This window comes from Scomber scombrus, chromosome 13 (assembly GCF_963691925.1).
Source record: "Scomber scombrus chromosome 13, fScoSco1.1, whole genome shotgun sequence".
NCBI lineage: Eukaryota > Metazoa > Chordata > Actinopteri > Scombriformes > Scombridae > Scomber > Scomber scombrus.
Window position 1 is genome coordinate 15,012,717 of NC_084982.1, and position 72,089 is coordinate 15,084,805.

Consider the following 72,089-nt stretch of genomic DNA (forward strand, 5'->3'; position numbering starts at 1 on the left):
TGTACAGTGAATTCCATCATCACAGCAAGAGTACCATACTATACATCAATAGTGCAGTTTTAATATCAATACACAGGAAGAATTAGAAATTATATATTAGTTAACTCTTAATTGTAATTTGTACCTAAACTCTGATGAAACATTGACTCTGTGCATGTTTTCAATGATCTGGATGTCTTCACCACTGCAGACATCTTTGCTGCAGCCTCGACAGCTGAACTTCAGTTCAGACGGGTTCTCACTCTTCATGTCTTTCTGTTTTTGCTTGATCATTCTGACTTTCTCCTCCATTATAGCTTGAATTTGAAACTCTGTGATCTGATGAAATAAAGAAAAAAACCCAAACCATAACTTAAAACAGTCTTACAGCGATTTGGGTTTCAGTTAGAAAAGCTAGTTAGAAAAGTGAACATACCTTTCTGTCATAGTCTGCATGATTTAAAGCTCTGATTTTGTCAATGGCTTTGTGCATCATCTTTGTGCGGTACTCATTGACACACTCCCTTTCAGCCACCCCAGACCCCTTCACCTCCACCAGAGTGTAACTGCTGTCCTCAGCTCTTCCTCTGCCTTGAGCCTGCAGAAGGTAATGATAGTGTGGATGTTTAATGTTTGCTTTAATGCAGTAAATAGTACGTTAATTACTGAACATACAAGTAATTGTGTGACATCACTGACCTGAATCATAGCGATCTCATTGGTCACAAGACCATATCGGATAACAAAATTGCATGCTGGTATGTCCAAACCTTCCTCTGCCACTGTGGTAGCAATCAGCAAGTTGACGTCGCCAGTGCCGAATTTGCTCAAAACATCCCTTTGTTCTGCCTGATTAACACACATTTACAACAAGAAGGTTAAGTGTACATTGGATGCTAGAGGGAGAGGGAGAAACTGTAGTTCCTGAAATGTGTACTCACAGCTGTCATTGGTTTAACTACACTCTGGTCTCCTCCTCCAATGACATGTGCAGCTTTCACTCCAATGTCAGCAAACTTGGGGTTTTCCTGCACCCACTGACTTAGAGCAATGGCACTGCGACGTGTCTTGGTGAAAATGATCCCTCTGGCTTGATCCCTGCTGCTGAACTCATGCAGAATTTTTGCTCTTAGTTTTGACAGGCTGTCATTTTCATACTCTGGATTCTCTGCGAGCTTCTTCAGCTCTTCCTTGTTCTCTGCAGGACATAGTTTTCAAATGAGTGAATACTGTGTATCATTTTAAACGTTAAAGGAATAGTTTTGGGAAATGTGCTTATTGACTTAGGAGTTAGGAGAGAAGATTGATTCAACCTTTTCATAATCTGTCCAGTAAATATATGGCTAAAGCCAAAAACCTGTTAGCTAAGCCTAGCAAAAAGGGCTAGCCAAAATCTGCCTAACTGCATCCTTTAAAGCTGTTTAACTCACAATGTCATTTTTTAATCTGTCCAAAAACTGACTTGGTCTTTTTCTTGGCTGGGAACAGGAATATAATGAAGGAGGAGTAAAATGAAAGACAACCCTTACCCTTCAACTTGATAGTGTAAAACTGAAACTTTCCTCTTCTACGATTCAGAATTAAAGACATGAAATATAATGTGTAAAGGTGCTAGTAGGTGGATTTAGTTACATTTGGACAGTTTCACCCAAATTCCAGTCTCTGTGCTAAGCTTAGCAGCTGCTGGCTGTAGCCTCACTGTGCAGTGACTGAATGTGGAATGGATCTTCTAACTCTCAGCAGGTTATCAAAAAAGCAAAAATGTTAGACTCTTGCTTCACAATGCTACAGGGCATATAACAGTATAGATAATTAAGTCAAGAACTACTTAGTTTCAATTTTCTCAGTAGTATAAATATTCAATGGGCTTGTACAAATACTACAATACCGTCAAACAATTTGAGGAGAAATCTCTCTGTGTCTGTAATTTGTATGGCAATCTCATCATCTGGGGTTGTTTTTCTCTTCTTCTCCTCCTCGTGGTATTTGTTCAGGAAACTGAAGGCATCACACATGCGAATGGTGTTGCTGAGTTGCAGACCCTCGCTGTACTGTCTAAGGTGCTCTGCACAAACCCGAACTTTCTGATCTTCCTCCTTTGCAGCTAAAATGATTGAAACACATTTTTGTTAGATCCCTATAAGCCAGGCAGTTTGTTATAACAAAAACAAAAACCAAAAGGGAAGGAACAAAGGATTAGTTTCTGTGAAGATAAAAATTTGTGCTCACCTGTTCGTTCTTTTTGAACAACCCACTGTTCATAATTCTGAGAGCCAAGTTCACAAGTGGGGAACAGCTCAGCATGGGTATGAATGGCATTCATAATTTTTTTGATTACATCCCCAAAAGGATCCTAAAAAACACATTTGGCGGATCAAACATATAACACTCTTAATGCCACATCTTCAGTGGAATGTCCAAACTGTGTTTAAAAGTTACCATGAAACAAATGTACCTCTTTTCTGTCTTCAACTGTTACAATTATCTTGTCTATCTCCTTTTTGTGTTTTCCAAGGCTCCTTGTCATGATTTTGGAAGCATCCAAGTTTGCACAAATCTGTGAAAGAGACACAGATTTACAGTGAATTTATCAAAAGCATCCATCACTATCTGAGTGACATGCACTATTTGTATCAAATTTCTACATGTCCAACACAGTGTTAAAACCAAAACCTTCTTTTCATTTTTTAACGTCTATGGCAGTAGGAAAGTTTATGGCTGTGGCTTGTGCCGGGACAGTGTGGAACATTAGAAACAGCTTCGGCTGGGTCAGCAGGGTCCTAGGTGACTAAGACGGATAAACTGGAACAGGATGTAGATGAACAAATGATGAACAAGTTCCATGAAATAGTAGAACTAAAGAAAAAAAAGGATGTTAAGCATGTCATATGAATATGAAGCTTAGCGAAAGTTTAGTCAGGAAGACCATCTTTTTGCCTGCTCATGTCTCTAGTCTATAGCACAGCTCATAATTTCCTTGCTGTCATGTCTGGGTCATCAATTATGACGTCAGCTGTTCACATCGCCTGGTCACATCTAACCAATAGCACGGGTTACACACATTCTTTGTCAGCCAGTCATATTGCAGCCGTCCTTTAAGTATGTTTTCTCCCTCTCTGCTTTAGTGCTTTCTCAATGCTGTTTTGTGCAAACCACCACCTCCCTATCACTGACCAGACTTCGCAGATTCATCAGTGCATCACTTCATCAAACTCATTAGCCTGATCATTTTTCTTCAACATACTGTCGATGTGTATGAAATGCTGAGAATGGTATTTACACGCAGAATGTGGTCCTCAGCTTTATCCATTTTTGTGGCTCCTCCAACCCCGGGTGACGCAGTCAGGCCCAGGATCTGAGGGAGAGGCACAGGCGTCTTCTGCTCCTTCTTCAGCCTTTTGTTCTTATGCTTCTGCTTCAGGTAGCGCATCATTATGTGGTTGTAGACTCCTCCCTTCTGAGTGTGGTGACACTCATCTATTACAATCAGTGTCAGATCTACATGAGGACAAGACAGGACAACAAACATATACATTAATGTACGTGATGCAAATTAGACTATGGATAATAATGTAGAAAGCAACGTGAAGGAAAAAAGGAGAATAAATAATGAGTGATTGTCCAGTTCTTCTTTAGTAAGAATATTTCGTAAAGATGTGACTTGCTGTAATATTTACATTTCTGCTTTTCCCACTGTACCATTATTGTCAGAGAGAATACAACAAGAGTTGCAACAAAGACTACAATTTTCTCTACCAAGCAGTGCTATTTTTATTCTATTTATGTTTCTTGAATAAATAGAGATGATTTTCACTCACAGATTATAGCATCCCCCTGTTCCTCCCACACAAACCTGCACTTTTCTAGGAACCTGACACAGCAGTTTAAGCCACACAATGACATATGCTGGAAAACTGTTTACTTATAAAAATACCTTCGACTAATTTCGACTAACACTAAAGTGTGAATTATAGTCATTCACATCTACAAGTTTAACCAGAGTGATACAAATGTGTCCCTGGAGGAGTAGAATATGGAGAGGAGCAGCTTGATGGCCTGTTGGTGATAGAAGCTCTCATGTGAATTTGATCAGCCACACACTGATGGCTTGAACAGACGTGTGGCCTGGAAAGCAGGAGATAGGAAAAAAACAAGAAGCACACGCTTTCAGGCGTTTCAACAAACAGCATATGTTCCACTGAGGTGGCTATTCCACCTTGGACTGGTGAGTGCCAACAAGAGTGAACAGCAGAGCCGGAAGACTTTGACAAGATCCTGTCAGGTATCATCAAGGGAGATGCTACGTGTCCTCTGGGTGGCTTTCTATTACAAAACCTGTCAGTGTGTGTGGTTTAAGCCTGGATGGATTTTAGCTTAAGATTTTATGAAGACTTTTTTTTTTAATGTACAGGTTTTATGACTTTATTTCACTTTCAATGATTATTTGTTCAAGAAGACGACATTATTGAGAAAATAAAATGTATTTACACTCTTGTGTTGTCATGTTGGATTCTTTTTACTACAGTGTGGGACAACCCACAAGGAAAATCTAACCTTTTAGATCCACTCCTTCGTCGTCTCCTTTGTTGGACCTCTCCAAGTAGTTCTCCAGAATCTGGGCTGTACAAATGATGACATCATTTTTCTTCACGATTTCTGTGAAAGAGATTTTGAGCTGGGAGTCTCCGCTCACTCTCTCCACTTTAGATGTGTGCTTCAGAAATGGAAGGAACTCTGCGGAATAATGCTGCTCAACAAGAGGAATCTGCAGGACACCAGAGCACATTCAGTGTTATAATGCGGAAGCTAGAGAGTCAAGAATATTTTGAAAAAACTGGCAATAAGAAATGAAGAAATGTCTGCATTACTTCTATTACTACACTGCTCCTAATGCTTTAAGGTAGAGTTTGTTCATGATCACCATAATTTCAGTGTTATGACTTTATTGTCATACATCGTCTGGCACAGATAAATATGTCCTTGACTTGTTTTTCACTCTGGCTGCAGCGAGGTTTCAAATAAGTTGTGTAAAAATTTTGAATATTTTGTTGTTCATTGTTCAAGGATCAGGGAAGACACTCCTCTTTCTGCAGGGACATGGCTAACAAGGTTATGATGCTGGTCTTTCCAGTACTAAAGAATGAATCACTATGATGATTATCACCTATTCTCAAGCTGTTTTAAAACTCAACAGTACAGTTTTATAGCTGGAAAACCTTTAATCCGAAAAGGAGTAGTGATTTTTTCCAGTGCAGAGCAGATCCCATACATGCCAAATTGTAACAAAGTGCGGGGGAATATCTAAACCTTATGGCATGCAATTTGTGGTGAGCTGACCCACATGTGCAAATTGAAAGATAGAATGTTTTCTTTGGATATGGAAAGGACAGAAGTAGGTCAACATAACAGTGCATAGCTATAAGTTGGAGTATACCAGACTTGGGCTGTAGTACCTTGTTCACCAGGATGACCACTTTTCCTGATTGCCCTGCAGTCCTCCTGCAGTCCAGATGTTTTTTGGTAATATAAACTGCAACTCTGGTTTTACCACTTCCTGTCGGGAGGCATATGATGATGTTTTTCCCCTCCAGGGCAGGTCTAGCTACTTCCATCTGATAATCTCGAAGAACAATATCAGCTTTTTCTGAGCCTCCAGCTGCCGCTACTGAGTCAGTTCCATCTGTAATGCAGAGCAGATAAAACTTCAGTCCATGTCAGCAACCCACAATTACAGGCATTACCAGCAGGAAAAGACTGGGTTTGTCATTGTGTGTGGTTTGGTCTTAAAGTGGAATGCCTTCTTAATGCTGCTATTAAAAAAATAAACATTCACACTGAATTTGTGGAATTCATGTTTTATATTTAAAACATAAACACTGAGCAGTTTTTCTTTTCTTTTTTGCAATTCCATTGTTAAACCACCAGAAAACTTCAGATCTCCCTCCAAACATAAGCACTGAGTAGAGCACCTACTGTATAAAACCGTCTTTGGCTGTTAAGATAGGAACACTGTGCACTATATATCTTGTCTCTGAAGCTTAATCCAAACCATAATGTCCAAAAAAACTAAATGTCAGTATGCACACCATATGTTATTGTACAAGTACAAATAAATAAATGTAATCTGGCTTTACAACATCATTACTAATCCAAAACTGAAATTAACATAAAACAGGAATATAAGCCATATTTTCCAAAAAAAATCAAACATCAGGCACTGTATTTCTTTGCACAAGCTAACATCTGCTGTATCAATCATCTCTATTTTCTCAGCTTATTTGAAGCATATATTTTGATCACGTCATTTTGATAATGCTGTTGTGTCCCTTGTCTGTATTATGCCAGCATTTTTTCTTACTTTGCTGTGTGCAAGGACAGCAGACTTACTATGATACACTTTAATCAGACTTGAAGTTGGTGGCTTTGACTAATTTGCTATGTCTAGGGTGGGGATAACACACAATCGTACAATGTGCATGAAAGCCCCTTTCTGTAAACCTTTCCCTTCAACTCTAAATTTCTCACAGTTAGGAGTTCAAACCACCAGAAAGTTATTTTTCTCAGTGTAGACAACTTTTAATTTTCCTTCTCAGACTTTGTATGTCAGAGGTTAAAGTGCTGTTTTAAACAACTTCATGGACTAACATGTGAGTAAATACAAGTCTGAGCTGACGGTAAGATAGAGCTTCAACAACAGCAAGAAGTAAATTATGGTTTGTAAAGCCCCTTGAACTTTAACCAGCAGTTCCCAGACGCTAAAGGCATTAGAGAAGTCAACAATCAGCCATGCTCCAATAAGAACAATAAACCAACAGGCCTACTTTTCTGTTTGACTCAGTGATTCATTTCAGAAGACTCACGCATAACTCAACACATGCAACTAATTTTACGGCTTTCATTTAGGAGAAAATAAATTATACTTCCTGTAGTTCCTCATTTCACATAATCATTTTAACTGTCTTATTAGTCCACATGCATCAACTTTCGTGCAACGTCTCTGTTTTGGTGTGATTATCCACAAAATAAGCCTTTATTATGTGACTGCAATGTCAGCAAGGCACTTTATGTGAGAAAAATGCAAAGAGAGATACAGCTGATGCATTAGCTATTGAAATACTAAGAGGCGTTATATAAGCCTAGAGATGTAGAGGAAGGCTTCAATGCACAATGGCTTGAATTAAACTTTTCTTTTACATTTCTTTACAGTCAACATGTGGTTTTCATTTGAAGCACTGGTTGTGCCATACTTTCTTTAACCTCTGTGTGTTTCATCACTGTACACACATGGAACATATTCTTTGGTGTCATGCAGGCAGGATGGATACATTTTCCACTTGCAACACACTCGTTTTTGCTTTACCATACTATAAGGCATCAACAGATCTGATGTACATCTTTATTGCTATGACTTGATTTTGTTTTTTGGGTGCAGCTGACTGGGGGAGAACAAGAACAAGCTACAAATACCTACTGCAGATAAGTAACATGCTTTAAATACTTTAAGAACATCAACAGTATCAAGGGGTGAGCGAGGGTGAATCAGTCCCACCTGGCTGTGAGGGCTCAGAGCTGTTTGGCAGTTGTTTGGAGTCAGAGTTTTCTCCATTGTAGAGGTCTGGGAAGACATCATACAAAATATTAAAAAATCACTGGAAAAGTAAAACAGACAAGAAAGGAAGGAAATACATCTTAACCTTGTACACTGTGTTGGATATACAAATTACCGAAAGGCCTATTTTAACACTCATCCTCTTTATTTGAGAAATTCTTTCCTGTAGCAACATCCAAGCTATTCAGGATAAACATAGTCCATAGACATGGCTATGGGCAGTTTTTTCTGCATATGATCTGAAAAATGGAAAGACATCACTTAGAGTAAGAGAGAAATGGGTGTAGGTGATAACTGATCTTTTAGTCTCCTACTGTGCAGTATAAACCTCCAAATTCAGTTATTTGACTTAATTTGTTCAGTACTCAATCTGGATCTTCCTTCACTGCTGTCAGCTAGTATCACTGACATCCATATGTATATATTTTTACTGATCATTAAAACAGAGTTGCCCTGTAAGACCTGTGGTTTCCTCCGTGGTCATGCTGGTGTCCTTAGATTCTGGAGTACTAGAGCCTTCAACTCTTGCTGTACTCTCCTTTGAGGCAGAACTACTTCCTGAAGGCTCATCTGTCAGAGAAAAAACAGAAGAAAAATCACATTTAACCAAACCCACAGTAATATCTGTAGCTTGTACTTATAATTGCTCATAAAACTCTAGTTAATTAATTAATCTCTACAGTGGTGAGGTCCTCACACTACTAATTTATATTACTTTAACTTCTCTTTCACTATATTTAGATAAATATTGTATTTTCTACTCCACTACTACTTGACACCATGGATAATATAACACGTTTTTACAATACAACACATTACAAAAATGAAATCAGTGGTTTCCAACCTTTTTGGCTTTAGACTTAGTCTTACAGTGCATTTTGTAGTTGGGGTCACATTTCAGATATCTATGAGTTGTTGACAGCTCAACCAAATCTTGATTTTTCCCTCTAATTTTCTCTCATGGTCTAATTTCAGTAAATGAAATCTAAGATCAGAGAAAAAAAAACTGAATATAGATGTGTGTATCAGAACTTCTTTCGTTTCTCATGAATCATCTTACAATCCCTCAGATTTATCTGGTGACGCTTTAGATGGGCCTGACCCCTAGGTTGGGAACCAATGGACTAAGCTACCTAACTTTATATAAGGCAGTTCAAACCCACGTCATCTCCAGATGCTACAACAGTTACATGCTGCTTAAACACTGATGCCTCAGTATTAATAAACTAATTATGACATTTTTCAGCCACAGGGACCAAACCACTGTTTTTACTACAATACTTTAAGAACATTTTGCTACTAATACTTTAATACTAATGACTTCAATTTGCAATGGAGTAGTTTTACATTGCTTAATTGGTACTTAGAGTACTACTTCAAACTCTGAATTTCCCCTAAATGTATAATCTAATACAGCTGTAATAAAGACACTGTAAGCACTGCAGAGCCTATATGTGCCTCAAGACTGCTTAATGGTATTCCCTGTGATGGGTATGTGCTCCTGTTAGTCACCTTGCATGTCACTTTCAGGTGACCCTCCAGTCAGCTGGTAAAGGTCCTTGTGTTCAGTTACTCGCAGAATATTGAGAAATTTAGAGAACCATCCTGGTCGATTTCTCACAATTCTTCTCAGAAGTTCACGAGCTCCGTTCCTGGATCCTCTGTTTTTCGATTCAGTGTTAACCTAATAGATGAACATTATGAGTAAACTGGTCATGCATTCAGAGTCAAGCACTGTGCTCTGCAAAAAAAATTAGTGCACTTGTCTGCCATCTTGTGGTCAATGATCAAATAATCAGTTCTCATGACCTAAAGGATAGGTTCACCATTATTCAAGTCTGTCTTAAAATCCTTGCTGTAATGATAATGATTCATCCTGTTCATACTGGCTATAGCCTACCTGCCACATTTAAAGTCATTTTAGCATCAATTTCCCTCTTTGTATTTTCTCAGACAGAGTTTCCCTGTTGAGCTGTGGTGGAAGAATAGTAACAAAAAGAAAAACTTTGATTTGACTACTTGATGTGTCCCATTTGAACGGTTGAAGCTTCAAATTAGCTTCAGATAAACTTTTTAAACAGTGGTGGAAAGAGTACTGAAATATTCTACTCAAGTCAAAGTAGCACTACTTTGACTACATTTTAAGTAAAGTAAAGTAAAAGTACTGTTCTAAAAATGTAGTCAAGTAAAAGTAAAAAGTAGTTTTGCAGGTTTTAAAAATTACTAAGTTACTTTTTTAACGGGGGGTGGGGGGTATAACTCAGTAACGGATGTGATTTAAGTACAATACTTCAAACAAAACATACTTAAGTAAAAGTAAAATTACATATTTGTAAGTAGCTACAAGTGCACAAAAAACCTACTCAATTACAGTAACGCAAGTAAATGTAACAATTAATTACTTTCCAACTCTAAACTAAATAGATTACAGAATAGAATAAAGGAGGGTTGTGAATTTTGTCCTTCATCACTTACATTGAAAGTGCGTTGTGAAAGGATCCTCTAATGGCCAGTAACAGGTAGAATGATTATCGAAAGTAAAACCTACCTAGTATTCATTTGGCCACTTCACAATTGTTAAAACAAACTTGAAAAACAGCCCTTTAATGATGAACTGAAAAACATACACTGAGCATGTACATACAAGTGATATTTATTACACTAATTTCATGTTTTGGCCATTTGAGACGTTATTATATCCTTATTGGATCGTGATGAACTCCAAATGAAATGTGTCAGCTGTGGATTTTTTTTTTTTTTTTACAACTATAGGCCTACTTACAATGTCGGCGTCTTCCTGGGTGAGTAGTTCGTCCCCCTGACAATGTAGGCACACCGCATCTGTCTGCATGTCAATAAGACTGGGATACAGTAAGTGAATAAGTTGCACGCAGTAGTCATTCTCGGCCTCCTCTTCTGGCTCTGGGAGTTTGGCCTGAACGTAGTCCGCTGCCAGCAGACAACCTGCTTGTTTCAAGGCGACAATAAACGCAGTGAACCAGCCCTGTTCGTGTGGCTTCTTGATGACTGCGTCAATAAGGAGATTCGCGGCCACAGTGTCACCCTCGGTCCTAGCCTTTTGACGGATCTTATCCTTTTGGTCGTCTTTAATGAAATATACGTGATCTAGGACCTGCTCCACCACTATAAGTTTTCGCAGCCTAGGCCTAAAATCCTCAATGAGATTTTCCCACACGGTATTTTGTTTATCATCTTCCATTTCTCGCCCAACCGATCAGACTGATACAACTAGCCTACTACACGAACTACAGTCTGGACCCGCTGTCGTTAAAAAACAGTGGCAGAACAGAGACTGACTCACTGTTTATGTATCGAGTAAAATGAAACTTTCAGTTTCGTTTCTCCAGAACTCGAAAGCAGAAAATTAAAAGGCCCACTAGATGTCAGCATTGGAACAGAGATGATCTCAAGCCCTACAACCATTTTTATGCAATCTGAGGCATTTACAGCTGATTTCTATTGATGAACACAAAACGACATATTGAGACATCAAACATCAGTATTACTAAGTAGGGAATAAAACTCCCCTTTTGATGTTGTTTGTATGCATGTTTTCTAATATATTTTAAATTAGTAATATATTTTAGTTTAAAAAATGGTCAATGCAAAATGTTTAATTGTGTTGTTCTGATTGTAGCTTTAGTACAAAGGTCTCACCTCAACTCCTTTCACCCCTGCTTTTATTGTATTTCTGATGTGTTTTCTGATATGCTTAGTAGAATAGAGCCATACTATTAAGCAGTCCTCTGCTTACATCCTTGGTGTGGATTCACCTCTTCTTACCCGAGCTCACTCACTCCTAATCATGGCCATATATCCCGCCCATTGACCTTTGTTCTGCCTGGCATCAGCACTAACAACATGTGAGGGCTTACCATAGGTGTGTACTTGTGCTTCAGATACACATCTATGGTTGTGCATGACTCAAGTAAGTTTTATTATGGTCTTCATATGTTGTAGTTTAATGATTATTTATAGATTAATGTAGCTTGAATGTGATCAAATGCTTGACCACTATATATTGGTAAATGCTATAATGGTGACTTTGTCTGTTTGCCTTGAGCTTACAGATTTATAGTATTGTAAATGTACAGTGCACAAGATTCATTCTCTGTAATGGTTAATTCATCATCACCTAATAAGAAACTTTATAATTTCTTTTGTTGTATAATTGTTAAATGTAATGTTTCACTATGATGTAATTTTAACAGTGCTAGGCCTACCCCTCACCTCTGAGTACCAATATTCACTATTTGTTAGGTATCTAATTGTGTGATGTCATATTGGTTAACTGCAAATTGATTCTTCTGTTTTTCTGTTTATCATTTTCAGAAAACCATGAACATCACATGCCTCATTTCCTGTTTTGCTACATGTGTGGCAATAAATGGCTTGAACAGACACATCAGTTGTCCCTTCTACATTCTTACCGATGTAGCTGGTGAAGCTCAAACTCCTGTGAGCAAATCCTTGAGATAGACTGTACTTGCTACCCCTAAGCTAGAGTACAAAGTACAATTGATTTTTAGTTATGTTTATACAGGGTGTCCTTAAAGTTTCTTTACAATTTAACAAATGTATTACAAAAGCAAATGAATAGACAAATATGTGGAAATGTAATCATTTAATACACCTCTATATGGGCACCATTAGTTGCACGAAGCACATCAAGACGGTACTCGATTTCTTGCCATGTTAGCTGTAGCATAGCCTCAACAATGGTGGCAATGGCATCAGTGATCTTTTGCTTCTGGTCGTTGATGTCCTGTATCTTTGTTCGATACACGATACACAAATGCAATGTGATTAAAAACACTGAGTACATAGAACAAATCTGATTAACATATCTCATCAATGTCTTTTGTAATTCATTTTTTAAATTGTAAAGAGACTTTGTGGACACTCTGTATTATACCACACATAGCCTAATTTGTATCTAATTTTGATAAATAAATATATGTTGTTCTCTCAATTCATACTAAAGGTTAATTCTGCAGTGGTGATATCAATTATTGTGGGGTTAGCACATGGTCAGGGTCACAGCTAGAAATTCTGGGTCCCTTGACAACAACTTATCCTCAAATCCCACCCAACAACTGATCAACTGCTTAAGCAAAAATAATATATAACAGAGTAATCCCTGGCCTGGACAGGACAGGACACCTGTTCACCAAGCCACCACAACAATTCATATCAAGTCTAATCTATTACAGTACACACATATGTCCATGTAGGCTTAAAAAATGGTAAAGCCAGTCACTCAGCAATAAGTGTGTTTTCATTTATTGCTCCCACAGCTTCAAAACAAACATGTACTACTGTTTTGCAAGAGAATTTCTAAAATAATTTACTCAGTTAAAAAAATATTTTTTTTTACATCTGGCAATATGATGTATTTATTTTCTAGAATCTAACAACATTTTATATTTAATGTACATTGCCACCAAAACAGTACAGGGAAGTGATATGATCTGTATATATAGATAGTTATACATGAAGATGCTGACTTAGTATTTGGATTGATTGTATAGGCACAATACCCTCTTCCAGGCCTGTTTTGCGCAAGTATTAACTTTTCATGTGTTTCAAATCCCTGTCCCCCCTTCCAAGTGTATCCTAAAAAGAGATAAGTATGCTGACATCATTTAATATTGTAATGTGCTACTTTGGGCTCATAAGCGGTGCAAAACAGTTAATATATAGATATAAAACACATGCACTGCCCTGTAGAAATGCCTACATCATACCTGTTTGTCAGAGGCCTACAGTAGCTCTGGGATAACAGCAGAATACTCTCAAATCTGCATGTTATATTATCTGCATATATTATATGCTGTGTTCTGTTGTCGTGGCATTATATAGTAGGTGCACGTCAGTGACCACAGTAATAATGCACATTGTTTAAAGAGGAAAACTACAGTATACTTGATACTGTACTGTATATAGCAGTGCAATTGTCCATAACCCCTGAGTCACACTTCAGAGAAAACCGGCATTGAACTAAGGATAAGAAAACTGTTCTTACACCTTTGTAATAATGCTGTATTACATGAATAGCTGCAGAAAATAGTTTATATAGTCCATTCATTATCATATACAGTCTCAGGCCAATGTATGTCCCCCACAGGCTTCAGACACAAATGAGCTCTAACAGCAATGTGTTCACTGTACACTAGCATCAGGGAAGATCTTTTGAAAATTTCTTTGTAAAGTTAAGTAAATGAAAAACTTTTTGTAGGGTGTGCCATGTCATGATTCTGGCTAGAAGCTACTGTTGCAGTACAGTAGGTCTAGCTGAATTTAAAACGAACTGATCTAAAACAAGAAGACTGCCTCCCTTCCACATATGGCCATGTCCGTGCCTTACTGTTGGGTGCTATGCAAAGTTTTCAGCAAGTGGAAAAAAATGGTTGTAAAATGTACAAAGCTCGCTCATGTTTCAGGTGGTCATACCTGTACAATAGCAATGAGGACAAAAGGCAATGCAGGGTTGCTTCCAAGTGCCATACTGTGGTAGCCAACTGCCTAGACAAGTCTATGTCCACCCAGCCTGCCATGTTAACAGTGGTGAGTCGCATCTAGCCACCATTTACATGTACAATCTTAAATCGCATCGTTTGTCTCTACTTTTCTTTTCACTGGAGTATAGGAAGCTGAGTGAACAGCTGTACTACCCCGTGTCTAGGGTCAATTTGGCAGTGAGTGGTGACAGTGAGCTGCCCTCTGTAGAAATTCAGATAAGGGGCAGTGATAGCTAAAGGTGGGAGGACCAGGCTTGAAAACAGGTGCTTCAATCCCTGCACCAGAAGGATAAATCCGGGTTGGACAGCACCAGCAGTGAAGAAGGCACTGGATCCAAAACTGCTTTAGTGACTGCTCAATGCCCAACAGATCCACCTGTGTTTGTACAGGGAAGCTTCTAGTTCTAAATGTGTTCATTAAAAAACAGAAAATTTGTTCCCAGCAAAGCTTCCCAGAATATCATTAGGTTAAAACAAACGTGGGGTGGGAAAATCTACTGCTCCTATCAGTCCATGGAGGAGTTCTCCTGGCAGCTCATGCTATTTCTACAAAGACCATAGACAGGTCTTGTTCAATGCTCTGCCTGACCTGCATTTGATGTGTCTGGGTCTTTCCAAACATCTGTGCTAAGGACTAGTTTTTACGGCTGGTAAACAACATGTGTGATGTGATAACCTCTTCATATTTCCTGTTTTGCCACACAGTGTTTATTCTAGATTAATGGTCCCTCAGATCTCTGTAACATACACTTGAGTGACCTATAGTAGCTATGTGTGTGGACTCTTGCCTTTGCTTTCTGCCTAAAGGTCACTGTTTTTTCTCTTGGCATAATATGCTCAGCACTAAGAGGAGGCTGGAGAATTCTTTTTCTGTGCCTGCCTTTGCCACAAGTCCCTGTGTTTTGGTCTGAACCAGGATCCTTGCCAATCATACTACTTTACCTAGGGGCGTTTCAAAGCTGTTGGCTTGAGTACTACTGTGCTTGGGCACTGCACTTACTGGCATGTTTGGCCATCCTCCACCTGGTACACAGACTGGTGTGTGTTGGGGAGCCAGTGATAGAGGCTCTGCTGCTGACACATTGATGTGTGTGTCCTGGAATGCTACATATTTTAACCAGTCTAGAGTTATGTATGTCAGTCAGTGTTTCAGGATATTAAGTGTTGCAGCAGAGATGCAGGAAGGGATATAGAGAGCCCATTAGAGCACAAAGCCTGGGGAAAACATAAAGTTGGATAGGTGTTGTTGTGCTACTTCTATCACAACCAGGTGGTGCAATTTAACCAGCATCCCTGCTGATTAAGTAGAATATAGTTAAGAAGCTGTTGACTTAGCAGATGAGGAAATGTGGTCAGCCTGCACTGGATTAAAAAAGTTCTTCCTGATTGTTTGGGCATCTACACATAAATCTTCAGTGAATGGATCTACAAAGACAAGTGATGATAATTAAGGAGTCCATCAGAGGGCTCCTGTGTTGATGGAACTGTTGTTACAATATGTAACCATTGTTATTATACTGATAACTGCAGAAAACTGCTGGTTAACACACCATTGACTGCAGAGAACAGTATTTTATCCACATGCATAATGAAAAAAAACCCATCTTATTTATCACCAAGCAACTGCAAATCAACAATACAGATGTCTGTGCCAGCATGCTGATAAAAAAGCTGCTACTTAGTAATTACAGCATTACAACACAGATATTAGAACACTGTGCTGCTGGAGGGTTTATGGCCTTGGAAACTGTGTGTCTGAGGCAGGTCTATGGAGTCCAGTGGTGTTAAAGTTGGAGTCAGAGGGGGGTGGGGAGGAAGAGGAAGAGGTTTCAGTTGGAAGAAGGATCAACGCAGACTGTTGATGGCCTGTGATCTCTTGTTGCTGTTGTTGTGGTTCTGTATGTCTTTGTACAACCAATGCTGTAAGGCTGTCCTCACTGGGTGCATTCATGTTGGCCAAGCTCGACAGAGAGTCTTTGGATTCCTGAATGGTCTTCTCCAGTTTGTGGTTGGGACCCTGAGTAGGAGAGTGGCAGAAAATATACAATTTATTCTAGCTGCCTGCATAAATGAAAGTGAAGAGAGTATATTCCTCCAACATTTGGATTTAGCCTGGTAACCTATTTTTAGCAACAGAGGTTGAGAATTGAATGACAATGGTCAAATATCAAAATAGAAATTCCAGACAAAAGTGATAATTGTAATATTAGAAAAACTAAATACAAACTTTCAAAACATATTTTTTAACAACACAAAAAATGAAACTACAAGCCAAAATGGCAACTGTGTAAAATAGGATGAACACAAATATACAAAAAGCTTTAGGGACCTCATTTTAGCCTGTATTGACTTCCATATGGCGTTTCATGTAGTCAAAACTATTTAGATGGTGACAGGTAAGTTATCATAGATAAACTGTGCCTCAGATGGCTCAGATACTTTCTTGTGATTGTCTAAACTTTCTGGCACATGCTGTGGCAGACAATCCAATCAATCAAGTTAGCATAGCGAGCAGCAGCTGCGTTAAGAAAGAGTGGAATCTTGTCAGAATATAAAGCCTGCCTCATTTTGTCCTTGAACATCACTGACGAGCTGGTGTGAATATGATGAATATGAATATGGCGATTTCAACAGTCAGCTGATGCATGGCTTTGGTGTTCCGCCAGAAAAAAAGCTATGCTTCATGTACATACCATACATACCAGACTTCATTTTGCTAAAAAAGATCTCTTGAATCTCCTTACTTGTGTCCCCGTATGGCTGAAAAAATGGCTTGCAGTCAAAGCAACTGGCTGAACCTTCACAGCAGGTCTGTGATAGTCCGGACTGGCAGTCACAGTGCTGTAGGCCGGAGGTCCCAGGGTCGGCTGTCTCTGCAGCAGCTGCAGGATGGTCTGAATATCTGACACCAGCTGAGACTCCAGCCTCAAAAAGAACAGGAAAACAAAATAATGAGGGAGTGAGCCAATTGCAGACAAGTAGCAACACATGCATAATTCTTAAAAATCAGATCATGTAGTAACTGAGGACTAGTTCAGTTACTTCACTGAGCACTAGATGGAGCTTGTGCTCCTAAACAGTGGACAAATGAAGAAATGACAGAGGTGTGGCAACACACTGCCAGAGAAGTAGTCAAAAGACGATGCTCTTGCTAGAAGTGATAATGAGCTTTGTTTGAGGGGGGAATGAATTTAGAGTTTACTGTGGAGATAGGTGTATCATACTTATTTAGTCAATCTAATTATGACTAGATTTCATCCAACTTCTTTATCAAATCAGCAAAATTGATGAATGTTTAATGACCTTTTAATTACTCGTATCCCATCTAATAGGTAGCATACATTTGAATACATGATACGTAACATTTGTTATGTTCTTGGTTTACTGTGCCACTCTTTCACTGTGAATCATTTGTTTACTAGATTATAATTGATGAGGGTTACAGTAGAAGCAGTGACACGGTAGACAATCATTGTAGGTGCAGATAACTTATTTTTTTTGTGGCTATTTATATATGTATGTGTTGAAAAGAATGCTACACCAATACTTTTTTCACCTGTCATATCTTTAGTCAAAGCCACAGAAACACAAAGTGACAGAAAAGTGCTGCTCATCCTGCAGCCAGCTAGCATTAGTGGAAAACAAGGTCAGGTGGAGTGCAATGAATAAAAATGTCTTATTTGTGTCCATATAAAATGAGCCAAACCAGTATTCCAGGCACCCCAATGCTGTATCTCATTCTCTGTGATATTTTGAGCCAAAAATACCACCTGCTGTTCATTTGTGTATCTATTTCAGGTTGCCTGCTGGCTGCAGGTGTGTTGTTAAAACTACGGTCACTGGTTTATGCCTTTCTCCTTGACAGGAAATATTGAAAATAAAACAAAATCTATTAATTCTGGAAGGTGGGTGTACTTGCATTTTTATTGTTTAAATCAAGACGAGTTAAGAGTGGCTTAGCTGGAGAGATGTTTCCAAGATATATCAGTCATACTTTGTTCTCACTCGACAGTTTTAGATTCTGAGCGTTACTCTGCTAAATGGTACACATAAAGCCTTTGTACCAATTAATTCTTGGGCTTGATATGTTCTGATTCTGCAGTGGTACATCCTGCTTCCAGTAGATCCAGCCTCCCACTCTGAGTCCTGCAACAGCTTCTGCCAGGCAGTTTGCCTTCCTCCACCTACTCATGTATATTAGCAAATGAACTACATGCTGCCAGCGATTGCAGTGGAAGTGTAGCTTACTTTTACCAGTGTGGGAGGTGACAGCTTTAAAAAATGAAGCACATAATAATTATTGAGTCACCAACCGAAAAGAAATGGTAGGATTACTGATAAGAATAATCACATTCTTAATTGCGTTACTTCCTCAGAATGCGACCAAAATGCCTCGTGTCATCTGAAAATGCTTTTACATTTACTGTCTAAAAATGCTAATACTATTGCTTAGCTGTTAAATAAGCAACCTTGACAATAAACCTTGCTAAATGCCTTTAGACAAGCCACTGTGAGTCAAATATGGTAATTTGCAACCTTGGTGCCCCCCAGTGGTAGTGCACATCCGATGATGCAACAGCAGGCTTCAGAGCAGTAGTAATGGGTTGTTTATAGATCAGATTTAGTTTTGGGATTTTGTAAAAAGCAGCTGCTGTATCCTTTATTTATATTTAATTTAATCCCATAACACAGTTTTACTTATGCCTACCCATTTCTTTAAATGGTATTAAGGCTAGAATTATCATCTTAGTCTACTCTGCCTGACATTGACACATTTATGGACTCTGTTTCTTTTTTACAACTCCTCAGTGAGATAAATGTTACGTGATGTTCACAATTACTGAAATATTCAAACCCAAGGTTTCATATTTTTATGAATGCACAATTCAAACTAATGGTAATATTCTACAGTAGATGTCTTTTTTTTATAATGTCATATAAATGTCCCCTAAATTCAAAGCAATGTGTGATTGCACAGCATGTGATTTTATTGACTGGTAAGTGGGTTTTAAGGGGTTAAACCTGCACTCATCATAATTGATGATCATCTGTTGCAACTGTAGGGAGTGGGCATCAAAGACACCCAGTATTCTGTAATTTTAACCAATGTGACTGACACACTAAACCTTAAACTATAATAAAGGGAAAAACATTACTTACCCTGGGATATAGACTGGTTCACATTCTTGGGTAATTCATAGTTTATGACAATTAAATGAGGACCAACCAATTGTATGCTGTCTTTAAAAATATGTACCTGTTTAAATGCTCTTGTAGCTGACCTAAGCGCTGTTCCACCTCTCCATATGTGATTTCACTGGCAGAATTATCGTCCTCTCTCAGGTCCTGGAACTGTGCTGACTCATCCAGGTAGTCCGTAGGCTTCTTACAGACCCATTTATCACAGCACAGATCTGGAGAGCCAAACCGACACACATTCTTTACATCCTCACATGTGGGTCAGAACAACGTCATCACTACACGCACAAAAAAAAAAAACCCTCACTAAAATAGAATGTAATTAATCTCTACAGAAGAGCTGCGTGTAGGTGCTTTGTTGTAATTTATCAAGCCCTTGTACTGGGAGAATTGTTAATGCAATGTTTTCAAGTAGCAAACTAAACCCGTTGTTATCTCTGCTGGGCACCTGTTAGTATTCAGCTGGCTGTCTAGCGATATGTGTTGAGACCCTTTTGTGATTTTAAACAGAGAGATTGTTAGTTCTGTCATTATCTGGTGCAGCAGTCTGTGAAGGTGGCTTTGCACTACCACGATGAGCCATATAGATATGAGGACCCTAGTAGGCTATCGTGTGTGCCTTCACCGTGAATGGCACTCAGGTTTGCCCTCATGCTGCCTTATTTTCATCACCCTTCCATCAGTGGAGATAACAAGAGCTGCAGTCGGTCATCTAACTTTTTTCCCTCCATTTCCCCCGCTGTCTGTCTTGTACTACTTGGCTAGAGAGGTTTTTGCAAGAAGTGTCGTTTAATTTAGATCTGTCAACTATAAGACTCATATGAGAAAAATAAGCATACTGCACATTTGCAGTTTGTGCTACTGTAGTGTGATTAAGATGCAGATCAATTTCAAGCATACTGCTTCAGTAAGAAATACTGTATAGTTTTCATCATTGTAAATTAATGTAAAGCTTGACCCACTTATAAAAGGTGTGAATACTGGACAAAAGAAACTAGTAAAAAGAGGAAATAAATTGCTTACTGTACATGCATTTCTACGTTATAGTCATATCTAGTGTACAATAAGAGGTTGCTGGATTGGCTGATTCTGACATGTTTAAGGGTGGACACAACAACATGAACATCAGTAAAAAAGATACTATCTAGTGCACAAACTATGCAACAAAAAATGCCATTGTGAAGCTTTTAATGTTCAACTTTTGTTGACTGTGTACATTAACTGGATGATATTGATCATTAGGCTACTGATAGGATTTAACTCAAACAACCACTGATTTAAAAAAAAAAAAAAAAAAAAATTGCCCCATTTTCATCCCCAATTTGGAAAGGCCAACTACCCTGCACTGTGGTCCTTGTCATTCTTGATGATATAATTAGGCCCACATTGAACATGAAAAAGTAGCTTCCTTGTTCATTTCCATGAGACTACTGCCAATTACAATACAAATGTACAAATATATTACATTGTAATGAAAATGAAATATTTACAGTTGACCTTGTTTTCGTTGAGTCTGCAGATACAAAAATCCTTGACGTCTTATACTAATACAAATGGCAGTGCAGTGTTTTCGACTCATCTATCATTCCAACCAGCATGCCTGGGAAGATCCCAACCCCCTCCACCCATTTGCTCCAACCACCCAATAGGAGCGCAGCAACAAGAGCATGCTCTCTCACTGGCTTCTCACCATGGCTAATGATGTTTCTGCTTTGTACCACCCAAAAACTCCTAGCAACACTTTTTTGAGTGTTCTTGTCAAAACAGTTAAGATTATGTTCACATAACATTATACATGTATATGTTAACTAGTATCTGTACATCAGTAAAGCAAGATATATTACCTTCAAAAGATGGACTTCTCTCCAAGCTGCCTCTGACCTGGATGTGTCCAATAAGATCCGAGTCCAAGACTGGGGCATTGTGTGAAGAGGGACCCAAGACAGAACATCTCTTCAGGCACGAATCTGACTCCCTCTCCCTCCCCAAGTCTGTAACCACTTCCTTGTTTTCCCCTGTAGAACAGCAATCAACAGGAGTCAGTGGAATAACACTGTACTCTATTCCACAGAGAATAGTGGCTCACAGGGAGCTCAGTAAACAATAACAAAGAACAATTTTGCAACCACAAAGCATGCTGAAAAAGGCTCTCCTGGACCTGCACTGATTCATTTCTACTTACCTTTAGAGAGATCTGGAGTGAAGGAGATCCTTCTCTTAGTGTTCCTAGTGCCCTCACCATCTGAATCACAATCATTGGAACTGGAGGACTGCAACAATGTGAGCATTAGAATCAATTGCTACAATAGGAATCAAATCTAATTTATTTGATTTATTAATTTAATATTCTATTAAGTATCATGGTGAATGTCCATAGTCATCCATTTATCTATTAGATCTATATCCATTAGTTCTTTAGGGAGTCACAGGGAACTGCAGCTGATTCAAGCTGACATTGGGTGAGATGTGGGTTACACCTATTACCAGGTACACCTGTTACCAGTCAGTCACAGGGCTGATACATGGAGACAGATGTCTACTCATACTCAAGAGTCACACATACAGGCAATTACAGTCACATAATAAATAAACCTAAACTGCATGTCTGCACATGGAAAACATGTAATCCACACAATCCCACATTGCTGTGAGGTTTTTATCTTGTTATTATAATATCCATAGTTGTGATAATTTACATACTGTACTTGTTAAATGCCATTAACTTAACCTATAGGTCACATAAATCATTGTAATATAATTGTCTACCTTAGGAGACTCATCTCTGAGGTTGAAGGTAAGCTCCAGGTTGTTGAAGAAGCAGTCAGCAAACTCTGGGTACATGTCTAACACTTCTAGCAGATCTTCCCTCTGAATGGTGCTCAGGTCACAGTAACTCAGAGCTCGCACATCAGCATTGGACTTTCCAGGCTTGGCATATAGATGGATCATTTCTCCAAAGATGTCATTTTTTCCTGGTTGTGACACAAACAGACAAGAAATCTTCACAAAAGGTTTACTGGCAATAGGGATCATATTCAACTTCACCTGCAATGACTTGAACAAGTAGAGTGGATCACGCTTGCTGTGGGGATTACTTATCTAACTATTCCTCAGGCTCACAAAAAGCCAGCAGTGGTGTTTGTTTTTGTGGGTAGTGAAAATCAATCAGCTGTTCCTCTCTGTGTAGATGTTCTCTCAAGGCCTGTGCATCAGTTGTCTTTCTACTTCAGTTTGCTGAAGTGATTGACATCCTTAATGTGTTGTTTAGTTCAAAGAAAACAATATGTGTTTAAAATGACAATCACATAATGATTGTTCTTTAGCAAACCTTTTTAGTCTTTCCTCTGTTAGAATAAGGGTCCATTTTGCAGAGGACTAGAGGTCTAGTTTAAAGGCCATCATGAAAAATCTCTTTGTTGTTCCTGGGGTTCACTAAATGCCAACACTGTAAGCAGGGGTTCTTGAGAAAGGATATGATCCGTTAGTTGCCAGTGTGCATTTCACAGCATGAACCAGTCAGCATTCTGCCACAGAGGACAACCTCACTCAAGAGTGTTGTATCTCTCTCCGACATAGAGCCCTCATCACCAGGATTTAGACAGTCATTAGCCTGGACAGCAGTGGAAGAGACTTATTCCTCACCTATTGAATAATGCTTGTAGCCGTGTTGGAGAAAAATGCATTACCACTATGAGCTGACCACTATATGTTAGAGGATGGGGCAGGACGAGACCTAGTGTCTGCTTTTTTATTTGGTCTGACAAAAGTATACAAGCAAAATCTTTTTTGTTGTTTTTTTGGCACTGCACAAAGGTAAGATAGGAGGATGTGATGTTTGGTGGTTTTAGCTGGACAGAGCAAACAGATCTCAATTGGATCTCAATGTTGACACTAATACCACGTCTAAATGTAATCAGGTTGAATCATATCTAGATACAATCTGGATACGAGAAGCATTTAGATGCAAGGTGTAAAGGGACTCATATAAATGTGCTGATCTATGAGATCAGTGACTTTTTCAGTATGATTGTTAATAATGGGTTTTGTGTGATTCAGCAGCTTTTGCTAAGCTTAAACCCCATTCTGTCAGGTGCAGCTTTGGAGAGCATTCATCTCATGAATAATGGCAAAATGAATCCAGGCTTGGCCTGTAGCACCTGGTTGTGATTCATCCGTAAGGAAAAATAAAAAAAGTTATTATTCTAACAAGAGTAATGAATATTATTTAAAAGGCAAAATATTATTTAAAATTTCAATTTGACAATTGTTTAAGCAGAACTGTTTTTTTACTGCCCCTTTTAATAATCCATCATTTCCCTGTGGTGTCATAAAAGTGGCAGCTATTTCCCAGTGTTCTTTGAACTTGCCAAACAACCTTTCATAAAGCCACTTAATAGAAATGTCAGAGTCTCAAGCCTGTCACATGAACAGCCCTATTGCCGAGAGGACAAAAATGGGGGATTGCAGGTACACCTTGCTATTCTTGTCAAAATGTGTGAACACAATGTGGTTTAGCTGCTTTAATGACTTCAAAATTATTCATGTTAGAAGGAATTGTGTTAGAACACTCTGATATGCAGAGAAGTCATAGTGAACCTTTTTGTAAGTATTACTGTGTTTAAACAGGTGTCACCATCGGGAATGTATTGTATTGTACTGCCCTGGGCTAATGACACTAGCATCTCCACATATTTGGGAATATCAAGCATCCTGAGTAAGTATAATTCAAATATTTTAATCAATCAATCAAACTGACATTATGTAAAGTATACTTTTCATGTAAAATTTTACTATAGACTCATGGGTATCAGCTGTATTTTTTTGTAAGCACACCCCTTTGACTGTATCGTAGCATAATTTTAGCATGATAGCACTGACAAAAGATCTACTGGTGCAAAGTCACAAAACGAACAATGAGATCAGAATTTTATCACCCTGAATCCCACTTCATGATAAAACTTGTTTTTTTCTTTGTCTCAACTGTTTGACACTAACATTCAACACACCATCAGCTGAGAGATCTTACAGTTGTTCACAATGCTCTGTGGATGACAGAGGTTTTGAGGCCAACAGACTGCTATTACATTCATGATACTGGTGAAGGACAGTGGCAAAAGGTCAAACAAAAAACAACTTATGTAGGCTCAAAGGAGATGAATAAAACGTGTGCTTTCTCCAACGATGTCAGCAATGTCAGCTTTCACAGGAAATAAATTACAGTTTCTTATTCATTTAGCATCTGCCACCCATGTTGCTCATTATTACACTTGAAGCAACACTCCCATTAACATAAGTATTTCCTCTGAATGTTACAACACAACAGTGACACACAATCAATAAGAGACTGTATTTACCCAGGATAGCTACCACAATGTCATCTTTAAGGATCTCAATGGAGCCGCGGGACAGAAAGTAGAGAGCAGTGAGCACATCACCACTGTGGACCAGGGTGTCTCCAGGAGGGGCATGAGTGGTTTTAAAGTGCATGGCCAAGGCTCTTAGGCAGCCTTTGGTGGCTCCTTCAAACGCTTTGCAATTGTGAAGAAGATTATTATTGAGGTGAAGGCAGATATCTGCCTGCAGGCACTCAGGAAAACCTTTTAGCACCTATGATGCAGAGAAAAACAGTGAGTAAAATGCACAAAACATTGGTTTGATATTTTCAAATGAGATCCATTTAGACAATAGTTCTACAGACCAATGCAGAAACTGTGTGAAGATGAGTATGCTTTTACAAAGAGAAGTTGTAATTAAAGGTATACTGTGCAGGATTTTTCTAAAAAACTATGTATAAAATAATCCTTCTCAATCATCACTTATGACCCACTAGAATTGTGTAGCGGTGTATTTATCTACAAAGACCCTGCCCTCTGCCTGTATTTTCTTATTATTTTGCTGTGTGGGACACTTCTAGGCATCAACCTTTGGGCAGTGGGTGTGTAGCTCCCAACCAATAACAGCACGCAGTGTCTGAGATTGGGACTCCACATTATATCGCTTTATCCATCTCTCTACTCCACTCCGCTCTGCACACTGTCTCTGTTTCATGGATGTAAAAAGAGCTGTAGGTATGTGTGCAGAGAGGCCACAGCAAAATGTGGCAAGGCAGCACCTTCCCACAGGGTTACTTAAGAATATCACCACCATGAAAGAATCAGAAAACATTTAATTGATCTGATTCGCGACTTTGTTCCTGCCAATGCTCTCTCACTCTCTAGCTTGCCTGACCGCTGCTAGTCGAGACAGGGAGGAAGGGCCAACTTTGAATGCTTAGTTTACAAAAAAACAACCGGCAAATCCTGCATCATATACCTTTAAGCTTGACAACAGCACAGAGATAAGAATGTGATGAAAGCAAACACTTCACAGATTCATAGACCATTTAAACACAATCAAATACTTAATTGTATAGTAAGAAAATGATCAAATACAAAAAGCAGACACTATTATATTTCTTATGTAACCACCCCCTGAATGTGGACAATCAACTCTGACTTCATCCCCATTTCTTTTCTTTTCTTTAAAAAAAAAAAAAAAAAAAAAAAAATTGTAACACGTGATATCAGAGTGAGGAGGAAGTGTATTGCAAGAAAAGTGTGAACAACAAAAAAGCCAACAATTTTATAGACTGGGGCCATTCCTCAGAGCAGACAGCATTCAATTCATACTTTTGCTGCATGTATGCATCTACCTTATGGGAAAGCACTGACTGCACGTAATATTATCATTATACTGTGACCAGTAACCACATTTAATAATCTTTTATGCTTTACCCTGCTCTTTATAAGGCATTTCACATATTACAGTTGGCATGTATGTATATATATACATACATACATACATACATACCTACATACATACATACATATATACACACACATATATACATACATACATATACATATAAATGCATGCCTGCATTTCTCATGCTAGGATGCAAGTGACCCATTTAGCCATTAAAATGACAAAAAAAAAAGTACCTCCTGTTCTTACCAGTGAAGAGATGTTAATCCAGAAAGCAAAGAAGAGACAGAAAGTTGTTTTTAAAATCTTGTATATAATGTGACGATCATTTAACAAGCTCAATTAATTTTGTTGGGTATCCTCTCCAGGAACAGTGGAAGGTAGATGTGCTGATTGTTATTATTTACCGTGTTCATATCAATGCCATTGGTGTAGGTCCAGGAGTGTTGGAAGTACTCCTCCAGCCTCTGCCTCAGTGGGTTGGGAATCTGGTGAAAGCGAATGAACTCCTTGACCCGCAACATTTGTGCATGGTAGCGTGCTGTGCCCGAGTACAATCTCTGGATGATGGCAGAGACGTTTCCAAAGATACTGGCATACATGAGAGCTGAAATATAGACATATGAGAGTTGAGTTACACACTATGGATTGCTTGGCATGATTTTCTTTATCATTGACACTATTTTCTTGAATGAATGCTTCTATAAACACAGACAATCTGTGGTCTACGATCTGATCAAAAGAATAACAAGTTTATGCCTTAAACCATTTCAAGTGCTGTGGTAGATAAAAACAGAATAAAGTAATGATCAAAGAAAATAAATGCTATCAAAGATAACATACTCACAGCCAATTAACATGACACAGATGGAAAAGATCTTTTCCGAGTTGGTGTTTGGGGAAACGTTCCCAAAGCCCACACTGGTTAGGCTGCTGAAGGTGAAGTAAAGTGCTGTGACATACTTGTCCTTGATAGATGGACCAGAGCTAGGATCGCTGTAGTTGTATCTCTTTCCTATGGACACTCCCAGATTGTCTAGCCAGCCAATCTTGTGCTCCAAGTACGGCTTCTCTACATTGCCAATGGCATACCATATACAAGCGAGCCAGTGGGCAATGAGGGCGAAGATGCACATGAGCAACATAAGGACTGCAGCTCCATACTCAGAGTAGCGGTCCAGCTTCCTGGCTACACGCACCAATCGCAGGAGCCTAGCTGTCTTCAACAGTCCAATCAGAGTGGTAGTCTAAACAAAATGTACAGTAGAGCAGTTTATTAGTAAAAGCAATTTGTAATTTGAATGTTAGTAGGTTAGACTAATCATAATTACATAACATTTCATCTTTCATACAATCCTTTTATTAAGAATCAATCCTATTTGTTGTATATCTACTTCAGCCGTGTGCTCTGACATGTTTTAACAACAAATGTAAAGCTCAAATCAGGATACAAACAAAGATATTGATTGATTGATTACTGACTGAAGTTTCCTTAACAAGAAAAAGGCAAAGACTGTGTTATTGCTGCTCCCCACAGTTCAAAGGCAAAATAACACAGAAGTGAAGACATCACAGCAGCCCCCAGATTAATTCTCATTTACTGAGGACTGAACAGACTGTGAGTGGATCCCTGGGTGTTTGTTCTTGTTCATCAAGAAAGGTTTTAGAAACACAAACCACCATTCCCATTAACATGGTCATTTATCTCTCTGACAATTACTGAATGACCTTTGAAAATAAAGTTAAAAGTCTATACACGATAGACTCTCATTCCTAACCACTTCAGGGCGAATTCACAAAAGGATTGCGCAGCTTTTGTAATTATCAAAGCACCAGCAAAAGGTGAAATATACCACAAACTGCAATGCTAAGCAAATAGCATCTTGGTGCTGCGTCAGACAATAATCCAACATGTTTTAGACCTGTCAAACATTTTGCATTTTGACATTACAGTAGAATTTGTGATAGATGCGAAATACAAGAGAAGTAAAATAAGCAAAATACATGAAGTTGGTTTGAGTTCTATGTGTGTACACCTCTGCTAATTAAATGCAAAACGCAATTTGAGGTTTTTGTGCTGTTTGCAGTTTTTTATTATAGACCAGTCAGTGTGCTTATGTACAAAAACCTTTGAAATCTGCATTGTGTGTGATCATAATGCAAGCTTGATTTACTGCTAGATTTATCAACACCATAACAATAATTATGTAGAAAAAGTAAACATCCAATATTTGAAACTAAATTTTACAATTGGCCTTTTTCAATCCCATTTCTGTTGAACCTATAAGCACACTGCACTCTACAATTTAATTAAGTCTCAAATGTACCTGCACAAGCAATTATATAATATATCTGCAACATTTAAGGGGTTCAGTTTGGGCAGTCAACTTCTTTCCTCCATTTTCACAGGGAAACAGCTTGAAATGAATAATTTGTTTTTGTTTATCTATACATTGCAATCAACAAAGCACTGTATGGTGACATGCATAAAACTGCTCACAGAACATACAAACCTCTGGCAAGTTGTTCTGAAAACAACAAGACATTGATTGAAATCTATTTAAAATATATCGTATCAAAAGGTTCACTTAAGTGCTTGTGGGTTAAAACCATTTATTATGTTGCTGATTTAAATATGGTTTGTGAAAACCATCTGCCACTGTCTCAGTTTCTGAATGAGAATGAAGATGAGTGGGACTTTGCAAGCTTAGTCAATAAGTTATAAACATAGAACTGGCATATAAATACATGCAATTTATCCTATTAACAGACCTGAATGGAATTTAAAAACTATTTGTATATATATGTTCAGCTAATTTAAAAAAAGGAGTTAATACTGGTTGCATGGTTTGACTTGTTTGCATTGATTTCACTGATGTTTTACTTGCAAGTACTTGCAACTCATTATACAAATTTGCCAGGACTGTTTTATTTATTGTTTGTTACCCTACAAATGTCCATTTTCTTTTTGATTTGTTATAACTCACTGAACTGACTCAGCAGTGGCAGCAGCAGTGGTCGAAAAGATGATTATGGCTTATAATCAGGAGCTTTTCTGGTGTAATGGAGTGCCTACAAAGCACGATAAAGCACTGAAGTGGATCCAGAGCCTGAGGGGACATATCCTACCAACAAACAAGCCAGCAGGCCTGGCAGCCAGCCTACCAATGGCCATCTCACATCTGCATGTAAGCTGTGCACACAGCACTGTTGGCCAGCTCCTCACATAAATGCATCATTGATTGCCATTTGGTAAGCCATTAATCCATGTAAATGGATTCTAGAATGAGGACCATTCAGAAAAAAACATGCAATTTAAAGTAATCCTTTCAGAGCCGAGACAGAAAGATTCAGGCTTTAAGTAATGGCCCAGGGGCGCAAGTCTGGACTTAGTAAATGGATAACGGTGCATGCATGACTGTGGTGATGTGCAGTAAAGTTCTCTTATAAAAAATAAAAAAACAGGTAAAAAATACATGCATTAGGGAAAACATACCTCATCTGATCCTGAGCCAAAGATAAGAAGGTCAAAGGGGATCGCTGCCACCATGTCTATAAGAAACCATCCTTTAAAGTAATGGATTGCTATCTTAGCTGGATGGCTGACCACTTCCTCGTTCACGTTTACGTAAGTGGTCCTGAAGTTAATGAGGATGTCAATAATGAACATGATGTCCACCATTAAGTCCACCACATTAAGAGGGCTGCAGGAGTATCCACATTCGCGCCTCTTCTGCTCCTCTTGGTCGTTGAGAAGAAAAGCAGCCGAGTACGGAGTGAGGATTGCTGTGTAGATGACCAGCAGCAGGATCAGCCAGTCCCATACAGCTTTGAAGGGGCTGTAGTGGAGGATGGTGAACTTGTCAATGCGGGCTGTCTGGAGTTTGTACTCTGGCAACACATCAGCTCCGAGTGATAGGACCTGGAGGAGTGGTGAGAGAGGGTCAGAACGTTTGAGGATTAAACTCCTCTTTGATCATATTTCAGGACACTTTGGTTTGGGGAAATCTTTTAGTTGCCTAAGATCATATGATAATATGAAAATGTGATTTTCTGTCATCTGTCTTAATTGATGTTGATAGTCTTTGTGGTATGAATAACAACTGGGTCAGAAACTTAATCCTTATAGTTATTGCTAAAGCCCACTGGGTAATTTATCCACCTCAAGGACTTTAAGCCTTGATTTGACAGAAATATGTCTGTGACACCCCAGCATAAGTGCTCTGCAGTCAAACAGCATTAGGTTAAGTCAGCCACTCTAGTATGACAGGAAGATTGTCTGTGACCCGGCAACATGAATAATGTGACTGCTACTGACTTGTTCCACATTTGCAAGAAGTATATTCTGTACTCTTGGTAAAAACTATATATGCACTTAATGTGTATACAGTTCAATGAAGTGGAGAAAAGCCTAATAAATTGAATGATCATCTTTCTATTCTTGAAAAATATTTTAAAAGCAAACATTTGTTTTAATTTCTCGCAATGAATGAACTGTAAATTATTCAGTGTGCTTAGGAAGGCCAAGACGTTCACCTGTTTTTGTATTAATAAGCTGTGGCAGACAAAGAGAGGGCTCTCGTACGGCAGAAAATAGTGCAGGAGTGAGAATGAGGGCGGAGGGTCTTTCTATTCATTTCAGATTCCCCTATCTTCAACACATGAATTATAGATGACCCCATGCTAGCAGTCAGGAAGTACTGTAGATGCTGTGTTAACATCTCAGCGGTGTCTCCAAACTTCAAACCAAAGTCAGCGTGGAGGGAGAGCATTTAATCATGATGATGGCTCGTCTTCATTTATGAAGGAGAAAGCTCTGTTGAAAGAAGTTTAAATATAGGGTTTCTGGGCCTCTTCTGTGCTGTGGGGGGTGCTGACATTGTCCGAAGGTACTAGCAGTATTGCTTTTCTGTGGCAGAGCGACCTGTACATAAACACATTTGCTGTGCATGACCCATGTCATGTTTTGTCAAAAAAAAAATCATATAGGGCGAGTGGGCAATGAGGGTTAGAGCGCATGCCACATACGCAGCCGACCCCTTTGCTGCATGTTACACCCCCCTCTCTCTCCTGTTTCCTGTCTGTCTACTGTTAAATAAAGGCGTCTGTGCCAAAAAAATCTTTAAAAAAAAAAAGATTCATATATAGGCACATATATTTTGTCTTTCTATTTAATTTAATTGGATGAAATAGAAGTATTAATCAGTTAAGAGCAAGAATTGTGACAAATGCCTGCACTATTAGCTGTCCTTGGAAAATTGAAATCAGCTGCTTTGTATCAGGAGTGGTGGACCTGCTGCATTGTCCTTGAGCAAGAAACTGAATCTCTGCTATCCGCAGAAGTGTTATGAACCTGCCCTTTGACTTACAATTAAAAAGATGGACGTCCTCTAGGACTTTCCTTAATTTATTTTTCAATATTATCCCCACTTTCTCCAGGAATATCTAATTACCTCATTCTTGTCCCTAATGTCAATGCTTCACTATTAACCTGTGTAGGATGTAGACAGCTATATGATACTTTTGTGACACTTGGGGTTACCAGCTGCATCATTTTCCATGCTAGCTAGGTGATGGCACCCTAACCAATCAATAGGAGTCGTACAGTATAGTGACCAGGGGGTAATCCCTTTTGCAGATTCCCACCCACAAACACTGCTTCGATGGAACGCACGGCCAAGCCAGGTACCATTCACAAGGTTCATTTTCAAAGAGAGAAGCACTCCAGAGTAGACACTTCAATAACAAAGATAGTGGAACGCACTGACTCACCTGTGTGACTTTTTCCGTGACATTATGAGTTCTGTCTTTGACCTTTGGTGCTATGATGGTGTTCTCAGATGTTGGTGGAGAATGAGTCTTCTTTTCAGTCCCCTCAGAAAAGTTGAGAGCAATTAGGGGGATCCTGTTGATGGTGCTATACCTGTTGATGTTTGAATCAGAGGTAGAGCCAAGCAGGCTGGACTTCACGTGATTAAAAGGGCCTGGTGGTTTAAAATAAAAAGCAGTCATAAAAGAATGACAGGAACTGTGGTAAACTATATTCTGTAGAAATTGGTCACAATATTTAAAAATCATTGATGAATAGTTTTAATATACTTTGCCTCTCTTTTCATCAATGCATATGTTAGAGTATGGTAGAGCGGAGCAAGTGCATCCCTTGTTGAAACTGTATGTTTAATGGCTAGTGTAGCTTGTAATAACAGCCAGTTAACAGAGCCATTACAGTATCACATAATACAATTATGTTCATGCAGGGTTATTTAAAAGCAATGCCTTGAGTAGTTGATGACAGCAGAAATTAACCTCATGTGGTCACATCATATGTCTTTAAAGATGTGACAAAATCATTACTTTGGTCTAAGTATATAATCATTTCACATAATTAAATGCAGTAATCCCACTCAGCCTATCCACCAAAATTGGGTCTGTAATGAGCCTCTATGCTGATTGTCTTGCTATATATATATATATATATATATATATATATTTTTATATATATATATATATATATATATATATATATATATATATATATATATATATATATTTTTATATATATATATATATATATATATATATATATATATATATATATATATATATATATATATATATATATATTTTTTTTTTTTTTTTTTAAACCTACATATTTAAGAGAAGAAGAAATAGAAGATAGATGATATTTGTTAAGAGCTTATAAAATATAACTTTGTCTGCAGTCCAATGCAAATTCAATCATGAAGTGATGGGTGATCCAACCACAGCTTCAATCTGTAATCAGCTTTATTTAAGTACTGTAGGACATACCTTCACCTGTTTGACGATCCCTGAATAGGCTTTTAGAATTGGAGCTATAGCCCTCAATTTCATGGACGGACGAGGCTCGCCTCATGCTGCTGATGCTGCCTCTGGGGAAGGTATTTGACAGGGAGGTAGAGGACGGATGCAGCTCTGACTGATACAGCTTCTCCCAGGGGAGTTTAGGGGATGAATGGTCAAGTGGTTCGGGACCCATGCTAGCCTGGGAAGAGTGGTGGCTTGAGCTTATGAGGGCATGTGTGTCATTGGCCTCAATGGGGCTGCAAATGCTCTTGGTGGGTGAGGGGAAGCTCTGCAGGGCCACCGAGTCCGCGTTCTCTTTGGGCGAGTCCACCATCACAGCATCTGGGTCCTCTTGTGGAAGAGATTGCTTGTTTGTATTCATTAAGCTCAAAGCAGCTTGCCGGAAGCGGAAGAATCGACTCCTCCCTGAAAAATGGGAGAAAATCATTAGAAGCCTTGTTAAGTTTTCAGTGTACAGTGCTAGAAAATGATGAAGGAATTTGTGACAATAAAAAGGTACATGGATGCCCAACATTAAGAACAGCAGGTGATGGAACAAGTCCGCAAATCGATAATGAAATAAATGGATTTGTGCTCTGGTTTCTCAACCCTGTGGGATTATGTATACGTATCTTCCAAGCTGTATTCGTCCCTAGTCAAACAAATCATAGAATTTCTGTAACTGAAGCTTCACATCTTTAAATTTACAGAACAGGACACATGCATTTTATGCAGCAGTGTTAAATATTCTCTTCCTTTTGCTTCATTGATCTGAGTCAGGTATCGAGTTTGCGTTTGGAGTCACATGCTCAGAACGGACGCACCATCACATATGTTAATGACCTCTTAGGACAGAGTGAAAGTTCTGGCTCATTAACAATAGAACAAGGATGAAAGTGAACCCTGCTTCGCTTGAGAGGCACCCATCTCTCAGCACTGTCCTTACATAACACCACTGCCATCTGTTTCCATTCCATGGCCAAATGTGCTGATGTTACAACTATAGCAGCTTACAATAGAGCTATGACACTCAACAAGTTTCCTGGAGAGGAACATAATGACACCCAGTGCTGGCAGGAGATATGAACAACCTTCCTGCAGGGAAACAGTCATCTGAACTGAGGATGCTTTTAACTGTTGCTGAATCCTTATATGCCTATGCCTATAGTATATTTAACATATAAATACACTATATTACCAAATTCAATTCCACATATATAATATTTAAAGTGCTTTTCTAAGTTAAAGCAAACAAAAAAGCCCTCCTGTAGTTTTTGTTGTGTTATTGTAACAAATTCATTAGAAAAACAATTAAATAAAGGAGAAGAAATTGGGAGTTGTCCCATTAAATCTATATTTATGTGTATAGAAGTTTTTGTTAATAACACAATACAATTGACTACACATTCGATACTCTAATCTGAGTTTTCCAAACAAAAAATTAATTAATTAATCTTTGCAATTTAGCATTTTATTATTTCTCAAATATGCATTAAAAAAAGCAGCATCAGTGTTTCAAATTGACTCCCTCTCTTCCTTCTTATCATCATCAGCAAACAAACAGTATTTTTTAAAGTACTGAATTTCGGATTTTACTGGGCCAGTTTCACTTCATCCCATAAGAATGAAATTAGGAAATGTATTTTCACAACATTCCCACATGTATTCATGGATTATTGGAGAACAACTAAGAGAATAGCTTTAATTGTTTAAAGGAAAAAGGCATTTGAGCTCACAACCAGAGCCAATCACTTAAACTTGAGTAAAACTGCATTCATTAATTTATGGAGTGAGTGAAAATGCATTATACACATTTGAAATGTAATATTAGTAATAGGAAATTTGAAGGGAAGGCTGATACCTACATGAACATATCAAAGAAAATTAGACTTATTATAGTAATTATATAGTAGATTAATTTGTTTATAAGACATGTCACTACTCATACAGGAGGCTTTGTCAGTTATATTGACTGTTGGTGCGTCCAAGGCTTTGACACATCTTGGTTTGCACACTTCAGTATCACATGGGTAAGGTCAGATGATAGGCATGTGAGAGTTGTCAGAGTTACATGTATAAAGGTGTGGAGCAGCCTCAGAAGGAATGTCAGGATTGCATTGGAAGTTGCTGATGAGTGGTGATACAGCTCAGCTGCCTCTCCTCAGGAATGGTTGTTCCATTTTGACAGAAGTGAAATCCTAGTCTTCCAAACCACCTGTCTTTTGTGTCCTCAAAAGAATATCCCTTATTGCCGTGTATATAGGAGTTTTCTCTCATTATACTGGGCAATATGCTTGTTCAGCAGCTATTTCTTCAAACAGATATATAGGTCTGTGCAGTCCTCCTTACATAGATCTGCATATAATATAGTTCTGTCTATATTTGGCTGAATGGTCTGCCTTGATGTGTTGCAGGGTTTGAAAAACACAGGGATGCTGTGTTTATTGAAGATCCTCCTCAGTTTCCTGGACACTCCATCTATGTCTGCTATGACTTTTTTAATGAATCTGCTCAAACTGGAGTTTTATACCTTCTTTCTATTTTTAGAAAAGCGTACACTGGGTAGCCACAAGCGCTTAAAGCTTTCCTGAGAGAGCTTACCAGCAGTTTATACTGCTGTCCTCACAGGAGGTTTCATACCACTTCACACCTTAATTCATTCTCAAACATAATGTGATCTTACCAGCTCATTGTATATATGACCTTAATGATGTTCATATGACTTTTAAGAGTGAAAGATCCATAGAAGTCTACAGTAGCAACCTGGGATTTCCTACTAGCAAGCACACTAATGGAATCTCATGGATGAGTGACGAAACATCTTCAAGAATAAAACAGCAAGTCTAATTCCCTGTGATTTAGTCCTTCTAAATATCCTGTTTATGTGGATGACTGAGAATCTTTACAGCAGGGACTGAGATTCTTCCTAATCCCTAATACTGGACATGCCAACATATCTACTCCAAAATATATAGTATGTTTATGCTGGGTGGGTTTGCAGCTGAGAGTGAGAATAAGCACCATCAATGCCAGTGTACCCTGGATTGGGCCCTTTAAGTTGGGAGCAATTTGTTGGTTCAAGTGAAAGAGTTAGAGTTAGTGTGTCAGGGTCTTGAGACTACGTCTACACAATGTTGCCTAAATTTTAAAATGCAATTTTCATGTGAAAACCATTAGCATTTCTTGGCCATTTTAGCAGAGACCTCTGCCCACAGTGAATCAATGAAGAACATAACTAAATAACGAACTAAATCTTTGCCCTCTTCTCAGTTGGCAAACAGCAAATCTGCATCACACCCAATATCTGGCATGGAGTAAGACAGACAGACAGATCAGCGAACCATATCACTATTTCATGGATGCAAACATCATAGACATAGAGATTAATGACAACAGCTGTATTGTACTGTATCATCAGCCACGTCAACGTTTGAAATTTGTGATCACAGAGAGGGTTTGAGTTGACATACAGTAAAGTCTTTCTCAGCTACACTGCCACACAGACCCTGTCTCTCTCTGGTAAGCTTACATTATTATGTGAAGATTTATGCACTCTGGAATCGTTTTGGAAAAAACTCAATTTTGGGGTAGAGAAAAATGCTGTTTTAATCTGGATGGAGGGCTGAAACTGAGAGAGAAAGATGCATTTATAAATGCCTCAGCTCTTGAAAGAGCTTAAAGTAGAAATGCTGCTTATTTACATTAAAAGGAGCCTGTTGGGATTCTATAGATGCTAATGACGTTTTAAGAAACTGTGTCATATTTACTCTGCAACTTAAATGTGTTTCCACATGAAAAACAATTTTCTTCCCATGAAGCAGTATTCTATCCCTTTGAATAACTCAATATGAAACCAGATCCAAAGTGTTCAAAGAGATGAAGCATAGTGTTGAACAAATATCTTATAAATATTATAAATATTATATATATTAAACATATAATTGTATATTATATTGTATATTTACTCTGCTGAGTAATTTCGTCTGGGCGTAGATGGCAGCTTAGGGAAAGAGGGATTACTCTCTTCCAGGCTCAATATTGTGCGAGTTCCTGTGACACCTGCAGGCCTATTGCCTGCTGTCAACACCACATCATTACTAGCCCCTCCATGGATAAAAGTGACTTTTCATAGGCTGTAACACTAAAATGGCTGTGTAGGTTTTCACTGATTACAGACAAAAGCATTCACCCATAATTTAAAATAAAAAAATAATTTATAATATAAATCAGGCTAAATTATCAGCTTCAAATATAAAAATGTTCTTCCTGACAATTGCTGAATTAAAAAAATTCTATGGAAATGTATTTATATTTTCACAGCAGTGACAACATCTTCATCCTTTTCAATGGCATGGAGTTGCTATTCTGCTTTTAAGACCTGATAAGGAAGTTCATCTGTTTCGGTTTCACTGTCAATTTTCATGTCTTTTGATGCTTTTTCACACACATCTGAAGGAATTGTGAATATATGTAATTTTGTGAGTGGAAATGGTCAATGGGAGACACAATATCTGAAAAAAATAGAATTATTGGCAAAAGCCTTCAAAATCCCATTTCAGTCAAACTCTACTCTTTTGTGCCCTAGTGTTATTTCAGGGCATACTCAAAGATAATTACAATGACAAGGTCATACTTTAAGTGTGATGTGTGTTTGTAGTCAAGACTCAGTCTAATCTAAAGTCACATCATATGTTTATCTACCCCATCTACCCACAGGTCCCCTTGCTGAAGCACGGTCACAAGCAATCAACTCTGACTAACCATGTTAGCAACAGACACAGGCACTCATGCACACACATACGCAGACACACACACACACGCACGTGTGCACGTGCGCTTGAACAGACATATACAGTATGCATTCAAGCACACACTTCCATACATACATACACATACTGCAGCAAAAGCTGAATGCCGGTGTCATGGAGGAATTCATGCTGAGTGAAGTGGATGGCTGAGCTTCGGTCAGAGAAGGGATGCTGAGTGCCTCCAATCAGAGGGAAGCATGAATGTCTCATTGACATTTACACCTCCTGACACACATCCAAATAAAAAATGAGGAGCACTCTATATGCTGCTCTCCCAAAAGACATAAAACAGATTAAGAATTAAACATTTTAAACATGATAAGGTTATGTAAGCAGGCCATTCACTCCCCTGCATGCACACAGTACATTTTATATCAGTACATGTAAACTGTACTGTACTGGCAAACTAAATAATGCACAGTTTATGTGAATAATAGAAGCTGGCAACGTGTTTGGAAGTTACACTGAGCATGAAAGGGAACTGAATCAAAATCTCTAGTGCTTAATTAGTGTCTAGCAGATGTACTGGGGTATTTTAATGAATTATCTCAATAACAGTGATCCACTTATGCAACTTCCCTTTGTTCAAGTAGTAAGGAACTCGTTGTTTTAGGAATGGCGCCATTTTACAAAAAAAAAAAAAAAAGTGGCAGATGAAATGCTACGCATAATCTTTTGGTGCTGCATCAAGTCATGATTAAGCTTTTAAGATGTTTATAAAGTGGATGGATCAAGCATATTTTCAAGTCTGTATTTATATTCTGGGGCTCTACTGGAATATCTTTACATGATTTACAGTTTCTTTTTCATCTTATACCAGCTCTTTTTGCAGCCCCTCAGTTCAGTCTCTGTCTGTAACAGGCTGTTTTTGTTTCTGTCTCTTTAAGACCCCCCTCCTGATGAGCCCACTCTGTTCTGTTGACAATGGTCAACAACCTTGTGGTTCTAGACGCTATGTAGACAAACATCAGCAGAATTATATCACTGCTTTGTGTTGTTCTTTACTCAAAATGGAAACTTTAGAAAAATGGAAAGTATTTCATATCTGAAATATGTGAATGGGCAACACATAAAACAACCTTAGCAACAACCAGCAACCTTAGCAACAAAGACTAAGCAATGGACGATCATTTGTGGACATACGTGAATGACTTTCTGGGAGCATTATACATTCACTTGAAATTTTGGAAATTTGACCATGCTTACTATAGACATAAAACCCTAAAACAGTAAAAAATTAAAGCTGCGAGCAGCGTTGGGCGGGACCTCGCCCCCTTGCGCAAGTCGGGCCGCGGCGAAGCGGAAAAGGTTTCTGTCAGGTGCATTTAGACGCATTCAGACCCGGGAATTTATTGGACACTGCAATAAGTAGATACACGTTACACACACGATCTCTCTCTCTGTCTGTGTAGACATTTAGACTGAGCAACTGAAATGAACTGCCACTTGGATGAGTCAAACAGGAGAGGAAGTTATTTCCAGTGAAACCTGTAAATATGTTTGTAGTTCATGCTCATGTAATTCGTGTTTGATCTAGACTTTGACAGCAATGTCAGTGAAATAGTTGACAGACTGCACAGATATCTAAAATCATAATAATACAGTCAATAAACTTGAACAAGAATCAGAAAACTTTCTTATCAGGTATCATGACAAGTTTTCTCCACTGGGTGGCACACTAAGACCACAAATGAACCTGGCTCAGCCAACTGCATACACACACACAAAGTCGTTGCCATGGTAGTTAACGACTGCAGAGCACGCACAGACAGAATGGAGATTCAGGATTGAATGGGAGAGGAACAGGGTGCACATGTGGGGCCGCAGATCAAAAAGTATAAAACATAGCCAGACCAAATAACACACATCTACAGATGAGACTTGTGGCTCCATTTTGACGTTTGAATGAAGTCTATATCCTAAAGTATGCAGGAATAATATATATATATTGAAAAAGCCTGAAAAATCGTCCAAAATCATACATTTAAAGGCAAACTGTGCACTTCCTGTTGGATTTAGGTCAGTGGTGTCAGCGCGTGATTTGTAGGTCTTGATAAGACAAACAATTGAGTTTTGGTTTGATCTTTCTATGACATTCCTATCAGGCGTAGTGGCCGTTTTACTGCTTCTAGGTGGCGCTAGAGAGTTCGACGTTGTTTGTTTTTCCATTTTATTGAACTTATGGCCAGACCTGATGTGCATTCCAAATTTGGTGAGTTTTGGAGCAGGTTTAGGGGGTCAAATTAAGGCGCAAAGAGGCGGTTGAAGAAACAATAATAAATGGCACACTAAGACCACAAATGAACCTGGCTGAGCCACACACACAGTCGTTGCCATGGTAGTTAACGACTGGAGCGCATGAGAACAGAGCATGCACAGACAGCAGTACGGATTGAATGGGAGAGGAACAGTGTGCGCATGTGGGGCCGCAGATCAAAAAGTATAAAACATAGCCAGACCAAATTACACACATCTATAGATGAGACTTGTGGCTACATTTTGACGTTTGAATGGAGTCTGTATCTGAAAGTATGCAGGAATAATATATATATTTTGAAAAGCCTGAAAAATCGTCGAAGATCCCACATGTAACGGCAAACTGTGCACTTCCTTTTGGATTTAGGTCAGGGGTGTCAGCGCGTGATTTGTAGGTCTTGATAAGACAAAAAATTGAGTTTTGGTTTGATCTTTCTATGACATTCTATCAGGCGTAGTGGCCGTTTTAGCGTTTCTAGGTGGCGCTAGAGAGTTCAACGTTGTTTGTTTTTCCATTTTATCGAATTTTTCGCCAGACCTGATGTGCGTTCCGAATTTGGTGAGTTTTGGAGCAGGTTTAGGGGGTCAAATTAAGGCAGAAAGTGTCGATAGAATAATAAAAAACGATACAAATTCAATAGGGTCCTTGCCTCCAGGCAAGGGCAGGACTCCTCTGGAGTCCTCGCCCTCTTGCCTTTCGGCTCGGTCCCTAATAACAGAAAATCACAGAAAGCATGATGTCCATGTCCTGTCACGAAGTAACAAATAGGTAATAGGTACCATTCTATTATAGTAATGAGAGCATAGAATATTAAATACTCACTTTGATCTGACTTTGTTGGTGATGTAGGGCTTATCTTCTCAGTGGAGTTGTCACTTCCTTCATCCAGAATGTAATCAAAATTTAAGATGAACATCATCACAATGCCCTCCTCATTCTTCACTGGGATTATGTGAATGTTACACTGGAAGTCAGTCCCTGAAAGAGAAACAAAGTGTTGATGCCAAAAAACTGATCCGTGTATTATCCTTCTGCTCGACATCTCTAAAACGGTTAGTATGTTCCACAATGACCCATAAACATGCTTAAGAGAAGTGTCTAAACAAGTACTGTCACAATCAGCCATTAGTTAGGATGTCAATTAAACTGAGATCTAAAAATGACTAACACCTCCCTCTAGTTTCACATAAATGTTGGGAAAACTGAGGAGAAGTTGATCCGATTTAAAGGTCAATGCCTGCATGTCAGAACAAATGAAGTAGTTGAGATAAAATAAGTAAGCCTAGGGGTTAAACAAAGTTTACGTGTGTGTATGTGTGTGCATGCCTAATACAAATGTACCGTGTGTGTTTTAATGAGCAATACATTGCATGAAAATGACAAAGCTTGCAGAAGTTGTACAAATATGTTCCAAGAGCCACAATATAGTGTAGTGTATAGTGTGCATAGAAGGATTCAGTAGAATAGATCAAATAGGCAGGACAGATTACAGCCAATTTAGAGGATTGCAATGTGCTCATAGGAATAATCACTCTAACTGAGCATCGTGTGAGGCAGTAGAGCAGAAAACCATCCATGATCTAAACTTAGTATTGAGCCCAGAATATTGCAATTTCTCAACTCCACTGGTTATAGCTGTGTTAGCGAAAGCTATTGATGCCAGCAGGCACAACTGCCCACCAATAACACTCTTTACCCAGCGGACCCTGAACAACAACACAATAGCTACTATGCAGGGAAACATAGAGTAACAAAGGGACCATCTTCAGTATAGAAGATAGTGTTTTTCTGTCATCCCCAAAATTAAAACATATTTCAGCACATAATCAAAAACTGCACTACATATATTCAAAATAATAATAATTGAATCTTTTTAGAGAAGATAATGAAAGTAGTGGCATTTGTCATCTGGCACTAGTTTATGAAATCAAAATGTTTAAATCTAAATCTGTCCCTTTGTCTCTTTGTCTCTCTCTCTCTCTCTCTCTCTCTCTCTCTCTCTCTCTCTCTCTCTCTCTCTCTCTCTCTCTCTCTCTCTCTCTCTCTCTCTCTCTCTCTCTCTCTCTCTCTCTCTCTCTCTCTCTCTCTCTCTCTCTCTCTCTCTCTCTCTCTCTCTCTCTATGTAGGTCTCTGTCTTTCTGTCTGGCTTGTTGTGTTGCTCCTACTCACAGAGGACACACATTACCAATGTTCACTGTAATCTCCTCAGGGCTCACAGACACCCTGCCAGCAGCATTCATTAGCAGTAGACTTGCTGTCTGACTAAATATAACAAGCTTGGTCTGCCTCAACACGCCAGAGTTCTTTTGGAAGGATTCCTGCATCAAAACTCCCATATGTAATGCTGCATTGTCACCTGTGACAATGTGATAATGTGATTTTAATACAATCAAAAAAACAAAACAAAACATATGATTAAGTTTGAACATACAGGTACAATTCAATATTTCATCAGAATCATGCAAATTGTTGGGAATAAATAGTGCAGCATACTTTTTTGTATGTGTTCATCATCTTGTCTGGTGTTACGGGTGCCTCATTATGTTAGGTTGTAAAGAAGGAAAGCAGTGCTTAGAGAGCTGGGGGACGGTGAGTACATATGCAGAAAATCCCCTTGTCATGATAAGCACTTTTCTGCATTTCCCAGAAATCCCTCTCCTAATTCTACATTGTAAAAAGTAATATTTTTGGTTTTGACTTTGATTTTAATTGATTGAACAGTATGCTCATTTTTCAGAGTTAGGGAAAAGGTGAGTAAGAGTGACAGTTATTAACTATTAACGTTTAATTATCCGACACTGTCACTGTCAATGATAATTAATGAAATGCATATGTTAACCAAAATAGACCATTACAACTATACTTGCCTAAATGTGTTAATCATACATGCTTACATCATCAGATGTACTAAGACCAACAACAGCATTGCATAACCGCAACAGTGCAGTGTAGAGGTAAACCACCATCAAAAATGACATCTGAACATAGCCTGGCATGGAGTAGGTGTCTTTGGTGAGCATGATGCCTAAACTTGAACTGAATTCTTTTACTCCTGCTAGTCATGTCTTTTTGTGACCACTTAGTTTGTCCATGGTTTTTATTTTAATCTACATTGAAAAGAGCTACCTAGCAGACAGTAGAGCTATAGACTGAATGAAAGAGGTGGGGCTGCTCACTGCCTGCAATCTGGCATTTGTGAAATGCACTTCCACTCAAAAAATCTGCCCAATCAACATCATCATATGGTAAACATATGCTAACAAAGAGCAAGAATTGTTCTATAACACATGGTCAGATAATTGAAACAGTATCCATTGACTGTTACTAAAAAAGGTGCACTTACTTTACTTACTTTAAGCTTTTTTGCTTAAATTACAGTCTAGAGAGAAGACAGGAATGATGTGTAGTCCCCAAATGGAATCAAAGGCCACTAGGACACCCTAATGTTTGTTCAAGCCTCTTCATATTTTCATCAAATGACAGAAATGGAATATGTTTAAGTATGTTTTATCTTATTGTGTAGAGTGGGTCCCCTCCATGGGGCACCCCATGTTGCACAACCATGGTTCGACAGACTAGAATGGAGTAACCAAACACTTGCTCTAAAAGCTCTGTAGGTTCACTTACATACTTGAAAAGGAGGGATTTAGAGGAGGGATTATCAATTAGTTGCAATCTGCAACCTGACCAATAGATGCCACTAAATCCTACACACTGGTCCTTTAACAGGAAGACATATTTGTCATATTTCTAATGCCTTCACTACATACCCTTGATTGTTTTGTGTGTTTAATATATGAAAGGTATGTAAGAAAGCAAACACAAATGTCCAAATACATTGCTAGAAATGTGAAACCCAATAAATAAGCTTCTGTATGGATGCCTATTTCTTACACTTAGTTCTTCTAATACCACAATGTTAGAAATTATAAAATGTTTACCCCTTATGTATTCTAGGTAAGACAACAAACCCCTGTGTCCCAGAAATTACATTTATACTTGACTAATTTGTCTTCCCAATTACATTTTGGTAGCACGTAATTGATGGCCTCGTTTACACGGATTGAATAAAGCACTACATTGAGATCCCAATCCCATCCTGAGTTTCATATGTGGTTAGGTTTAGGCAACAGAGGGATGCCTGTTAAGGTTAGGGAAAGATTGGTGTTTTAAATGTTAATCAATAAATCATGACTCATATGCTGCATATTTCCTTGTATTTAACAAAGAAGTATAGAGCAAGGGGAGCTGTTTACATGTAGACATAAAAAATGAAAATACGAGATCTCAACATTGCTCCTTATGTTTGGAAAAGGAAGCAGATACTCTGGTTGCTCCATTGCTCAGATATGCAAGTGATTCTGATCTACATTCTGATCTCTGTCAGGGGTTTTCTAAAGTTTTTTGAATAGAGCAATAACTTGTGCATTAAATGTAAATTACTTAAGTTCACTGACTGCAGAAGGGAACCTATACATTAGAAACTGCTTTTGCTTCCAGCGTTAAGAGCTCTTTTCTACATGATTGCATGCTTGCCTTAAACTTTGCAGAGGAGTTATGTAATTGCATCACTTGACATTGAGGTATTACAGTTTATTTTTATAAAGATATTAGAATACACAAAGAACAGATAAATGTAATGGACATACCGTGAAAAAGCAAAACTTCACCCTTCTGAGTCACAAAAATGCCTGAATATACAGAATGTTTGTATTATTTAATACTTTTATTCAAATATAAAGTGTATATTATCCAGTACAGCAACCATGCTCTGTGTACAGCCAAAATGGAAAATTCTGCAGAAATATTTTTGGGCTAGATTTTACCTTACCAGATGGGAAAGCAATGGCTAAAGGCTAAGCCGTGGCGGTCCCTTCTCATCTGGTCTCCTGCTGAATGTCATCTCTACCAACATGGATCAAAGGAAGGCATCTTTATAACCACCATAGTACATCAACAGACTGTACTTGATCTGATAACATGTTCTAATTACTATATACTATATTATTTTATAAACTTGATGTATTTGCCTACAGTGCTCTAATCCTGGTAAACAAGAGGAACTTTTTGTGATTACAACAGGGAGTGCTTTTCATCCCTCCACCTAAAATCAGTAGCAGTATGCCATGTGATCAGCAGAACTACTCATGACCTGACGGAGGACGGCCTCGGCCATTGAGTGGGAACAACTGTGTTATTCATCTATTTTCTAACTTACAAGAAAGGCCAAGCAAGTTTACTGATGGCACTTTGGTGGAAAATTATGTTAACCCGAAGCCAACTTGCTTTTGTCCCTCTTTTTGAACATTCTTATTCAATGAAACCTTATTCGGTTCATCAATAATTACCAATACAATCTACAGAATGACATGTTGCATTTTATCATTTATTATTATTTTAACCATCATGTACCATGACTTCTGTACCCCTCGTGTCTTTACCTCTGTGCTCCTTGTTGCCTCATTTGTATCTACCTTGTTTGGATTTCCCTTTGTAAAGCACTCTGTAACATTATTAAGAAAGGTGCTAGATAAATATAGTGACATATATTATTAATATGTCACTTTATATGTAAATGCAATACTACTTCTATTATTTAGGCACATTTAGACCTTGGATAATGATTTTTGTGTAAGTTCAAAAATATTGGTATTCACATGTAAACCCTGGCTTTATAATGTGTCCCCAAACCAAATGTCATATTATTTGAAATAACTCAAATGAACTCTGAAGTAGCATTTGGTAGATCTGTGATGCTACCCCCTATTGACTGATAAATTGCCATGGCAGTCATGAGTTCTCAGCTGAAGAGCAATGATGAGCAAAACTGTAGCCAATCTTATGAGAGCTATTGTCTCATTCAGATTCATAGGCATTCTACATGCAGTAGTAACAAAAAAACAGAAAGCCTTGGGGAAATACATTATTCCCAAAGAAAAGCCCCCCCAAACAAATAGTGAAATAGTATAAAATTAAATATAATGCATTTGGAGAGTACAGTTGTAGAAGATGCTATTTATACTGTATGACTGTGAACACAGCATGTACTGGGGATACAAACCATCAACAGGGAATACATTTACTGTTTCATCTTCAACACTGCGTTTTATTTTATGACATAACTGGCAGTGCATTTCAAACTCATTCATGTTACTTTTTAGAATTGACACAGTTCATTAAGAACATGTTTGCACTACTCCTGTTTTTTGGGACATGGAAGAATTTTTTTGTCTCTAAATGCAACATACATGTCGTCAAAATGTTGACAATATTCTATTCATTTGCATGTGTTTGTTAAAGAAGTGGTGCATTGACTTCTCTCAAACACTGTTTTGGATTTTTCTGTCTATACATTTTATGATAATCTGTCCCTGATAAGAACATATATGGGCTGTCATGTACAGTCTGCGTGCTACAAAAGACTGCTGACCATGTGGATTTTAGGCTATCCAACCTTCCTATTCTTTTCCAGCATTCAACTCAGCACATTATACCACACAAACATCTCTATAGCTGCTAGACATGGTTAACATCATTGACGGAGCAGCAGTTTGTACATACCAGCAAGAGAGAGAACATCCATTTATTCTCTGACCTTTACACAGAGTGTTTCCCTGCAAGCCAAGAACTGTTATTTACACCTGCTTGAATGAATGGACAGTGTATTAAGACAGGCTCCCTTGGAAATTTCATTACTGTAGACTCTATTTCCATCATCAATTATTAAAACATTGCTGCTTAATCAAGTGATCATTGAGGCACTATAACAATCATCACAGGTCAAACAGAGTTGTGTTGAAAATGTAAGATGTCTTAAATATATAGAAATATGACACAATAGTTGTCCTCATATCATGTCGTGTGACTATGGCTATACATTTTTTAATCTCATTTCAAAAAGAGAAGCTCTTCTTATATGAACCTCGCCGTTTGATTTTGATGTATTGAGGCTTCATATTAATCTGCATAAGCTGATCTGCTTTAGGGAGAAACATGAGTAATATTATCGAGCGCTGATTTTTGTTTTTGTATCTTTCTACCAACGTACTAACTACAGCTGCAGCTTTTAAACAGTACAGCCTCAGACTACAGCCTGGTAGTAGACTTGTATAATGAAATCTGACATGTTTCTCGTTTAAGGCTATTCTGTTTAAGCCAATGCGCAACACTACTGGGGCGTAGCCAATCGGGACTAGGGCATGTAGGGAGAGGCCATGCAAGCTAACCCTTTGTTTAGAGTCTTTGGGCCTTATGGCAATATCTCGCCTCAATGCAAACTGCTGTAAGCCACACAGCATGGCCTAATTTCATCTTCAATCAGTGTCACCACAGCCATCAGGAATAATCAGGAGCTCAAACTCAGACTATATTTCATGTGTTTACATTTATTGATTCATGATATTTTTCCACGAGATCTTTTATTCTGTTTGATTTAGCACAAATGTTGGCAGACTGAATGCAATGGATGGTAAAAATTCATCAGCATACAGTAAGTGATAAAGAGAAAAACACAGATGGTAGAGAGAGGAATATTAGATTACCACTTCCAATATAAGCTGAATGAACCATCCTATCTAATGCAAAGTGAGACCTGTATTGTTACAGTGTTCAAAGCTCCACCTGCTCCTTTTCGCTACCAACAAACTAATTATCAGTAGCAATGGTAGCAATCCATCCATTATTTAAATATAGACATCTTCCAATAATGAAGCTGATATTTATCAGTACCCTTTCTTCTCTTTTCAATGTGCTTAAGTTATTATCCACACTTCCCATAGTAAAAGGATGGAAGGCATCCACTGTTTTTAATTAGTTACATCTACTTGGACAAGCTGATTTCACTCTGACAAATGAAACCTGATGAGGAAAGCTCTGAATGTGTTTCACCTCATACTGCGAGACACCAAAGAGGGCTGAGCGTGATGAAAAATGAATGTGCTCTTTTGGAGGGTAGTCATCCAAGTGTCCTGCAGCACACCTTATGCACTTTAGGCACTCTGTTTCCCCTGTCCCCCTTACTCCCCTGCCACTAAACCCCTCAGCAGGGGTACACGGCCATTCAGTCCCCTTGGTAGGGAGTCACCTATGAAACCCTGCACCTACGCGTACCACATGTCCCGGATCATTCAGCATGGTTAGCTAAGCTGCCGCTGTTATGTAGCCATTATCCATTTAACTTCTCTCTACCGTGCGGTGTCAGCTTCCTTTTGTCAAGACTCATTCGGGTACAAAGTATTATTACACCCCGTGGAATTGGATAGCTTTATGAAGCCATCAAGGGAAAGCATTTATCTCACTGATTATGCATCATCGTCAGAAGAAGAATGCACGTGTGGTATCTTCTCTCACAAACCTTCACACAGAAGGATACACACAATTTAAAAGAAAATGCCGTTGTGCTATGTGCCTATGGTCCCCATTGTCCCACTACTTTTAATTTCTATGCAAACACATAAGCAGCTTAATGTTTTGCTTTTTCAGTGAAAAGAGCCAAAGCTTTGTTGCTCCTGCTGTTCTCCAAATCCTGACCTTACTTTTTAAGACTTCCCACTGTAGTTATTGATGGGTGAGGGAAAACAGACTACCCTATCCTGTGTAGCAATCCCTTTACACATTGACATTTAATGCATGCCACAATACAACCAAGTAACTATATCTCCTGTTTCAAGGCAGAGAAATAGATGGTTAGTAATAGTATGTTTTCAAACCTATCTGAGCTAGTGTTGGTTCATTTTATGTTCTTTAGTAACACGCTGGTGTGATTTCTGACATACAGTAGGTGCATGGAAAATGGAGAGCTTTAATACAAAGGATTAACAGATTTGCATGAGGACTGATAACTTGAAATACAGTTAGGAGAGGAGACATGGAATACACCCACTTTCCACCCATCAGCTTCAATTTGTGGAGCGACTTGAATCAATAGGGCCATCGCTCTCAAGGATGCCATGAATCTTTCATTCCCCTATAGCTGTGGGAGCGTGCGGATTGTGTCCTCCATACCAGTTTAATGCATTTACTCTGTAAGCTGCTCATTCCCAGTCACTGCACTGACAGCCATGACATCTTTATTCATGAGCACACACGCTCACTATAAATTCCTCTGAGGAGTATTAAGAGTTGTGTCTTGAAGCCGCGATGCACACCAGGGAGGATTGTGAAGAGACAGAGAGCAACGATTGTGTCGGAAGGTTTCTGTGGCTCTCATCCATCACGCTTTAAACATTACAGGCACATGACATTTAGACAGAGTACAGTACATGTATGGAGGATGGGAAACGAAATGAAGTTGATTTAAAATCTTACTTAAAAAAACAAGCTGTTCATGCTGTCACAAACAGACCCTTGAGTTTTTTTTTGTAATTGTCTTGCAGTTTTCTGACACAATCTATTTTTCATGGCTGCTGATGGTAGATTAAACATGTATTCATGGCCTAGAATCTAATCAAACTTGCAATTAAAAATTTAAGCTCCGGCTCCTTATGGTTAAATAAAATATTACAGCATTTTTTTCACTTTTAGACTTCACATATATCGCTGGTTGCACATGCCTCATAAGTTAACACTCATTAAAAAATACAGCAATATCACAAAATACAATGTTGTCCTCTATTGGTGCAAACACTGGTGCAAAATAAAAAAAAGGGAAAAGGATGTTCACCTTCAGCTCTATAAGAGGAGTTCTTTAGCATTGACTCTGTGCAGCTATGTCATGCTGACCATAAAAAGCTCATTTGAGAGCATGGCAGGAGGTGGTCAATCTGGGGATTTATGCCACTGAGCAGTAACATCGTATTAATTCTCTCAGACTCAGGATTGCTGTCTCTGCAGCACACCATTCATACCAGGACTAGGATTGGCCACAAATGAATGACAACCATCAGTGTGACTGTTGGAACTAAATGGTTAGTATTAAATGAAGCTGACAAAGCTGTAGCCTATCATGTGTAGCAATGTTGCAGCTCTATGAATTGATCCCCTGACTAATAAAGCTAATGTATACCAATAACATGGCTAAATGCACCATGGCTCTTTTAAATGCATTTCAAATACACAGTGAATGTATGAAGTCAGAAAACATGATAAACTCACTTTACAGGACAGCAGGTGAATCAGTTATAAGTTATTACTTCTTACTCTGTTCATCAAAGCACAAAAAACTGTCTAATGAGCTGACATAGCACCAACTGTTTTATCATAATTGTTATCTTTTTGTAGTATGAATGTTATTAATAAAACTAGGAACCAGTCTTTTTTATGTCACCCAAGCACATGATGCTGTAAATCAAGGCAGGTGTCAAAAAGATCTTTCCCAGAATTTTACCACTACAGTATGTTGTTATACGGATGGAGGTGTTTACTGTTTTATGAGACACACTGACAGTTATACCTCCTATAATATACAACCAAACAATAATCACATTACTAAAAGACAATTTTCACACAATAGCAGCATCCCACTAAAAGCAGAGATGGCTCAATTGCTATACTTATAATGCATTATTGTTTAAGTATGAATATTACATGTTTGTTGTTAATATAATATTGTCTTTGCAGGAAAAGGATCCAAATTTATATTCGCTGATCAAAAATCAGTTTACTTTCACAAAGTACACAACTACCTACTTCATAAACCTACAGCAGCAAAAACCTACAGCGAGAAGTATTTTGGAGCTCAGTGTGCTTATTGTTTTCCTCTATCAGGGATCATATCTGATGTACATCTTGTACCTGACTCTGGTTGGTCAGGTGCAGACTGACAGGCCACATCATGATGTGGACATACTGAGAAGCTGCAGTAGGTTCTCTCTCGGGAGAAACACGTCACCAAAGACTCCTCTTGGCTCACGGGCATGCTATGACAACCACAATGTTGTGCCAGGTCACAGACTCACCATCCTTACGGTAGTAGGTGATCTCCACCTTGCGCTCCTCGGACCCCATCACAGCCTGGGCCACCTGGCCGATGGCCTCTTTGTCGGACAGGTCACCATGGAGGAAGTCACAGGTGCACGGCTTCTGCATGATGTCTGATCTTGAGAAGCCTGTCATCTCACAGAAGCCATCGTTGCAGTAGATGATAGCACAGTTCTCCACCCTGGCATTGGCTATCACAAATTTCCGGTCTGCATGAAAAGAAAAAGTATGCACTGTGTACTGCCAGCTGTGGCACATCTGACCTTGGAGCTTACACCAAGTTGTCAGCTCTCAGATAAAATCAATCAGCAATTAAGCTGATTAAGTTCACTGTTACTTGATACACAGTATCACTGTTACTAATGATTTTATTTAAAAACAACTTTAAAAATGTAACCTGTTTTTTATTTCCCATATTTTTTAACAAAAATGTGTGCTAAAATTACAACGGTTTTAGGGGAGGAGGGGCAAATTTATCACAGAATGAACATTAATTCATCTTTATTTTCTTGATTTTAATTTGTCAGCAAATTTACTTTGTAATATCCCTTTATCTACTGTAGTAGCAGTAACTGTACATCATAATGATACTTACTTTGACCCTCGAATTTCCGAATAATTAATCCAAGGAATGTGTTTTGTGGCGCAACGTGACCTCTTCTCACAGGCATGTTTGCACAGAATATCCCACGATCTCCCGTAAAAGCTCCTTTCCCCTGAAGTTACAGATGTTTCCTCTTTGAGATGTTTCCTTCACCCCAAACCATACTCGACGCGAGCACTCTCTCCACTTTAAATCACCTCCCTACTTCGCCGAGGAGCTCTTTATCCCGCTTGTATGCAGGAGCATGTAAAAAGCTCCTTTCCGAATCGCACAGAATCGGGGAGGATTGCTTGAGTTAAATTCAGTTCGCAAAGCATTTCGCATTTAGGGATGGATGCTATCCTGACGTCCTCGTAGTGGTGTGTGCGCGCATACAGCGGACAGTGGTTGATATGCCAAGGGTAGTGACGTTGCTCCCAGGGGGCTTAGTTCCCTCCACCTCGGGTACGGATAACTCCCAGCCTTGTGCTAAAACCGACTATAATCGGAATATGCGTTTATTTTAAAATGGCATATTATACAATATGCTGCCCTGTGTTAAAAAAAACGGCATATCTTCCCAATTCTGACGGTATGTTACAGTGATAAGACTTTACAGTAGCTACATACAGTACTTTGTATAGTAGTTCAAGTGCTCCTTATGTGGTGTTATACAAAGAAAGCACTGTTCCACTGTTGTTATCTAAGTACACTCATAAAAACATATTTAGCATGTTTACTTTTGGTATATTTACCAGAACTGTACATCTTTAAATGTACCTAAAATGTTTGTAATGCTTTTAACGCTTCATTTTATGTAATGTATTTTGATTGATATATTTCTGATATATTTTTACGACTTAAACTGTAGTGAAAATGTTGAAATTACTATTTTATATTTCTGCTTTATAAAATAGTGTGTTAACGCCATAACTACTTTATACCTGTACTTTTAGTCTGCATTTGCAAAGTATAGTCACCCAGTGTTTTTCATATAGGGGTATAGTATGTTACAAAAAAAACAACAACAAAAAACAAACAATGAATACATGCACAACACTCATACAGTGTTTCTACTTATTTATTCATATTTTTTATTTTAATAGAAACTTAACCTCTTCTATCTGTGAGTGTGTACAGACTGTACTACATCTTGAGGTTTCATATTATAATTTTTTCTATTTTGGTCTATTCTGTACACACGACATCTATTGCATGACTCTGTACTGGAAGAAGGATCCCTCCCCTGCTCCTCTTCCTGGCATTTCTTCCATCCTGTTAAAGGTTATTTTCTTTGTTTTCTATATCTGAATTGAGGGTCTATTGATAGAGTATGTCATATGTTGGACAGATTGTAAAGTCCCTTGAGGAAAATTTGTGATTTGAGATATTGGGCTTTATAACTAAAATTTGACTTGACTGACATCTCCTCGACTCACACACAGACTAACGACAAAATTACACCTCATCTATTCTTAGCACATGCACTTTGGTGACCTCATATTCTCAGCATAGCTTAAACAGAGGTCTATTCAGCCAGAATAAGTGAAAACACTTGTTTAAGTGTGATGGGCTTTTTAGAGACAGTGCAGGCATTAAACAGCCAAGAGCTTCCTACACTGGTAAGTTGAAACCCCATACATAATGAAAACCAGTATTCATTGCTGCCTAAATCCTGGTTTAGGCCAGGATTCATTGGATAAGTGTAACAGGCTCTTAAGAAAAAAAAATCATTAGCTTGTTGTTTACCCAAGATAAGCACTTGTTTACTTCAGGCTCCTCCATATGCTGCTATAGAACACTTCAGTTTCTTATAGGGGCTCAATGAGAGTTGCAGGTACTCAACCATTAAGACCACTAAGGTCTGGTGATCTGGTGATGAATTAGATAAAAGCTGCACAGATATAAAGACTGCACTGTTCATTCTTAGTGAGCAGGTCTAGCAACACTGACGCATTGTCACACTTGTGTTGGCAGACTGGCATCAGCTGCTTTACATATGCTTCACAAACACTGGCTCATTCCCTCCACCACCCATCCTCTTCCTTTTGTGGCATTTCTAATATTGTTGATTTAACTAGTAGTTATGTTCACATCTGTTTATTATGTTCATTAAGGGGAATCAGCACCCTCAGCAGAATTGTTGAATCCTTAGTGGGCTTGATGAGTGAGTACCTGCAACTGTCATCGAGCCCCTATATACAACTCAAGTGCTCCTTTTCTTTAAGTTTCCAGAAAAAAAAAAATTAAGCTCACTTGTAGCATGAAATCAGTTTGACTGTGGCGCTGTCCGTGGTCCTGCAGTTTCAGTACCACTTTCTGTACCCTCTGGGAGCCAGGGAAAAGCTGATATACTACTGATGTGCAGTTGCTTGATTTTAGTGTACACACACACACACACACACACACACACACACACACACACACACACACACACACACACACACACACACACACACACACACACACACACACACACACACACACACACACACACACACACACACACACACACACACACACACACACACACACACACACACACACACACACACACACACACACACACACACACACACACACACACACACACACACACACACACACACACACACACACAAATTAAATACATAAAAGTTGATCTAATCTGAGCAGACTACAACCAACAGCCAGGTGGTGCAAAAATGAAAATGTATGTATAATTTCCCTTATAGTCCTCAACACCTTCATTTCAGATGGAGCTCATCACCCATCTGGCCAATTGAGATTGAGAGGACACACTGAATGAACACACACACATATATATAAACATGTGTATATCCAGAGCTCACAATTCATGTATATCAAGACAACTAGTGTATTTATTTGTATTTGATCAATAACCACCAAATATGTGACGCATTTTGGTGTTTTACAGAAATCTAACTGGCTAGACCTATCACTGTATATTTTCTAAAAGTTCACCGTTGATCAATACTTAGAATAATTAAGGATTTAAGAATAACTTAAAAGTGTGTTTTTATCTTTGGCTTGTGTGATATTTTGTCACTTTGCCTCTCAGGAACTTTTGTAGAGCTGCAGGTTTGTGTCTTAGGGTGAACAAACTCTCCATGATTTCAGTTTTATTAACCCACATTTTGATGATGGGGGCAAAAACTTGTGGCAGTATCTGCTCTCTTGTTTTGCTCTGCTCTGGGAAAAGAGTTTATTTTAAAAAGACAGCTGGGGTAGCAATTTAGTGAGTTTGCAAGTAACCAATAAAATAATATTGCAGTGTTATTCCTCCTGTGCCCATAAACACAGATCTCCCCAAGCCACAGTGCTTTGTCTGTTGTATTTTATTAAATCACAGTTGCATTAAGCCAATATGCAGCTTGTATCCATTACTCACAACACAGCTACAGTTGAACCTCTCAGAGGACATCCATTGCTCACTAGCAATTAAGTTAGAAAACTATGACATGTTTTCCTTTTGCATTGTTTATTTGTCTTTGTATCTTAGGCTGAAAATTCACTTGATATATTGTCTAGGAGTCCAAACTATTACTTACAGTATTGTGACTGATGTGAGAATTAGAATCGTTGTGTGCATCTCACTTCTGGAAATGTATCTGATTAATACTGGCAGATATGCTGACTGGCAAAAGAAAAGGTTAGCAATGGGTGGGTGAGGGGGGATATTTACTGAGCTCTGCACACAAGGGAAACAATACCCCATGGAGAGATGTGTGCCCTTGGGTAAAAACATACTGTACAGCTACTCAAGCATGGTCACTTATCTCACAATCTATCCTGTGTATGTGAATTACACACAAAAAAAAGATATATTGCCATTTGTATAGCTCTAGTAGTGGAGATAAATGTTAAATTGTAAGTATTGATTTGACCTTTAATTAGTCGTTAGCTACTGCTCGTTGTTCTACTTGAAGTAATTATTTGGCATGCTTGATGCACCAAGTGGTTTGCGAGTGTTAAAAGTGTCATCCAGCCATAGACATAGAGTGTAGCTTTAAATACTGTATCTGAGATGACAGTTGCGCAATTTACAGTAAAGAGGATAGAAGCAATCTGATGGACTGACAACACTCCACTCTGCTATGAGGAATGAAATTAAGTGAATGAAACTCCAAATCCATACCATGAAGGTCTTATCATGCTGATGTTAAGAGAGCATTTACTCTAATGGCACAGTACTTGATGTGTAACTGAAACAAGATGCAGGAACGCATTAAATCTTTCATTGCTGCCAGGTGGTAGTGTCTGTGACTGAATTAGATGACAACATTTATCTTTCTGTGCCTGCAGTAGTTGTAATTGGCCTGTCAGGTTACAATAGTTTTCACTTTGAGTGATTCCAAAAGGAAGGACAGGGCTTTAGTGAAGAAGGAGCACCCAGATTCATTCTTTCGTGCCAGCAAACATCCATCTTTTGAGCAGCCAAGTGAATTCCTACCTGCCCCAGAAGCTTTTGCCGTTTCACGGCTAAGCTCAACTATGTGGTGGGAAAAAGTGGAAAAACAGCTTCTGTGTAATTATCAACATTACATCACATTACATTTAAAAAGTAAGGTAAATTCTTAAACAAGCATGGGACATTTATTTGTTTTTTTAATAGCACCACGTACATGACTGCAACACTGACGCTTACTGGCTTGGTATGGTTGTTTCTAAAATCACTCGGCCATTCATTAATTCACTCGTTCATTCATTCATTCCACATAATCTCTGGGAATTTAGAGCAATCTGAAAAACAGCAGCAGCAGCCACAGCAGCATAGCTGTCCGTGGTCTAATCCAGGTCTCACGGCAGTAGCTCTCTCTCTGTCTCTCTTTCTATCTGTCTCTCACCGCTTCCATTCTCTCTGCTACTGCAGCCCATACACGTATGTCTATGAAACACATAGGGCTTACTCATTGTCCATATAAACCATTACTGCCCTGTCTCAGAGAGTAATCCACTAGCGTAAAACACTAGAGTGCTATTGCTGCTTTTGCTGCTGTGCCTTACCCCATATGCCACTGCACACATTCTCCACCATCTGTCCTCAATGATAAAAAAAATGGAGCAAAAAAAAAAAAAGGGCCACCCTGCACTTTTGGCTTAGTATGTGACTTAACAATATTATTTAATCTGCTAGAGGTCAGTGCTTCATCCTTTAGGCCCTATTTAAAAATGTGAAAATGTGTCATACCAGTTTCTCAAAATTATTTGAAAGCATTGAAACTTTCAATCAACAGATTTTTTTATTTTTTATTTTTATTCCTGTTGCCATGTGCACAAAGATTGTTTTGAACCATCCTGTGTCACAAGTTTCCACTAATTTGCACGGTCAGAAATACTGCAACCTCTATCCCCTGTGTCCCCACTGTGAGGGAAGTAGTGTGAGGCCTTGTGTGAATGCAGCTGCAGTCTCTAGGCACGAGCACCATATGTTGCCACCCACAAATAGGCTGCAAAGTCATCTGACAATGAACCATCGCCTGTGTGGCTTGCTTTGCTGTCTGCCTTTGTCTGGGATGTGACTGCTGAGTCATTACAAAGCCCAAGCATCATCTGTACTGTAGGGCATCCATCCATTGTTGTTTATCAGACTAGCAGTGGAGGGTAAAATAGAGCTTATAAATAAAACTCGCAAGAAATTCTGTTGGCGGCAAATTATATAGAATGCACATTCTTGGGGTTACAGGAAATGTTTGTTCCAGTTGAAGAATCATTAAATCCAACCCACCATTCACCAATCAATCATCCGTAACGCTTTGAAATAATTTGTGTTCATGACAACAAAAATTGGTGATGGTATTAAAGTCTGTCATCTTTTTGTAATGGTAGGAGTTTTCCATCAGATCATCAGCACTATTATTTTTTCCTCCAGTGGAAATAACTATCTGAGGCTACAGCTAAACATTACTATACTGTGGATCATTTATTCAGGGGCAGTGTACTGCTAGATGACATGCAAAGGGCATCGACACTGAACTTTTCCTCTAAGTAACACTTTACCTTTATGAATAATTAAACTGTCACCAATTAAAATCCTAGGCTGAAAAGAACACTGTTCCAAGTCACTTTGATGACCTCCTGATCTGACTGCAGATTAATCATTTAAGAGGAAATAAACAGCAACTGTTGTATGTTTTCTGCTACTGCTGTTACAGCAGCAGCAACAAACAGAAACACATATTTTAGGGAAACTTAAAGAGGCTAAAGATGTAATAGTTCCAGAAGAAAATTATTCATTAGCTGTATTTATACATTGATATTAATAGCACTTGCATTGGCAGCAGATACTGGGATACTGATGAGTCACATCCACTCCATTAACTTGACAAATATATGGATATATCTGCTCTGGATTTTCTTCTCTTTGTTTCATGTAGTCTGAATGAAAGAGTCTGAAAGAAAAAAGGGAATATGTCTGACATATCAGAAAAAGACTCCTCTCAAAAATTCAGCTATATCACAACATCAATAATAACACATCCTGTGAGCACACAAAGACCTCTCTGCTAACAAATGCCATGTCAAGATGTAAAAACCTACTTACATTGCTATCCTCCTTGCTAAGTTTTAAGAGAAGCATTGCCACTTTTGTCAAACTGCTGGCAAGCCTCAATGCAGTGATTACTTCATTTCAGTTATCCCCTCTGTGATCACAGGTTTCCATGGAAACTGGTGTGCCCCACTGATGTGCAACTGCTCCTCACCCTCTGTAGGCTACTATTCATGTAATTGTTCTATGGTGGTGTTTTCCCTTGTAACAGTTTTCATTATTACTGAGCCCTTTATGTGAATGAATTGAATATACAGTAATAAACTATTCGAATGTAGCAAAAGCTAAATAAAGCACTTTGACTTTAATCTTACACAACATGTAGAGCCGTTAGAGCTTTAGATCTGTTTGTTATTACCCTTTTCTCGATAATACTAGTTTGAGGGTGTGTATTATGCTTTAGATTATAGGCAGAGAAAAGCCATCTCTTCCTGCTCTGTCTGGTTGGCACTGCTCACATGAGGAACTCTCACTGTGAGCAGTCTGACTCCACAGCTCTTTTCTTTGGAGGGCAGCCAATAATAAAAAAGCTTCTCCACATCCAAACTATAATAACAAACATGGATGTCATCATGCATCACACAGACAGCATATGCATCCTGCACTTATATATCTCATATATGAGCCAGGCATTTTTTTAAACTGTAATGTTTCTAATGTTTAGGACCTATATTATCATTAAGGCAGACAACTACATGTATGTATCTTCACCGGGGAGATAAAAAAAACACCACACTAGCAACCTTTTTCTGCATGCAAACATCATAAATCATTAAGGCTGAAAAAGGGGGCATATTTTCCTGTTTCCTCAAAGGGGAAAGTTTGTGTTTGTGCAGCAATACTGGTAGTCTAAGCATTTCTAAATGAATATTCCCCTGTGCCATACTGTACTTCTCTCTGATCTCCTGTATTATCAGGAGATAATGATGCTCAGATCAAAAACAAAATAGAGAATGATGAGGAAGCTCTCTTGCCCTAGAAGAAAGCAAGCATGGAACATCTCAGTCTAGGTCTTCATACATACATTACATTAGATTTGAATGAATCACAATGTATTTAAATTCAATGCAACGTTGGTGCAATTACCACAATATGAAATGTAAAAATGTTTAATGTTTATATTCTGCTGGTTCAACTCTGAAATTGTCTGAGGAAGTTTTGCATATTATATTGTTGGTTGTAGTTTAATTGTATTACATGGCATGACCCTTGTGTGTTCCCAGTCTGTATGATACAGAGGTTTTTGAGTTGTGTGCTGTTGAATCACAGTGGCACAGACAAATACTGTGTGTTACATAGATATAGGAGGAGGGTTTATAGCTCCGGAATCACAGAAATATCCGGTTATACACAGGCCAACACTAAGTTTAATCCTACCCATTACTTTCTCTAAAGGGAGCAAGTCTTTGAGTGGGTGTGTAGCTACTGGGTCCCAGTTGGTTGGGGCATGTTTTTGTTACAACAAAATGTATTTGTCCATATTAGTTTCTTGTCTTTTTTGCACCTCTTGGTCCTTACAACAGTAACAAGCCTTAAGCAATGTTTTAACCACCCCTAGAGTACTTTACAATTAATTGTAAATTGTATTGTCACACACTAGTTACAATCCACTCCAAACTCTGAGCTTTAGATTGAATGAGGCTCAGGATAATATTGGGAGAGGAAATTTGTAACAACAAATTAAAAAAAAAAAAATCTTTCTTTTAAATTCTGATTAATCGTATAACTCCCAACACTAAATAAATAAGTAAAGACCTTGTGGCTAAGATTCAAGTGCTAGAGTCAAAATATTTAGAGTTGTAGTCTATGAAGGAGTAAGAGGCTCTGTGCTGACATCATGTGGTTACTGAGGTAAATCACATGACATTTTTAATGTAATATGACGTCTCATAACTTGTCCTGGAGCCCAGTTTGAACCACCCACACAGCACATGACATAAGCATGTGATCTCAATGTGAAAGCAAGCAGTTCATTTTGATTGCATTCCCACCATAGTAAACAATAAAACATCTGTTCAGTTTGACTGATTTTATTAACCCTGAACTATTTTCAATACAAAGATTTTACACTACACACAAGTATATCCACGACTGCTAAGGTTAACTGGGTGACTTACCAGATAATTGTATGTCTCATTTAAAGGTTAATATCTGGGCCATGAAATGCTTCAGTTTTAAAATAAATGTAATAGTGGCACTAGAGTAAAGACCTCACAATGTTGTTCAGATTGTCCTGCTCTGCTCGCAGTTTGAGTGTAACAGTATGTCGTTTGATTTTGTGTAGGCATGGGTAGTGGCTGTGCAGGTAAGATCAAGTATAACCGTACACTTTTATATTGTAGGGCCTGTACTGCCAGTTCAGGTGTTTTATCTGTGCTCATAGAAAAAAGGTTACACATCATAACCCCTTCATCTATGAGCACAAGCCTGAAGAGCCAGTTCAAGAGTCTTGCCTGTGCCGAATGAAAGTGTGTTATTCATTTGTAAATTAGAGTAAAGCTAATGCACATGTTTAAACCATCTTATCCTGTGGACATTTGGGTCTGGTGTGGGTTGGAAATAGTTTACATTTTTATGTGGTGACAAAACAGCTGAAACCACATCCTTTGTCCCTGTTACACTTTACTGTATTTCTTAACATGCTTGTCATTTGTTTAGTTAGTATAACAACTACTTGTGGCATTGCTTTCACATACTATGCCAGGTTTGTTTTTGTTGAGCACTGTTTTGTCATATTTTACACCTGTATTTCTGGTTTAATCAAGAAGACAAGTATTGTTTAAGTTCAGGTTCTTATTAATTAAGTCTTGGATTTCTTGAGTTAAAGTTTAGCTTTTGTGTTACTTACCAAACCAACCATGCTTTTCAGAAGATGACAGTGGGAGGCACTTGTTCACTTCCTGTTTTCAAGCTCTCACTGACATCACCAGTGATGTCATAGGTTGGACCAAGTATGGGGGCGGGGAGGTTATTGTATTTAGTTAAATGTTTGATTAGCGTTTATGTGATTAGTACTTTTGGCTTATGGCGAGGGTCAAGCTATGGATGATATGTGTGTGTAAATAATGTTATCTGACACAAGTGACATTTTCATATACCAGTTGTTGGTATAAAAGAAGGGCCACCCCTGTGAGAAATGTGGGTCTGCCTAGATAGATTGGAGGGCCTATTTAAGAGGAGAGTTGTTTATTTAGAGAGAGAGTAGAAATTAGACATCTGTGCAGCTGTGGGCACCTAAGCATGCTTAAGTTTTGTTGCTGTTTCCTGACTTAAGACGGTTAAGATGAGTTTGTTTGAATTGTTATGGAGACAATTTTTTTGGTATATTGGTCTGAATTAATCACTTTTTGAGTCATTGAACAAATCTCTGAATCTGCCCCATATCACCTTTGATGACGTTCTGGCTAAACTTCTTCATATATGGACTTCATAAATGAATTTGACCTGACTTCATACTTAACTTTTTACAGAACCACTTTATAGCAAAACCAGATTTATATAGAGCTTAAAGTAGCAATATCGGTTGAAGTTCATTCTTAACTTATATTTTGTTATTAGAAAAAATGGGCAAATTTCCCACTTCATAGTTTATATATGTATGGAGGTGTGTGTGTGTGTGTGTGTGTGTGTCTGTGTGCGCGCACACGATGTACCTCACTTCTTTCCTAATGGAAGATCAGCAACATTTGTCATACATATATCTCTAAATTTATGCATCTGACAAGCAATTTAAAGCCTCATAAATGTTTTATAGGGCGCACATCCACAGACATAAAAACAGATATTTAGTATAATTTCTCTGTCATAGAAATGAATGGTATTAAAAGATTTAATGTTGATCATGAAAAAATCTCTCTATAAATTCAATTTTTTAACATATTCATGGTCTTAACACCATGTATAGACATGTACATAAAGGCTTCCCCTGTAATTTGTGTGCTTTAGGGGAAACAAATGACAACAATATTTCAAAGAAACACAGGTAATGTTAAAATAAACAACACATTCAAATGCTAAAACTTGAACATTAAAAGTTGAATAATTAAGTTCAGAACTTGTGTATCTGTGCATACTGTGTGTTAACTGTGTATGTGTACACAACAGTGCTGGACAGAGTGTGAAATTGTTTGACTCATAGGTGAGTTAGATTAAGTTTGAGTCTTGGCTGAGCTGAGCTGAATAAATCTGGTTGATGCATTCACTTATGTGGGATATGTGCTCTGCTGAGCGATGTTGTCCTTGAACTTTATTGTTTTAGCAGATTACAAAAACTGGATGGATCTGTGGAGGGAGTTTTGCTGATTTCCCAAATCGAACTGGGCCAGTTATTTTTGTAGCCCATGTTAAACAGAAGAGGGCAGTGCTGACAAGGAGTTGGAGTATCAGACATGCCAAACCATTTTACTTGCTTTATTGTCAGTTAAAATGATTAACTATTATAATGTGCATTAATTATTGGTCTACATGAATTGCATCCGTTTCAAATGTAAGACCAATTTGCATTTTTATTATAACCGACAAACTCCTTCATAAATAACTCACTACAATTGCACCAATACTTTTGCATGAAAAGGGCTAAGTATCATGACACATGCATGCAAATAAGCATTCTTCTATAACTTGACACTCATTTCAAACTTAAGGATTTCAGGTTTCCCCAGACTGGCACTTTCAGATTGATCTCAACAGCTGGAACAAACCAATGACACTGTGTGTGTTGGATTGCCACAATTAACAGAGGAAGGTTATAAGCTTGTCTAGGCTTGCCAGAAGCAGGGTGAAAACTACTCAGACAGAGCCAGAAACAGAACATGACAAAAGACATAGAGATGGAGATGATAAATAGATACATAGATTGATGGTTATCAACTACATCAGCATGTATTTTAAATGCACCTCGGGCCTGGCTAAGCACTTGAATAACTGTGTAAATTATATCATCCTAGTGGAGTTAATTCTCTGTGAGAAATCTGTGTTAGGGAGCAGAGAAAGTATAAATTGAATCTGCCTCTCCAATGAAGGGAGGTGGACAGTGTTAAAAGTCATTCTTAAGTGTGGCACTGATGATAGAAAGTTGTTCTGTTGAGGGGGGAAAATGGTGCCAAACCTATGTTCAAAGCTGATGAATATTTAAAGGATTGAGTATACAGATCATCATATCGACAATGGGAGAATACTAATGTCCGCTTCTCTGAGTCTGATTAGAGGTTAAGCAGAATGCAAACTGCATAATTTATTTTCATTCTTGCATTTTTGCACCTTTTGATTTGACTCCTTTCGTAGGTTTGATAACTTATTTCTGCAGAAGTTAGTCCCTTCGAAACTGAAAATATGGTGATACATTTATAGTATGTACTGCAAGCAAATAAGGGAAAAATGGCGTCATATGTGTGTGGCATGTGAAAGAAAGTTAATGATGTACATTGCCTTTTGTTTATGCGTCGCAGATCCACTTGGTAATGTTAAGTACATTATAAGTCTTCCATTTTAAAGGCCCATACTCCAGCAGTTGACATACACAGAGTGCCCACTGTCCCCACTGACACAGACATTGTCCACAATCTATTAAATTGAATGTTGTATTTAACTGGTTTGGAGCCAGGGCAAAGTTACATGCTTTGTATCATTCTAACTCCTCTCTATCATGGAATGTGCTTATTTCAGGGAGAGAAAGGCAGAGAGAGAAAGTGGGAGTGAGAGCCCATGCAGGTGAGAGTGTCTAACAGTGAGGAAATCAATATGATGTAAATTATTAAGAGCTCAGGAATGCGTCTGACCCCTACTGTCTTGCAGCAGGCTGGGCTCTGAAGGCTGGCAGGTGGACGCGAGCTTGGACTCTCCCTCTAACACTCATTAGTGGCTGGGAGCCGGGGCTCCTTGTGAGTGGGAAGGCAGGGATCACAGCGGGGAAGTGATGGCCCAGGCCTCTCACATCCCGGCTCAGCCTTCGCTCTGGCTCTGCCAGCCTCTCCCTGGAAGCTCATTAGTAAGTGCACTGATGCATAAGAGCTAGTCATTAGCTGAGCTTTTTTTCCGTCTTCATCTCTGTTTCCCCCGACACCATGTCTGATCCTGAAGACCGGTGGCAGTGCTGGTTTAAAAGACGAGAGAAGTCCATATTACCCCAGGTACTCTAGACATATGGATATGAGACAGTGGTAGCCATCAGAATTTTTTTATACAAAGGGTGGGGGGTGAGGCAGAGGGGTGTCAATTTGGAGTTCTTCAAATGGAGACCATCCATAGCCCTTCAAACCAAAGAGTAAACATTAGTGCTTGACCAGGACTTTGGCTGAGCGCCCCTTTCTTCCTCCATGGTTGGTTTTGATCTGGGGTATTTGCTTTTGCTGCTGGCCAGATCCCCTCAGCACCTGATGGTTGCCCAGGCTCTGAGTAAATAAGATCTGGGGCCCAGGCCTCTTCGGGGCTGCTGGGTAAATAAGGTCTCTGGTGTGTGTAGCGTGCCTGGCAGCAGGGTGAGCACTGGTGTGGAGGCCCCCAGAGACACGCCATCCCCCTTTTCTATATCTAGCTGTTTAATTCTGTTATCCTCTCTCTCTTTAACTTACTCTACTCCCCTCCCTCCTTCTCTGACCAACACATACACACACACAAACACACACACAGACCTCCCTCTCAGCAGGCGTACTGATTAATGTTAGCCAGTTGTACTCATGTGAACATTTACAACTTCCAAAGCATTTGCAACAGGACCCATGTGTGTCCAATATCATGGAATTAACTCGATGTCATGATCAGGCAGATTGCTCAAATAAAAGGATAAAAACCATTTCAGATTTTGTCAAGACAATATCCAAAGTTATTCACACAAGCTTTTAGTTAACCATCATTAGAATGTAAAGATCTTGTAATTAAAAGTGTTTAAGCATTACGTAGGATCAAGCTCCTGTCTCTGAGGAACAGTTTGGCATTTAGTGAGTCTTTAAATGTCAGAAAGATAAATGATAATGATAGCACCTGTAATAATGTAATTACTTTCACAATGGTAATCTTCCAAGCCCACAAACAAATGGATTTCATATACTACTGAAAGATTAAACTATTTAACACCTGATGTCTCTGTGACTTATTAAAACAAAAAGTGGCCACAGGGGACCAGCAAAATATTGCAGTGTTGATATTGCTCAACCTACATATTGTGTAGCTTGTGTTGTTGCTTTCAGTTCAACAAAAGCAAACAGTATACTCTACTTGTAAAAAAAATACAACCCTTATGCCCAAGTCTCCTAAGTAATTGTAAATTGTTCAGCAGTTAAAATAATGTAATACTGTGCATTCAGTGGTGGAGTAATAGATAAGTGGATAAGTTTATATGCTTTAGTGTCGTTCAGTCACTGTAATGAGGGATTTGCCTTTGTGAAAGTTTACTGAGTCAGATCTCATCAGCTTAATGTGATCTGGCGCTAGCCATGCTGGATCCCCTTATGCCAATTAATCCAGGTTGTAACTCACAGACTCCTGCTGACCAATTCACATCCATTGTTGATAGTTTTTGGCTGCAGGAGCCTTAAACCTCCTTGTTAGAGCCAAAAACCACAAGAAACCCACCACCTCTTTCAGCCTCATCATATTGTCTATTGATTGCCAGCAATTAGTAAAGCCAGGCGGGCTGAGAAATGACAAGATGGGGCATGGCTATTGCAATGCATGAGCGTTGTTGGCTCACACGCCAGCTGAAAGCCTCTACAATGTTTGTTAACCCTGGGGGTCAGACTGATTCACTAGTGCAGACAGAAAACAAGATTTATGTTGCACAAATCAATACGCAGTCAGACTTTTACCATTGTGGAGCACCAATCCAGGCACTTCTCTCTATCAGTCTAACATGACACTAATGTGTTTTTATTCCTGTTTAACCCAGCCAGTGATGAATTTGTTGGCAGGCCAAGACAGAGACTGTGAGAGGCAGGCTGCCCTTGATTAGTTGGGGAACACATGGCAACATGCAGAGGCTGATGCAGTGGCGTGTCATGGAGGAAATGGCCTATCAGTCTTCAGGTTTCCTGCTGGGAGTTTTTTTATCCACTGTTTATCTATTGTGAGAGAAATCGGCAATTTACTACCGAGCACCTGACAGTGTATCAAATAAATTAATGACAGTGTACTTGGGTGCTGATCCTACTCAGTGCTGTCTTAGGTAAATTAGAATGAATGCAGTTCTTCAAGTTGTCCTCACTGGGAGTGTCCACTAACCAACCCAACCAGTCCTTTTTATTCTCCCTGCCATCAGCTCTGATCTCATTAACATTTCTTGTCAACTGAACACAAAAGGACACACACCTGGCAGAATACTCGCCACAAACAACACCAAAGTAAATTATTGTACAGAAGGAATCCTCCTCTTACAAACTGGCAGGCCAAGAATGTAAAATGTGTTTAATGTCCCCCCCTCCTGCTTACCCTGTTTAAGGGGGAAATTGGAAAGTGACATGAGTGACAAGTGGTATTCTCTGAGCATTGACCAGCAGGCACAATAGAGGAATTGAGCCTGGTGCCAAGCTCTATTTCAGGAGCTGCATTCCAATTGATTAGGAGGCTTGTGAAACAAACGCTGGTGACAGAAACGAGAGTATGGCCCTGGCAACTGTTGGGCACATTGCCAGGTGTGCAGTCTTTCCTCACAACTCTCTCTCTCTCTCTCTCTCTCTCTCTCTCTCTCTCTCTCTCTCTCTCTCTCTCTCTCTCTCTCTCCCTCTCTCCCTCTCTCTCTCTCTCTCTCTCTCTCTCTCTCTCTCTCTCTCTCTCTCTCTCTCTCTCTCTCTCTCTCTCTCTCTCTCTCTCTCTCTCAGTTTCTCTCTCATAGTCACATTAGTGGAGCATTAACGACACCCCCAATGTGACCACTGGGATAAGTTAGCAGCATTATCTCTCTGTATGTGATTATGTATTGGACCAGCTTTGCTTGTTTCCTTGAATCCCACTGATAGAAAGGTTGTGAGCCAGAGCTCTTGAAATGATTAACTGCTTTTTACTGTACAGGACATTTTACAGGATTTCTGGAATGCAAAAATATTCCTGGATCTTCATTCAAACCTGTATCAGATTGTGCTCCATTGAAGTATAGTTTTGAAGTACCTTGAGTATACATATATATATATATATATATATATATATATATATATATATATATATATATATATATGCGTGCGTGTATGTGTGTGTGTGTGTGTTTGTGTGTGTGTGTGTGTGTGTGTGTGTGTGAATATGAGTGTGGTATCTTGATATTGTGTGAGGGTGTGCGTGTGCGGACAAGGGCAAGTGGGTGCATGTGTCTGTGCATATGCCTGGTCTTAGCAGTAGCACCCTGTAAACCCCGGCTTTTCTTTATAGTGAAGTTGATTGGATAAACTGTCTGAGTCTGGATTATTGTACTGGAAAATGAAAGCATATGCACAATTTGCATTTCAATGAGCAAGTGAGCATTATAAAACAAACTGTTCTGGCAACAGCAACTCTTAGAATAAAATTGTGGCTTGTTATAGCAATCAAATATTTTATCCATTCATTTACAAATACATTTGTAGATCAGTTATTAGTCTAATTTCTTTGTAAACACTTATGATGGATTTAGAAATATATTAATTTGAGCAGCTTTTTGTTTTATCTTGTTTTGGCTGCTGTATACGCCATGTCATGTGTTGCATCTTGCTCTTTGCCAATCTGCTTTGATTGTGACACGTATGAGTAAGTCATGCATAAAATTTATGCATGCCTGATACAAAGTTCAGCAGGCCTGCGCCAAACAAAATGCTGTTCAATTAAAAGGGAAGTAATGGCATCCTATATAATAAAGGATATCTGTGCATACATAAACTGACAGAAAAGCATGATGGCTCATTCACGTCATGCTATGTAATTTAGTTAATGCATTTCCCCTTGCTCTTTAAAACACTTGCACATTCAAATTTGCCATCATAATCTCTATGACAGAGGACATTAATTATGTTCGTTGGCTGATCGCTGTTTCTTCACAACATCCCTGATTAAAATTTCACACATTGTAATGATGTGCTTCAGAGCTAGAAGCTGTGAAATTTACTAAGCAGTCAGCGAGCTTGAATTCTTATTCTTGGGAGGTTCACCCAGCACAAAAAACCCCACATATAATCCAAATCAAAGCTGTTAAGTGCTTGAGGAAAAGCTTTATTTACATGCTAATGGCAATATATCTTAGCAACTTATTCATTAAAATATTGTGCAAATGAGGGAACAACAAAGCAGTAACTTCTCTCCAGACATGTGGGTTCAAATTTCATATTTGGGAAGTTTAATTAAGCAATAGATTATATTTTGCAAGGAGTGTTCACTTTAATGAATCTCCAGAGACCGCAGATAAACACTCCAATAGTATCAAAGCATCCATCTCTTTAATGGATGTGAAAATTAGGGATGTAAATGGCTTTGAGCCTTTATTTTCATTGCTCGTGGGAATATTTACCGGATACAGACGACACTTATGTAACCTACATTATGCATACACTTTCAGTTTTGGAAACCACATGAATTGTGGTTGAACAATTTCAAGGACAAACACCAAACACTTATTTAAAGCATGCTTTTAACAGCTCCACCTATCAAAACAATTAAAGCAAGGAGGCTTTTCTTCTTTTTTTCTAACCTAATTCTATGTGGATTTAAACATGAGAACTATCGTTAACATCATTGTGAAGCACTGTTAATGCAGTTTCTGATTCTCCCTCTTCTGCTTGGGTGAGCTCTTGGTTTGAGCATAGAACGTACCTTGAAAGAACCACTGGCCATTTTAGCTTTTCCAATAAGATGTTTGCCTGAGTGTGGCTCTATATTCTGCAATCCCGAAACAGTGCAGAGTCAGTGAACCCTGGTACATTGTGTGATGGAGGAGTGCTACGTGCCCAACATTCACCTCTGCGAGGCCGGCTGTTGTTTATCCCTGTAATGTCCATTTTATTGGGAATCTCAGCGAGCCTTCACACTACCTGCTGTGCTCAGCAGTGTGGAGAAGCCAGAGCCAGTAGAGTGGTGGTCAGTGCCTGTCAATCACAATCACAGGGATCAGTTAGCAGCCATCAGTCTGAGAAAGCGTACCCAGATGTTGCCTGTCTTCTATCTCTTCATGTTCTTCCTTCATAGGTTGTCCTTTTCCCATCACTAGTTGTTTGAGCTTTCTACATTTACACACTATAAAGTAATGTGTTTGGACACTTCTGATTGTTTTATGCCATGCGTTTTTTATGTAGTATATTGCTTAGAAACATAGAAAGGAAAATATTCCTACTGTTAAAGAAGAAAATGTGTTATTTTCAACCCCAAAGGCTGTTTGTTTCTGTTTGTGTTGGAGGCTATAAAGGGGAGGGCCAATGTTGGGGAAGAGAGCAGTCAGAGGTGATAAGAAGGGAGCATCACAATATACTCGAGATGCTGCAAAACAAACACAAAACATTGATTATATCATCTTCACAGACACCCTAAGCTCACCGTAGTTGATGTTTACCTGACATGAAGTAAACAGCACGTTGGACTGTAGACTTCTACTCTGCATTTCATTTGCTGCTGTGCCCCCGGTATATGTACGTCTATGACCTGTTCCTGCCCCTAATTTCCCCCATCATATTCAGAGCAGACCTTCCAACAGTCAGCTTCATTACAGCCAATATCTTAAATCACCTCTCATGTGTTTCCCACCAGTTTGGAGCTTGGTCTCCTCTGAATCGCAGTCATTTTAATGTTCCTGTGCTGATTGCGGGTGCAGGTGGTAATACATTAAGGGACTGAGACAGCCAGTGGCACAGTGCTGAAAGACCTTTATCCATTTGCACTAAGTTTCCCCTCACATTCGGAGGCATGTCGTTCTAATTAGGCCAATGGTTTTGACTGTGGCCATATTCATATGGGACAGCTCACTTTAAGTTGTACAACAAGGTGATTCTACATCATATATATTCCACCAGGTCAATAGATTGTGCCATGGTCTAGGGAATTTCAAGAAGAAATTGTACATTAATGAAAGTGGAGAATGACTGGAGAGAAGAATTGCGACAGGGTTACTGCTCTTTTCCTCTCCATCTTTTAAGTAGAAGAGCCTCACGTCTCGTGAGAGGTGAAGGTAAAATACTACAGATGATGCTTTTTTGTTTTTATGGTGGTGCAAATGAAGACATGTTTAGAACTACCTGGACAAAAAGTCTATTTACAGATTTTTGTGTATGAAATAATAAATATGAGGAAGCTTGTGTTTCACAGTGCTGCATGTCAAATCAAAGGCATTGGTTCAATTCTATAAAAACAACTTGTGTCTGTGTTTGAACTACAGTGAGCTCCCAGTCTGTCTGTCTCTCAATGATGAGTTCTTCTAGCAGGTAAAAGCTTCAGAAAGCCCTCGGTCCATTTCAATTCTAGCTTCCAGCAGTGTGAGTGGTGTGACAGCCTCTTGGGGCAAAGGGATTATTGAGATCAGGCCTCCCCCAGCTCTATGCCTCTGGCCCAGCCCGCCAAGCTAGCCCAGTCAGTTCCTCAAGCCCCCCGGTGCCTTACAGAACAGCCCACCAGGCGCACAGAGAGCAAAGAGGCACCAGGGACCCCTCTAATTGTCCATGCTTTGGGCGGCTCTTTGGCAAGCCAGCATGAAGAAGGCCCCCAGTCCCTAGGCTGTCCCACCGCTCCCCACTCAGCCCTTGCTCAGAGATTCTGAGGACGATATATCTGCTTTGAGGCTTTATGTTTCTGAGGCCATCATATAGTGCAGCTGGAAATTCTTGAATTTCTCTAAAAGTGTGCTTTCAACATGGTCAGTGCTGGCGTTACAGCAGGGTCATATCCGAAACTCTTCAATCATCATAATGATTCTCGGCTTAAGCATGTTGTAAATTGTATTCAGTGTTTCTCTTGCAAGTTTAAAAGTGTTACTGCATTAGCTGTTAATCTTGGAAGTTGAGATCCCAAGAATGGAGGTCCCATCAAAATAATCATGTACATGTTTGGATAGTAATTAAAATACTGTAATTTTTATTTTACTTTTTACATATAGTTTGTTTTGAATCCATTTGTGTTTAGAAATATTTGTCATGACAGAAACTATGATATATATAAACCAAAATATATGTGTAAAGTGTTTGATGAGAATAAAGGTGGCACAGGGGTAACCGTGATATTCTTAGACAGACATTTTTGCAAGTAAAGGCTTTCTGGTTAAAATAGTTGCAAAAATATGGATTGTCAACTGTGTATGTACCATGCTGAATTTAATATAACTGTAATAATCTGAACATTGTGAATAGATCCTATAAGTAAAATACCCATAAACAGGAACAATAACACATGCTTCGTTAATGAATTGTTTTTGTGTGTGTGTCTTGGAGATACACAATTTCTTACATAGAGCTGCTGTTAACCTACTAGTGAGAGCTAGAGGAGCGGCTGCTGGGAACTGGATGAGGACTGACAAGGCCACCCATACAAAGGAAGGGGCAGCCTCCTGTCATCCAGTCGGGGGAGGGGAGGCCAATGAACATGTACAGCCACAATAATAAACACACAATTACTTTGATACCTGCTGCGTGTTGCTTCTGTTCATATGATCTACTTTTACCAATGATAATACCCATAACCTCTTTATTTGTTTAATATAAGAGCATACAACATATATTGATGCTATCATGCTATCATGAGTTACTAGTGTTTGACTAAAGACAGGATTTCTAAAATTATAACCACTGATGAGAAAATAGTGGAGTGGTGCCCTAACAGGGCAGTTGTCAAAAGATGCTGAAAATCAGTTGCAGATCATGTGCAGCTTTTGAACTGCATGATCAACCAAGTGAAACTAATAGCAATCATGAAGCACAATAACATTTAGGATGCATGCCATTTCAAAGATTGACAAATCATCACAATTATTGTGAATATATATTAGCACAATATTAGCAACATACATACAACATACAATACAATATCAACCGAAGTTTAATTGAAGTTATTTCATTATTTCCTAAATTATAAATTATATAAAAGTAGAAAAACATCTAGTAGCTGAAAAACTCTATATCAAAAACATGTGTGTGAACTGATTATTGTACG

At 38.7% G+C, this 72,089-nt stretch overlaps 2 protein-coding genes across 2 annotated transcripts in view; both read right to left on the reverse strand.

Moving 5' to 3' along the window:
• ifih1 (interferon induced with helicase C domain 1) overlaps positions 1–10,899 on the reverse strand; it is a 12,479-nt gene extending 1,580 nt beyond the window's left edge. Inside the window, exons 1-14 of the mRNA XM_062431228.1 lie at positions 10,371–10,899; positions 9,101–9,272; positions 8,051–8,158; positions 7,529–7,594; positions 5,433–5,659; positions 4,534–4,744; positions 3,260–3,477; positions 2,435–2,536; positions 2,209–2,332; positions 1,868–2,083; positions 921–1,177; positions 679–828; positions 416–577; positions 125–318 (exon numbers count right to left, since the gene is read on the reverse strand). Of these exons, the coding sequence (XP_062287212.1) occupies positions 125–318; positions 416–577; positions 679–828; positions 921–1,177; positions 1,868–2,083; positions 2,209–2,332; positions 2,435–2,536; positions 3,260–3,477; positions 4,534–4,744; positions 5,433–5,659; positions 7,529–7,594; positions 8,051–8,158; positions 9,101–9,272; positions 10,371–10,808 (2,645 nt within the window). The 5' untranslated portion in view covers positions 10,809–10,899. The remainder of the gene's footprint in view (positions 1–124; positions 319–415; positions 578–678; positions 829–920; positions 1,178–1,867; positions 2,084–2,208; positions 2,333–2,434; positions 2,537–3,259; positions 3,478–4,533; positions 4,745–5,432; positions 5,660–7,528; positions 7,595–8,050; positions 8,159–9,100; positions 9,273–10,370) is intronic.
• A 4,963-nt stretch (positions 10,900–15,862) lies between these two features.
• LOC133992764 (potassium voltage-gated channel subfamily H member 7-like) lies at positions 15,863–51,551 on the reverse strand. Its single transcript, XM_062431490.1, has 16 exons — positions 51,476–51,551; positions 50,859–51,089; positions 40,786–40,941; positions 32,884–33,324; positions 31,846–32,057; positions 29,570–29,995; positions 26,921–27,320; positions 26,481–26,680; positions 26,310–26,312; positions 24,684–24,936; positions 22,096–22,301; positions 21,512–21,599; positions 21,174–21,344; positions 19,388–19,544; positions 16,875–17,055; positions 15,863–16,147 (listed from the first exon to the last, which is right to left on the reverse strand). Exons 1-16 carry the CDS (start codon positions 51,549–51,551, stop codon positions 15,863–15,865), a joined length of 3,486 nt encoding a protein of 1,161 aa, XP_062287474.1.
• Positions 51,552–72,089: the final 20,538 nt, after the last annotated feature.

What these genes read in the sequence shown, in the direction of transcription:
- LOC133992764 (XM_062431490.1), bottom strand. Translation starts at nt 51,551, where the DNA reads ATGCCTGTGAGAAGAGGTCACGTTGCGCCACAAAACACATTCCTTGGA. An exon ending in ACCAACAAAGTCAGATCAAA is followed by an intron (nt 33,325 to 40,785) that starts GTGAGTATTTAA and finishes CCCATTTTTCAG; the next exon opens with GGAGGAGTCGATTCTTCCGC. An exon ending in CACTCCAGATCTCTCTAAAG is followed by an intron (nt 21,345 to 21,511) that starts GTAAGTAGAAAT and finishes GCTGTTCTACAG; the next exon opens with GGGAAAACAAGGAAGTGGTT.